Source organism: Eriocheir sinensis, chromosome 6 (genome assembly GCF_024679095.1).
Source record: "Eriocheir sinensis breed Jianghai 21 chromosome 6, ASM2467909v1, whole genome shotgun sequence".
In the NCBI taxonomy this organism is placed as follows: Eukaryota; Metazoa; Arthropoda; class Malacostraca; order Decapoda; family Varunidae; genus Eriocheir; species Eriocheir sinensis.
The window spans coordinates 21,966,493-22,027,771 of NC_066514.1; the positions used below are offsets into that span (position 1 = coordinate 21,966,493).

The 61,279-nt window shown below is 44.3% G+C and overlaps 1 long non-coding RNA gene across 1 annotated transcript; it reads left to right on the forward strand.

The window, feature by feature from the left end:
* The first annotated feature begins 19,774 nt into the window (after nucleotides 1-19,774).
* LOC126990232 (uncharacterized) lies at nucleotides 19,775-60,527 on the forward strand. Its single transcript, XR_007744148.1, has 5 exons — nucleotides 19,775-19,912; nucleotides 20,125-20,171; nucleotides 48,486-48,602; nucleotides 54,129-54,215; nucleotides 60,124-60,527. It is a non-coding gene; the product is annotated as an uncharacterized LOC126990232 (long non-coding RNA).
* Nucleotides 60,528-61,279: the final 752 nt, after the last annotated feature.

Here is a 61,279-nt window from a genome sequence, read left to right on the forward strand (position 1 = left end):
AAAATAATACATCCATATGAAAATTTTACCATATATATATATATATATATATATATATATATATATATATATATATATATATATATATATATATATATATATATATATATATATATATATATATATATATATATATATATATATATATATATATATGCAGAAAATTTTAAACCCAAGAACTTAAAGTATGGGAGGAAATATTTGTAAATTAAGAGAAATTATGCTATAATAACTCAAGAGTTCAATTGTGTTAATGAAAGGATAAATTCTAAGTGTTAACAGCTAACAGAGTCAGGCATAATAAATTTATAAAATGTTATGTTGTGTTTAAATGCTAGAAGCTGTACGGTATTAATAATATTTTTTCATTATCATTACTAACTATGATAATAATGGGAATAAATATTTCTGACTGCAACAAAATAAGTAATACAAATACAGAAAAAGATAATTTAAAATTGACTATGGTAAGTTTGGCTTTAGGTTGGGAGACCTACAACTTCAGCAATTTACAGTTAATATGGAAAAGATTGTATCATGCTTAGGGTAGGTATATGTCAGAGTACTATGTGATGCTGTAAGATGGGCTTTTTGAAGGCAAAGAGAACCAGAAAGATTAGTGAAAATGGTTGAGAAAATTTGTGCTGTCTGAGTAGCAGGAAACTCAGCTGAAACAGGAGTGTGCCACTGTGTCACTTCTACGAAAGGATAAGGAGAGGTATACCAGGGAACTTTTGCTGAGGATGTTGAGAGTAGTCTAAAGGCTAACAACCTTCAGCCTGCCTACTATGTCTTTAAGAGGTTTTGCTCTAAATCCACAACATGGAAGAGGCCTGTCCAAAAGAGTATTAATAAAATTTTGCTTGTTAAAAAATGGAGGTGTACAACGCTTTGTCTTTTAGTAGCAATAAAATTATAATACACAGTAGTAAAGATAAGCATTTCCAGAGCCTTGGGCTTAGGGCTACCCTCTGGGTTGACTCTAGAGTGCTCACCTCCCATTCCTGCACACCAAGTTTGAGTTCCAGCAGGTTCATTGACAAAATTTGAATATTACAAAGATAAAACCCATGTGTTTACAAGTATCTATCAGGACAAGGCATCAGAGAGGTGGCAGCGTAGACCTACACTTAGACCTGCAGGTCCAGGAAGGGAAAAGGAGTTGCCCCGAGACTGTAGGATACCTCATGTTCTCTCAGAGAGTGGTGAGCTTATCAAGGAAGAAAATAAATTTTAGACTATCATAAATACATGTAAATTGCTCTTAGGAGGAGGAAAGCAATGTAATGCACAGGAGTAGTAGAGGTAAGCATTTTCAGAGTTTTGGGTCTTGGGATACCCTTTGGGTCAACACTAGAGTGCTCATCTCCTATTTATTTCTGTAGTTTTCCTGGCAGGAGCTCCATTGAGAAAATTTAATTCTTATGAGTATCTTCTGAGGCATCAGATAGTTTGAGTGGAAATAGACTTTTAGTATAAAAAAATATTTGTGTAGAATGTACTAAGACAATAATGCAAAATCATACTCACCTTTATAACAGTCTTCGGCATGTTATAAGGTGCACTTTAAACAGCTTCATGGCTAAACCTGAAAGAGGTTTAGTTGAAAGATCCAGGGGACATAGTTGTTCAGCCATCCTTTGTTTATGGTTGAACAAAGCCCAAACTACAAACAGTCTTGGTCAACAAATCAGTCAAGCTGTTTGTCCCAGTAACCTGTATAAATAAAGAAGGAATTAATTTGACATAAAACACAACACAAATGATGAAACCAAACCTGAACTATAATTAATTGTAGAATAGCACAACCCCTATAAAATTTGTTATCCATCTACAGTAAAATGAGCTATTACATACAAGGAGGGCTCCTTCCCTTGACCCACTACTTCATAACTGTTTCCCTCTCTATCACTAAGAAGCTCCCTGTTGGATAAGTGGGGTTTTAGGGTGAGGGAACATAAGTGAACGAACTTATCTATCTATACCTTTTAAACTGTTTATAAAGGCTGTCTTCACACACTGTGGGACATAGAGCTAGATGGGCAGTGGCATTGGTTATAATAAAGGGACACCATGGAGAGGACAGTTGTTTATTTATTTAATTTTTATTTGTGTGGGCACCAGGCATAGTAAAATTATAGGGGCCATGAAACACTGAACACAGGTACAAGGTTGCTCAAACTCACTTAGGTCTATCAGTCTGGAGAATTCCTGCCTGATCAGGTTGTTGCTATGGAGTTTATCTCATTCTTCAAATCAGCTCTATATTCCTTTACCATTTCCAAGACTAACCCTAACACATCTTCCTCCCTGCCTTCCTTCCTTGTTATCAATTTAACAATTTCCTTTTAATCACTACAGTGACTACACACTTCAAGTATTACTCCTAGCACCAATAAACTCAGGCCATATATAATTATTTCTGCATAAGGTACATAGTTCAGTCATATATCCCTTAACGCTACTAATTGACCCTACTAATAATGGACTGGCATACCTGCAGATTGGTGCTACCCTATTTTAAAACATTTAACTTCTTCATACTTGCTTGAAAGGCCTTAACAAGGTGGGGGAGCTACCTCCACGCCCATAGAGCTAGGAAACTAAGGTAGAATGCTGTGATACTTGAGTGGCGTGGACGGTACAAATGACTGTCATGGGAACCAACATTTATATTCTCTACATGTCCATCTCCTGTGTGGTTGCGTTGGTTTTACTATTATGAAAGCATGCCTGCAGGGGAAGCGTGACATGCGGTGGCTTATTCAGTACAATGACGGTCATGGGAGCTAACCGACAATCTAAATCCTGAATTATCGTCATGTTCATCTCCTCCAAGCGCCTCCGTGGTGCAGTGGTCAGCATGTCTGGCTACGAATATGCGGGCCAGGTTCGAATCCCGGCCTGTGCAGTCGTCGAACAGCCCAACCAGATGTTCATCATCCCTTTCGGGTTGGTCGATAAATGGGTACCTGGGGAAACCTGGGGAAGGTAAACTGTGGATATCCCGGATGTCATACCAGCCCTGTGTCCCGGGATAGCGGGTTCTTACCCACCACAGGCTCCAAGGGCTAATGGGACGGAGATGGGCACCGCAGCTATGCGCAGCCACTGCGTATGCACCCACTTTACCTTTACCATCTCCTATGAGTTCATCTTCATTCTATCACTACGAATACACAGTAATTATGGGTGACTTACCATAGTTTTTACTGCTGAAGATATGCATGAAGAAGGCGTAATGGCGGCCACCGCGTGGCAGGAACAGCGCTGCAACAATTTCTCGGCTTGTGATTGGCTCGCTGAAAATAGTAGCTGGAACCTCGACAAAACGATACTGAAGTGCAGGTCGCAACACATCAAATCTGAGGGTGGGTGCGAAAGCGCAACGCGGTACTAAAGCGCAGTGTTGCGATACTAAAGCGCGAGGGGGTGGTTCCAAAGCGCAGACACCCCATAAAAAGTCACGAAAGCGCATTTTTCCTCCAACCAAAGCGCATAATGAAATCTACAACAACAACAACAACAACAACAACAACAACAACAACAACAATATCAACAACAACAACAACAACAACGACAACAACAACATCAACAACATCAACAATAACAACAACAACGACAACAACAACAACAACAACAACAACAACAACAACAACAACAACAACAACAACATTGAAAAGAGTAAGGAAAAGAAGGACAACAAGGCTTTCAGGGGGACATGAGAGCAAGGTGTACCATAAAATTTAATCAAGTAGCCAGATTTTTACTTTATCCACGAGCTCCTTCACCTGTCTCCTCCTTCACCTGCCTCCTCCTTCACCTGCCTCCTCCTTCACCTGCCTCCTCCTCCTACCTGTGGGATTGGAGGAGGCACGTTGTCTATACAGCGGTGATGAATAGCTTGTATACACCTTTATATAACACCAGTCCTTTACGTCTCATTATATTGTCACGAATTCACGTACACACATAAGCTAACCATGGCAGGAGTCAGGGCCGGCAGGACGGGGAGAGCACTGCTGGGTACAAGGCGGAGAGACAGAGAGCGAGCGCCAGAAATCAGGGAATAGGCGATGGTTATAAAGACTAGGTGTTAGAGGTGGACTATGTCGTGGAACTAATAAACACAGGGACTAACATAGAGTAAGAGGTGGATTACAGCGTGGACCTAACAATATAAGGACGGCGATAGCGGAACACATCAGGCGTGGACCTAGGAACAGAGGAACGGCTTAAGTAACACAATAAGAGGTGGACTAATCATGCACTTAATAACACAGGAACGACTCAAGTAACACAGGAAGAGGTAGTCTAGGGCGTGAACCTAACAACACACGGACGGCTGACCCAGAAATGATGAAGGGCATTGCCGACAGAGAACCAGGAGGAGAGATCAAATGAGATCCTTTTCCCGGGTAGGTCGGAGGACGCCAACATCACGCAGAAGGAAAATCAAGCGAGAACACTGGAATTGATCTTTGCCTTACAGCGTGGTAGTATTGGCTTTTGAGCGTGGTGGTTTATGAGCAAAAGTATCCCTTTGAAATGTTAAATGTATATGGGTAAAGATTTAGTGTTACGAACTGTAGTGCTTGTATGTTTGTGCGTGTGTGCGTGTGTGTGTGTGTGTGTGTGAGAGAGAGAGAGAGAGAGAGAGAGAGAGAGAGAGAGAGAGAGAGAGAGAGAGAGAGTATTAGTGTATAGTATGGACGTAAAAGAAAGAAGTAAAATATTTCTCTCCATCCCGCCCTTCTTCCTTTCAGCGTCTCACTCAACTTTTCCTTTCCTCCACTTTTTCGTTCCCCCCCTCTTCTCTCTCTCTCTCTCTCTCTCTCTCTCTCTCTCTCTCTCTCCACATTTCTCATTCATATACGAGAGGAGGTCCAGTATCACGCTGACTGCTCTTCTGAACTTGCTAACTGCATGCCTTCCCCCACCCGCGGCCTCGCCTCACACGACTTTCTGATCAAGCTCATCCCTTTACTGACCAAACCCCTTATGCAAGAGTTAACCAGCATCTTCACTCTTTCATCCCTCACGCTGGTAAACTCTGGAACGATCTTCCCTCATCTGTATTTCCTCCTGCCTACGACTTGAACACTTTCAAGAGGAGGGTATCAGGACACCTCTCCTCCCGAAACTCATTTCTCTTTTCGGGCACTCTACTTTATTTAGGAGCAGTAAGTAGCGGGCTTTTTTTTTCTTCATATTGTTATCTTTTTTTTACGGCCTTTCACTGTCTCCTCTACTGTAAAAAAACAACAACAACCGGGTGACGAATCATTGAATTACTAAAACAGACAGCCTCCTTTTAAACCAGTTGGCTTCATTTTGCCAACTCTCCTATTTCATCTTCTTTCGTGTTCTCTCCCCCCCCCCCTTCTTCCCTCCGTCTCTCCCCTCCATTCCCGTTTTCCCTTCCTTCTTTCCTTCCTCTCTGCATCTACGAAAGGAGAGAAGGAAAGAAAAGGGACAGACGGAATGTGTTGCATATTCAAGACATTTTATTTTTCATCTGATGTAGAAAATATCCCCCATGAGTGTAAAGAAAAAAAGAGGACGAAGACAGGAAGGAAGGAAGATGAAAGATGGAAAAAGGAAGGAAGGAAGGAGTTAATGAAAGAAGATAAAATGGAAGTAAAAAAGAAGACGAAATAAGAAGGGAAGGAAGAAAGAAAAGAAAGAAGAAAATGAAGAAGGAAGGAAAAAGATAGACGAGGGAATGAAGGAAGATGAAGGAAAAAAGGAATGAAGGAAGGGAGGAAGGAAGGAAGGGAGGAAGGAAGGGAGGAAGGAAGGAAGGAAGGAAGGAAGGAAGGAAGGAAGGAAGGGAGGAAGGAAGGAAGGAAGGAAGGAAGGAAGGAAGGAAGGGAGGAAGGAAGGAAGGAAGGAAGGAAGGAAGGAGGAAGGAAGGAAGGAAGGAAGGAAGGAAGGAAGGAAGGGAGGAAGGAAGGAAGGAAGGAAGGAAGGAGGAAGGAAGGAAGGAAGGAAGGAAGGAAGGGAGGAAGGAAGGAAGGAAGGAAGGAAGGAAGGAAGGGAGGAAGGAAGGAAGGAAGGCAGGAAGGAAGGAAGGAAGGGAGGAAGGAAGAAATACAAAAATAAAGTAGGGAGGATGGCGAGAAAGGAAAGCAAGTAAAGAAGGAAAACCGAAAGGAATTAAAGAAGACCAAAGAAGGAAGGATAGGAAGAAAGGAAGAATGAAGGAAGAAAAAGACGAAAAAAAGTGAGAAAAAAGCAAGAAAAGGAAGGAAGAACATTTTTTTGCCGATCTTTTCATCTTTTACGTTAAGTATCGCAGACACGTGTTTTCTTGATGGCCAAACTCTGCTAAATATGAACCACTTAAGGGGGGGTTATAAAATCTCAAATCCCATGTTAAATTCCTGATGTTCTAAGTGTATCTCCTCCCTTATTTACGGTCCGATTTCTTTCATTCAAAAAGCATTTTAATCAGGAAGGATGGGAAATTAACGTTTGCTATTGGAAAGTTTTATACAATAGTAAAAACTATTTTTTAAAGATCGATGAAATATTTTTTTTTTTACATAAATATTTAAAAAAAAAAAAAAATCAAAATCAACTTCAAACAATAGTTCCGATAGCAGACCCAATTCCTTACACTTACTTTCATAACCTGCAGTAGGAGATATGTGTATAACAAGAAGTTCAACGGAGGAGATATTTCTTAAAGTGCAAAATCATGGTTTTGAGATATCAAGCGATGAAGGTGAAATATTATGTGTATTTTATCTATTCCAACGAGCTTTTTTTCTTCTTCATATTGTTATCTTTTTTTTACGCCCTTGCACTGTCTCCTCTACTGTAAAAAAACAACAACAACCGGGTGACGAATCATTGAATTACTAAAACAGACAGCCTCCTTTTAAACCAGTTGGCTTCATTTTGCCAACTCTCCTATTTCATCTTCTTTCGTTTTCTCCCACCCACCCCCGTTCTTCCCTCCGTCTCTCCCCTCCATTCCCGCTTTCCCTTCCTTCTTTCCTCCCTCTCTGCATCTACGAAAAGAGAGAAGGAAAGAAAAGGGACAGATGGAATGTGTTGCATATTCAAGACATTTTATTTTTCATCTTATGTAGAAAATATCCCCCATGAGTGTAAAGAAAAAGAGGACGAAGGCAGGAAGGAAGGAAGAAGATGAAAGATGGAAAAAGGAAGGAAGGAAGGAGTTAATGAAAGAAGATAAAATGGAAGTAAAAAAGAAGACGAAATAAGAAGGGAAGGAAGAAAGAAAAGAAAGAAGAAAATGAAGAAGGAAGGAAAAAGATAGACGAGGGAATGAAGGAAGATGAAAGAAAAAAGGAAGGAAGGAAGGGAGGAAGGAAGGGAGGAAGGAAGGAAGGAAGGGAGGAAGGAAGGAAGGAAGGAAGGAAGGAAGGAAGGAAGGGAGGAAGGAAGGAAGGAAGGAAGGGAGGAAGGAAGGAAGGAAGGAAGGAAGGAAGGAAGGAAGGAAGGAAGGAAGGAAGGAAGGAAGGAAGGAAGGAAGGGAGGAAGGAAGGAAGGAAGGGAGGAAGGAAGGAAGGAAGGGAGGAAGGAAGAAATACAAAAATAAAGTAGGGAGGATGGCGAGAAAGGAAAGCAAGTAAAGAAGGAAAATCGAAAGGAATTGAAGAAGACCAAAGAAGGAAGGATAGGAAGAAAGGAAGAATGAAGGAAGAAAAAGACGAAAAAAAGTGAGAAAAAAGCAAGAAAAGGAAGGAAGAACATTTTTTTGCCGATCTTTTCATCTTTTACGTTAAGTATCGCAGACACGTGTTTTCTTGATGGCCAAACTCTGCTAAATATGAACCACTTAAGGGGGGGGTTATAAAATCTCAAATCCCATGTTAAATTCCTGATGTTCTAAGTGTATCTCCTCCCTTATTTACGGTCCGATTTCTTTCATTCAAAAAGCATTTTAATCAGAAAGGATGGGAAATTAACGTTTGCTATTGGAAAGTTTTATACAATAATAAAAACTATTTTTTTAAAGTTCGATGAAATCTTTTTTTTTTTACATAAATATATATATAAAAAAAAAAAAAAAAAATCAAAATCAACTTCAAACAATAGTTCCGATAGCAGACCCTATTCCTTACACTTACTTTTATAACCTGCAGTAGGAGATATGTGTATAACAAGAAGTTCAACGGAGGAGATATTTCTTAAAGTGCAAAATCATGGTTTTGAGATATCAAGCGATGAAGGTGAAATATTATGTGTATTTTATCTATTCCAACGAGGGACTTGAAATCCACAGGACACACACATCAGGATATGAAGAAAAAAGCAGACACGGTTTCCTTAACTTTCTTTCATTGGGTGTGTACACAGGCTGCGTTGTTTACCATTTGTTACGTCTTTTTACGGGGTCACAAATACATGTACTCGATTTTGACCATATTTCAAAGTAAAAACCAATCTTCTACCGTGTAAAATCAATATGATATAATTCAAAAGACGTTTGAGGCGGATATATAGTGTTTTGTTGGATTTATGAAAAAAATATTATATAAATCGATTTAATGAAAATATACTAGTGACTGCTACAATTTCCCATTTTATTTTCCTGACTAGTGGTGTGAGAGAACCTACAAGTATCGTGGCAGACCATGAAAAAAAATCTCAAAAAAAATAAAAAGGGTAAAAATATGGATTGCAAGCCAGTGGCGCCGCGCGGAAGCTCATTGCAGGACATTGCGTGGCATTGCATATTGCATACCAATGTATTATTTTTTCATCATACTCATTCATATACCAAAAGAAAGAGGAAAGTTCGCAGAATTTTATAAGCCAAAAATATAAAAAATGACTTCCTTCAGGCCGACCATTTACAACCCCCCTTAAGGTCATTTCGCAGCGCGCTCTACGGTCCGCCTCGCCTTGTCTTGTGTATAAACCCTGAGAGAATAAGTGAAAGAGACGACGGACCGTGACAGGCATTCGACTTATACTTAAACCTTTTTCGTGTTCTTCTTAAAGCCCCATTATTCTCTCTCTCTCTCTCTCTCTCTCTCTCTCTCTCTCTCTCTCTCTCTCACACACACACACACACACACACACACCTGTTGATGCATTGACCTTTAAACTAATTAATCCGATTCTAGACAAACGAGATCAGGGATGTGACAACGACCCCGCCGAGGATTCCATGTTAGTGAAGGAGGAGAAGGAGAAGGAGGAGGAGGAGGAGGAGGAGGAGGACTGACGGAAACTAGTAGGCTACATGTATGAAAAGGAGGAGGAGGAGGAAGACATGAAAAGTTTGAGGAAAAGATTTATTGGAAAACTGAGAGAGAAGAAGAAGGAAGAAGAGGAGGAGAAGGAAAGGAGGAAGAAGACGAAGACGACGAAGAAGACGAAAATGACAAAAAAGACGAAAAGGGCGAAAATAACGAAAAAGACGAGGAAGAAGAAGAAGAAAGAAAAGAAGAAAAAGAAAAAGAAGAAGAAAAAGAAAAAAAGAAGAAAAAAAGAAAACGAAAACGAAAACAAAAAAGAAAAAGAAGAAGAAAAAGCCTTGATATAATGTGAACTGTATACAAGGGGGAGAGATTTAATTTTTGGGGGGGGTATGTGTGTGTGTGTGTGTTGGGGGACTAATATATGAGAAGGAACACATAAGTAATTTTCCTATCATTCATATATAGAACACACACACACACACACACACACACACACACACACATATAGTTTGGGGCCCATCCGCCGAGCAGTTCAGTTAAGGTTAGATTCTTTCCTTCCTTCCTTCCTTCCCTTCCATTCTTCCTTCCTTCCTTTCTTCCTTTTCTTTCTTCCTTCCTTTCCTTCCTTCCTTCCCTTCCATTCTTCCTTCCTTCCTTTCTTCCTTTCTTTCTTTCTTTCTTTCTTCCTTTCTTCTCCTTCCTTATAAACATGAAAACTTGTCTGGTTAGTTTTCACAGATTAGACTGAGAAAATAAAATCACCCAAAATCAATACACCGTTACTGGAAAAGAGAGGAGGTGAGAGGTAGGGGTTGAGGGAGAGATGATAGAGAGAAGGGGGGGGAGGAAGCCGGGAGGGGTTGAGGGGGAAAGAATAGAGGTAGGGAGGGAGAGATGGAAGGAGGAGAGGATGGAAGGGAAGGAAGAATCAGGGAGGGTAAAATAAAACTAGATAGGAGGCAGTAAGCAGGGATGGAGTATAAATAATCGGTATTCGTATTTGAGTACATTGGAATTAAGTATTTGGATGTGCTCATATTACGCTATTTTTTATTACGTGCCAGCCTATAGGACCGGTAGGCTCTCTTGAGGGGCCTGGATGGTGTTCGGCCCCAGCCCGTCATGGCGCAGGCAAGTGTTTATAGTGGCGCCATCCTCTCTTGGCTCATGCTGCCCCCCGGAGCTCGTTCTTGATTCACTTGGACGGTTTCCTCTTGAGTCCGGGTTGATGGTGGTTTTCAGGACAGCATGTGGGTAGTCTTAGGCCACTCGGCGGTGACTGAAAAATCCCAGGTGGTAGCGGCGGATTCGAACCCGCTTCGTCCATTACGCGGTGAATGCGGGGCCCGCACGCTAACCACTCAGCCACCGCCTACCTATATTTTATTATATATATTCATACTCATATATAGGTTATAATATCATCTCTCTCTCTCTCTCTCTCTCTCTCTCTCTCTCTCTCTCTCTCTCTCTCTCTCTCTCTCTCTCTCATCATTATAATTTGGATGTACATACTCATATTCATACTGTGCTTCATATTATATTCATATCGTACATATTCATTCTCATATTTATATTATTTATAAATGCATCCTCATTCATATCCGAATACTTGGGCAAAGGATTTGTAATCTGAATAATCTGACGAAAAATCATCATGTATTATCAGGAATAACTATCCTTTTTTATGGTAAAGGATTTCGTTCAGCTGGAACGCATTAAAAAGCATAACATAATAGGTATGCTAACTCAACATGTCCAGTGCGCGTCAGTATCGATCTATTACAGTCCCGCGTGCGGACAGGTGAACGGACATTCTGTCGTTCTCGATGAGAAGTTGAGAAGTTTTCTGTCACTCACAAGACTGATACGTTGTGTCAGCCTGGCCTTGAACGAGTGAGTGAGTTGATGAGGTCGGAGAGCTGGGATTCCTAACTTTAAGCAGTAACTTATGCTACTGTTAAGGTTAAGCTGATAAAGACTACTTCTATTACTGACAACACGAATATTACGTTTCTAAGAAGACGTGCGAAATATTTTTTTATAGAGAAATATTCATAAATGCGATCTTAAATACTTATATTAATAATGAATACTTATATCATACGCGTGTAATTAAATATTGACATTTTGATTCGAATTTCTAGTATTTAATTTTATTCGTATTCTCATTCGTATTCTTAAAAACTTGAGGCATTCGTTTTCGTATTCAAATACTTGATGTTTCTTTTCACTCCTTCCCTAAACGCATGGGACAGAAATTTGTAAGAAGGAAATATGGAAACATGGAAACATGGAAATGCAGGCAACAGAAAGCCTATTGGCTCATCACGAGGTTGCCCGCTTTGGTGATTTAATCTGCTCGACAGCCACCTGGGGCTTGAGGGGCAGATGAGAGCACCGCGATATTGAGGAGCAGATGAAAGGGGTAAAGGAAGGAGGGATAAGGGCTGGAGGGATTCGTAGAAGAGGAAAACAGGAAGGAGGAGGAGAAGTAATAAGGAACGAAGGAAAGGTGAGAGCGAGAGAGACAAAAATGAACCCAAGAGAGAAGAAAGGAAAGAAAGAAGAGAAAAATGAGTACCGAATTATAAAAGATGGAGTCAGGGAAAAAAGAAGCCAAGGATGGAAATGAAAGAGGAAAAAGGACGAGAAGCAAAGAAAGAAGAAAACGGATGAAAATGAGAGAAATAAAGTAGAGGGAAACTACTATAAAGCAAAAACAAAAAAATAAATTCTTTGACGTAATTAACTTGTAACCACGATTTAGAACCGCCGCCACCCCCCCTTTTCTCTCTCTCTCTCTCTCTCTCTCTCTCTCTCTCTCTCTCTCTCTCTCTCTCTCTTTCGCTCTCTCTGGTTTCTGTGTGTGTGTGTGTGTGTGTGTGTGTGTGTGTGTGTGTTTTGAGGCCATGATCTGATGTGGTAACAAGGAAGAATAGGCGTGCCAGAGAGAGAGAGAGAGAGAGAGAGAGAGAGAGAGAGAGAGAGAGAGAGAGAGAGAGAGAGAGAGAGATAATCGTGGTTTAGACGAGCACACACACAAATCGTCTCTCTTAAAATAACAAATTTCGTCTTATCTCCACAAAACTTCCAATCTCGCATTATAACTTCACCAACTAACGAACGATAACTTCTCTAGATAACGTAACTTTGTGGCTCCAAATCATGTTGACTTTTGTTTTATATTTGTTTTTATTTGTTTTATCTTGAAATGTTTTTATCTCGAGCTGCCCACAAGGAGAGCCACCAGCGATCTGTGTAGTGGGTTTGTGTGTTCTCTCTCTCTCTCTCTCTCTCTCTCTCTCTCTCTCTCTCTCTCTCTCTCTCTTACTTTTCCTTGCTCCTGACACACACACACACACACACACACACACACACACACACACACACACACACGAGTCATCTTTAACGTACAGGATAAAAGAAAAAGAGAGAGAGAGAGAAGGAAGGAAAAGACTGCCATGTAATCTAAGGAACCATAATTGAATAACCTTCAGAATTAGATTTCCATTCTCCAGAAAACCCAATACCTGGAAAAAATCTTGTTAGGCAGCCGCGCGTTGCCAGAGAAACTTATAGAAAAGAAACTGATAGAAAAGGCGAGTCCCCCAAAAAGTTAAAGAAGAGGGATTTCTCGGAGACAGGCAGTAAAGGGATCGCCTCGAATCTCGATTTATGGCTGTCGTTCGTGAGATGGCGGACTTCCGGCGGCGCAGAAATCCGGGGACTTATGGAGATACACTTATGGATGACTCAGGCTGACTTGTAGCTTCTGGAGGCTTGGCTCGGCTCGGCTCGGCTCGTCTCGGCTCGGCTCGGCTCGTCTCGTCTCGCCTCGGCTCGTCTCGGCTCGTCTCGTCTCGTCTCGTCTCGTCTCGTCTCGGCTCGTCTCGGCTCGTCTCGGCTCGGCTCGTCTCGTCTCGTCTCGGCTCGGCTCGTCTCGTCTCGGCTCGGCTCGTCTCGTCTTGTCTCGGCTCGGCTCGGCTCGGTTCGGCTCGGCTCGGCTCAGTTTGCGAATGTACCAATTCCTGAGAAAACAAAAGTATTGGAACAGGAAGGAATAAACAATTGAAAAGTGCATGGAGGTGTTTTACAGATCAGGTAAGGTTTTGTTGTGTTACGTTTGGTCAGGAGCAGTGAGTAACGGGCTTTTTTTTTCATTATTGTTTTTTTTTTTACGCCCTTGCACTGTCTCCTCTGCTGTAAAAAAAAGGCTGTTAAAAAGAAGTTCACTTTCACTTCCATCACTAATTGAGGAGACCGAACCGAGAGACTGGTTCAGTGATCTGAGAATGGACGAACCATCCCACCGCTAGCTCCCCACCCTGGTGACTCCTCTCATACAAGAGCAAGACATCTGCTTTTGAACATCTATATCGCCACACGAACGACTTTTTTTTATTTTATTTTTATTTTTACGTCGTGGCCTTTTGTGCCGGTAGGCTTTTTCCCGGTGGATCCTGATGGTCGGCCCAAGGCTTCTTCCCGGTGGATCCTGATGGTCGGCCCAAGGCTTCTTCCCGGTGGATCCTGATGGTCGACCCAAGGCTTCTTCCCGGTGGATCCTGATGGTCGGCCCAAGGCTTCTTCCCGGTGGATCCTGATGGTCGGCCCAAGGCTTCTTCCCGGTGGATCCTGATGGTCGGCCCAAGGCTTCTTCCCGGTGGATCCTGATGGTCGGCCCAAGGCTTCTTCCCGGTGGATCCTGATGGTCGGCCCAAGGCTTCTTCCCGGTGGATCCTGATGGTCGGCCCAAGGCTTCTTCCTGGTGGATCCTGATGGTCGGCCCAAGGCTTCTTCCCGGTGGATCCTGATGGTCGGTCCAAGGCTTCTTCCCGGTGGATCCTGATGGTCGGCCCAAGGCTTCTTCTCGGTGGATCCTGATGGTCGGCCCAAGGCTTCTTCCCGGTGGATCCTGATGGTCGGCCCAAGGCTTCTTCCCGGTGGATCCTGATGGTCGGCCCAAGGCTTCTTCCCGGTGGATCCTGATGGTCGGCCCAAGGCTTCTTCCCGGTGGATCCTGATGGTCGATCCAAGGCTTCTTCCCGGTGGATCCTGATGGTCGGCCCAAGGCTTCTTCCCGGTGGGTCCTGATGGACGGCCCAGCCCGTTCTGGCGCAGGCGAGTGTTTATAGTGACGCCATCTTGCATTGGCTCATGCTGCCCTCCCGGAGCTCATCTTTAATCCTAGAATCTAGAGTCCGGGTTGATAGGTGGTCTTCTGGACAGCATGTGGGTAGTTTTAAGCCACTCGGCGGCGGCTGAAAAATCCCAGCTTGGTGGCACCGGGCGGGGATTGAACTCGCGTCGTCCTGAACGCGGCACCGTCACGCTATCCATTCAGCCACCGCCACCGCTGTGATGACTCCTCTGGTAGAAAAGCAAGACACCTGCATCATGAGACGATCTATTTCCCCAAATGAACGACTCTCAGTGCGCTGCATTTTCTGTCAGGTTTGAAATGTGTGGCCTCAATGTCAGTTGTTTTTTGTTTTATTGCGCGAATGTTATTTGTATCCAACCATAATTTTGAATTTATGTTACATTATGAATGAAAAACGATTAAGGAACACATGATTTTATTACACACCTGAATGTTGCTTACAGAAGGGCGTGATATTTCCTGATCATGTAAGGGGGCTTCGTGGTGCAGTGGTTAGCATACTCGTGCTCACAACCGAGAGAGCCAGGGTTCGATTCTCGAGCGGAGTGGAAAAATTTGGGCGGCTTTTCCGATACCCTACGCCCCTGTCCACCCAGCAGTGAATGGGTACCAGGTATTAATCGGGGGTTGTGTCCCGTCTCCTGGGGTCTGTTCCCTTCTCCTATAATTCCTTTCCCTTCTGTCTCTCTCAGGCATATGACCACAGATGTTGCGCCGACTAAACGAAACTTTCCAACTTTCCTGATTATGTAGAAATAGTAGTGGCTCGTAGTACCACAGAGATGATCGATATACATCATCAGCTGCTGCACCAGATTTTAATGAAGCTTCTACGTTTTTTTTGTTGTCCTGAACGATGACCGCAAGGTGTTTATTTTCTTAACTACAGATTCTTTGTGCATTCTCGTCTTTTTCTTTCAGTATATTCACTAAATTTTCGTAAGCAGCATTTTTCTTGTTTCTATCCGAGTAGTCTTTACTTTTTGCGTTCCAGATGCGCGGGTGTTCTGATGCAGTCCAATAAATTCGCGCCAAAACGTACGGTTTTCAGTTCTCTTACTCATCGTGGCGGCTGCCGACAGTAGCAGAGATGTTCTTGTTACTGCTTTGGCAATAAAACTGTAAATACCGTCACGCCTCCCACACACGCTCAAATCAGACTTGCAGAGTGCCAGAACTGTGCGGGGTTTCTCAGGAAGCAAATGAATTTGCAGTGCCCGCGCTGGGCCCGTGCAGGTACACAAATAAGTCCCACACATGCACAAGTTGCACTGCAAAAAATAGTTTATGTAGTGTGTTTGCTCAGTGCCACGGAACGTGTTGGAACCCTTAATATGATATTATTTAGGTCCCCTATATGGACGCTCAGTGGCACTGCGCAAACACACTGCGCAAACTGGTTTGTGCAGTGCAATTTGTGCGTGTGTGGGGTTAGTTTGTGTAGCTGCACGGGCCCCGCGCGGGCACGGTGTAAATTCAGTCGCTGCCTGAAAAACCCCGCAAGCCTACATATCGTTTGAGCGTGTGTGGGGAGCAGTGATGCCATTTTAGCGGATTTTCCGCTAGATCTGGCGGAATTGCAGTTAATCTAGCGGGAAAAATCTTAGAATTGACAAGAGTAACTGGCGGATTTTCAAGACCAATCTGGCGGCAAATTTTTATAGCTTCACCTATCATCTGGCGGATTTTTTAGGCCATCCTAGCGGATTTATAAATTTTGAGTTGGCAACACTGGTGGGGAGGCGTGACATTATTTACAGTGTTCGCGCCAACGCCGTGAGGAGAACATCTCTGGTACTGTTGCCAGTCGCCACAATGAGTGGCGGCACTGAAGACCGAACGTTCCGGCGTGAATTTAATGAAATGTTTGAACAACATCCCTGTATCCGGAAGGTAAAAAGTAAAGAGCACTCGGATAGGAACATGAAAAATGCGGCGTACGAAAAATTAGTGAACAAACTGAAAAAAAAAAGACGAGAATGCAAACAGAGATTCTATTGTTAAGAAAATAAACACTTTGCGGTCATCATTCAGGGAAGAATATAAGAAAGTAACTGCTTCATTCAAGTCTGGCGCAGCACCTGATGATGTATATCGACCATCTCTGTGGTACTACGAGCTACTCCTATTTCTACATGATGCAACTAACAGCAGGTCTTCTTCAGAGACTGTCTGACATGCTGACACAGTGAGCACACGACAGAACTGAGTAAATTAGCTCTGTGGGCCTGAGTAGTGTGTGGCCGACGGCATAGTTTTGTGCAAACCAGTTTGTAAAGGTAGTTTGCGCAGTACAACTGAGCGTGTATGGGGGCATTAATAACAGCTCGGTAGCCTCATACCCGCTCAGTGGCGCTGCACAGTGAACCGTACAAACCATGGCCGTCAACCACACGCTACTAAACCCCACTGAGATCAATTACTCATGCAATTCTGTCGTACTCTGGCTGCGTAGCATGTCGGGTACAGTCTGTGAAGACGACCTACCAGTGATGGTGTTGGCAGTGTTGGCGGCTAACACTGAACAAAGGAAAGACAAAGAGTGCCTGGGAAACAGTGGAGTGGACATATTCCTGGCTGTTGAAGAGTTTATCCCTTCTCTGGCTCATGGTGGTGACAGCAGCGATGGTGAGGCCAGGGTGTGGGCGTCATCTGACCACAGAGCGTCACGCCTTCCCTCACACACTCGGAACGGTGGCCTGTGCAGTGCCGGGACTACGCGGGCTTTTTCAGGAAAAGACTGAATTTGTACAGTGCCCGAGTGGTACCCGTGCAGTGCCACAAATTGCACGGACAGACTGCACTGCGTAAGCCATTTCCACCTGAACTAAACGTGTCACTTTCCTTCCACAAACGTTCCCTTGTTACACACACACATACACACACAGGCACACATGCACGGAGGAGCAAGCTAAACAAGAATAACACCTTAACAGAGAGAGAGAGAGAGAGAGAGAGAGAGAGAGAGAGAGAGAGAGAGAGAGAAGGGGGGGGGAGGAATTCACGCCACGATGGCAGGAACAAAACAAACCTCGAGTAAATGTTTGAAACACAAAAACCGAGACCAACGTTTTCTGACACAAAGGTTTCGCTCGCCCCGAAATTGGAGGGTAGACGTTGAAATTGAGAGAGAGAGAGAGAGAGAGAGAGAGAGAGAGAGAGAGAGAGAGAGAGAGAGAGAATAATAAAACGTGCTGGAAAAAGACGGAAATATGAAAAAAAAACAGACGGACACACAAACAGACAGACAGACAGGCACATTAAGTGACAGACAGATCGAAAGATTGATGGACGGACAGGCAATCATAAACCAATAAACATACATATAGATACTCAGTTATATAGACGGACAGATAGATAGACAGACAGATATATACATGGATAGATAGACAGATGCATTAATAGATCGATTAATCATTAATAGATACACGCGGTCAGGCAAGCAGAAAAAATATTAAGCAATGAATGTAAGAGAGATATGGTAGGTCTCTCTCTCTCTCTCTCTCTCTCTCTCTCTCTCTCTACATATGACAAAAGGGGCGGGGAAATTCTCTCTCTCTCTCTCTCTCTCTCTCTCTCTGGCTGGCTGGCTGACGGTTTCACGGGGATCGTAGGGGCGGGGTTAGCGTGGAGGAACACAGCTGACGCCCCACGTGAACAGGGAGAACCACAGCACAAAGGCGGGCTGGCGGTGTATCCTGGAAAGCAAGGTTACAGGCAGAGGGCAGCGGAGGGTAGGCCCGTGAGGGTAAGGGATTATACGGACGTGATGGTGCCCCCTACATTGCATTATTATATTTGGGTATTTTCTTGTGACTTCATACTCATTCTAGAGTGACACTATTGCAGTATTGCCGTTGGTGAATATGGGCTTCATAAAGGTTCTGAGAGAGAGAGAGAGAGAGAGAGAGAGAGAGAGAGAGATTTGGGGGAAGGAAGGAAAATAAGATGAAGAGGAGGGAGGGAGAGGGGGAAAGTGTGGGTTGGGAACGATTAGGGGAGGGAAAGGAGGAAAGAGGGAGGGAGGGGAGAAGATGGGGGGGGGGATGAAGAGGGGTCAGGGAGAGGGACACACACATTCGAACAAACATACCTCATCTAGCTTTGTAATAGTCTTGTACATCATAATCATCATCACCATCACCATCACTAGCCATAAGTTGGTGCACTCAGCGCTAGGTAACCACACGAAAGACATGCAGCAGTATTTTGTCTATGCGCTATTCATGTGTTTTGTCAGCTGTGTGCATCGTTGCCAGATTATCGTACTCACCACTTTGTATTCACCATTTTTAAGCCACAAACTCTCGCACCTACAGAAATAACGATGGAAAATTAAAGTCAGCGTTAAAACTCTTATTTATTAATGCTTCTTTGTTTTTTGCTACAGTTATCTCGGTCAGAAACGACGAAAATGCAATGCGGTGAGTACGATAATTTGCTGTGTGTGTCTGTGCTGTGCCCATGGCGACCACAGCGAAGAACCCGAAGCATCGAAGCATTTAAGCAGTGAAGCCTCGAATAATACACACAGAGAGAGGTTAAGGCTTCGTTGAGGTTGTTTTAATATGTCCATGGGTAGTTTTATGAGCCATGTAATAGTTCACGAAGGCTTCTGTACACTCGTTAAGGCTTCGTTGAGGTTGTTTTAATATGTCCATGGGTAGTTTTATGAACCATATATAATAGTTCACCAAGGTTTCTGTACAATGAACGTTTAAGGCTTCGTTGAGGTTGTTTTAATATGTCCATGGGTAGTTTTATGAACCATATATAATAGTTCACCAAGGTTTCTGTACAATGAACGTGAAAAAAACACTTATGAGAGCCCGATTAATCTCTTTTGTGGCTAGGGAAATATTTGCTCTGAGAGTCGAAAGCGTCTGAGAAGGCGGGCCAAACAAACCCTCGAGATGGTGGGCTAATGGGTCGTATTCTTAACCCGTCCGCTGCGATTGGCACGGATTTGGCTGTCACTGGTAGCCTGGTAACTATACTCCACTTGTCTTTCTCTGCCTCTGTGGTGGATAGTGGAGTGTTCCCCATGCGGTATTGGTGTGCAGGACTTAACATTTCTCTTCATTGAATTGTAGCAGACACTTTTTGTTGCATTTCTGTAGCTTGGTGAGGTCTGACTGTAGGAAATCCGTAGTCCCCCAGCACACATATTTGACAAGACTTTCGTAGGAGTTTCGGGCATTTCCAGGGGTAATTTATTGACCCTAGTGGTAGTTTGACCCTTCTTCTGTGGCATAAACCTACAAAAACACTCATTAGAACCCGACTGATCTCATTTTTGGCCTTTGGAAATAGCTGATGTGAGAGTCGGAACTGTCTAAGAGTACCAACCAAAGACTTAACGAGGCGCGTGGTCATGTGTGTTAGCCGTGAGAGTTGCCGCGAGCCTCCACCAAGGGCGCCACGCTGGGTCATTCAGTGTGTGTCTATAGCCGTGTCTGGGAGGCGTAGGTGAAGCGCGTGTAATGTTACCTTTGTTTAATATTACGAAAACATTACATGAACATTGTGACGCAGCTGCTCAGAAGACGGGATACGAATGGTACAGAGAGAGAGAGAGAGAGAGAGAGAGAGAGAGAGAGAGAGAGAGAGAGAGAGAGAGAGAGAGAGAGAGAGAGAGAGAGGCAAACTGTCAAACATTATCAGTGAATATCTCTCCTCAAAAACATCTTATTCCCCGTTCACACGCAGTTTTCCGCAAACAATCACACATTTTATTGCAACGCTTGACAATATGTTTCTCCTTCGGCACAGAACAACGCGCCGCCACCGCCGTTATGCTCGCCGCCGCTGCCGCCTTGGTGAGTACCTGTGTTTGTTCCTCCTTCAGACGTAGTTTACGGGGTGCTGGGCGTCTAGGGGGCAGCAGGGGCGTTAAGCGTAAAGGACGTGTCAGCAGGAGTAGTAACCGCGCTATGCTTCATTGGAGCACTGTGAATTTTTCGTCACATGAACACGGCAGCCTGGAGTGGCCCGCGGCCTCTCTCCCTCACTCCCGGGACCATCGGGCAAATACCGCCTAAATTACTTCAATATGGTCTTAGTAATGCATGAGGTGAAGCCATGTTTCTATCAAAGTGTTCTCAGTATCGGGAATACTAGACGCGCATGTTCGTCTCCGTCCATATCGAGAACAGAGTGGAGTTGCCGGTGCCGCCGATGGGAAAATTCTCAAAATCGACGATAAAATTCCCGAAATAAACGCTCGTGTGACCAGGCCCTTAGGAAAACGGCAGACTTGCTGGTCCATCCGGCAAGTCCAGCATGCTAGTCTTCACCAGCAACACCGGCAAATTTTACGGGCGCGTCAAAACATATTCAGCACGTGTGCCGCGTCCTCGCTCATTATCGCCGGCCAGATGGCGGTGTTATGGGTGTTGAACTCTTACAATGAACTGACTGTACAGTTAGATGTTACGGGAGCATATAATGTAAATATCACTTAGAAATAGGTGTTATGTCGTGTGGAAGGGCGAGCCTGTACCGGGTGTTTCTACGCGTCCACTGCTTTGTAGAATAGTAGCCCACCAGTCGGGACCAGGTAGTGTTGCCTTAGGGCCAGTTTCACAGTTCCCCATGATGGGTTAGTAAGCTCCCAAACCAATACCAGAGCCTTCGAAATTTCCTTGTATAGTGTCTGGTGTTTATATTTAAGTTCACAAATTTGAAGAAACTATACAGGAAAAGTCTTGTGTATTTAGTGTGGCATCGTAGACCTCACCATTTTGGATTGTATGGGATTCTAGAGTTTGGTTCGGGCTGTTACGAAGACACTGTGTTGGACTGTGAAATCGGCTCCTAATGTCCAGCATTTTCTTTCGTGTAACGATTTTAGTGCCTTGAACCTGTTGCATTAATTTAGAATGGAGTTTTGTAGATATAGTCCCAAGTATATATACAAGAGATTAAGGCGAGTGAGTCAAACAGTGTTCAGCTACAGGGATAAATAAAGCAAGCTCTCTCTCTCTTGATCTTGATAATAATGCGCAGGACACCAGTACAGGGGCATAACACGCATATTTGTGTTGGCTGTTGAGGGGACGGGGGAGCCGGGTGTGCAGGGGAGGGAAGTGAATCAAGTGTAATTGTTAGTGTTGGTGTGCTGTGGTGACAAGTGAGTATGTATTTATTTTCTGAATGAGTCTGTTGTACCGCAGTCTAAAATCTGTTGAGGGAGGCTGTTCCACTCACGTGTGGTGCGTGGAAAGTATGAGTGCTTGTATGCGTCAGTGTTAGTGTGATATGTTTGGTATTTATGGATGTGTGTGTTACGAGTACGTTGACTGTTTGCGTTGTGTAGGTATGTATGTGGGTCAATGTCAATGTGAGTGTTTGTGATCTTTTACGCAAGTGTAAGTCTGTGTGCTTGTCAGCGTAGGTGAAGAGGGTCCATGTTTATCTGTTGTTTGATCAGTGTTTTGATGCCAGGCGTTCGAGTGTTATTGTTTGTAAGGAACCTTGCCGCCTTGGTGTTGATTTATTCTAACCTATCAATGTTTCTGTGTGTGTAAGGATCCCACACCGTGGAGCAGTATTCCAGTGTTGGTCTCACAAGTGTGTTGCACGCTATGTGTTTTATGTCAGGTGTACAGTTATGTAGATTCCTCCTCAGGAACCCCAGTATTCGGTTGGCCGTGGCACTGATATGGTCTATGTGAGTGATAAACTTTAGGTTAGTGGAGAGGTGGACACCAAGATACTTGTGTGTGTATACTGATTCAAGGTCTGTGTTATGAAGAGTGGAAGTGTGATGGATGGGGTTGTGAGCTCTGGTGGATCTTATCAGTTTGCACTTATCAGGGCGGAAATGCATCTGCCAGGTGCGCTCCCACCGTTGGAGGGCGTCCAAGTCTTTTTGTAGAAGTCTGCAGTCGTCATTAGTCTTTACTGCTCTAAACAGTAAACTATCGTCGGCAAACAGTCTAGTGGAAGAGTTAGGCGTTGAGAGTGGAAGATCGTTAATGTACAAGAAAACAAAAAGAAGAGGGCCTAAGACAGTGCCTTGTGGGACACCTGAAGAAACAGGGACAGTGTCAGATGAAGATCCGTTAAAAAGAACACGTTGAGTCCTGTTAGTAAGAAATGCAGTGATCCAGTGAAGAATAGGTCCTGAAATACCGTAGTATTTCAATTTTAATGTCAGTCTTTTGTGCGGGACTTTGTCGAAGGCTTTGGCAATATCTAAAACAACAATGTCAACTTGTTTAATGTCACGTAGAACAAGGTGTTTGACCGCCCCTTACTTGCCCCCACGGTCCTTCACTTTCGTGGCCTTCAGGAGACCGTGAAGGCAAGTAGGGGACGATCAAACACCTTGAGAGAACACTGGCTATATTTATCCTTGTGGCTGAACACTGTCTGTCTGGCGTTTTTTGTGTGTACGTCAGAAGACGCTGACTTTCTTGTTTATCAGTTGTTGTTGGTGGTGGTATTGGTGGTGGTGGTGGTGGTGGTGGTGGTATTGGTGGTGGTGGTGGTATTGGTGGTGGTGGTGGTGGTGGTATTGGTGGTGGTGGTGGTGGTGGTGGTTTTGGTGGTGGTGGTGGTGGTGGTTTTGGTGGTGGTGGTGGTGGTGGTGGTGGTATTGGTGGTGGTGGTGGTGGTCTGCTAATTAACTTTTTTTTTTCTTTTTTTACGTCGTGGCCTATTGCGCCGGTAGGCTTCTTCCAGGTGGATCCTGGTGGTCGGCCCACGGCTTCTTCCCGGTGGGACCTGATGGTCGGCCCAGCCCGTTCTGGCGCAGGCGAGTGTTTATAGTGGTGCCATCTTGCATTGGCTCATGCTGCCCTCCCGGAGCTCATCTTTAATCCTAGAATCTAGAGTCCGGGTTGATAGGTGGTCTTCTGGACAGCATGTGGGTAGTTTTAAGCCGCTCGGCGGCGGCTGAAAAATCCCAGCTTGGTGACACCGGGCGGGGATTGAACTCGCGTCGTCCTGAACGCGGCGCCGTCACGCCGCGTTCTATCTACTTAACGAACTTTCTGTCTATCTATCTATCTATCTATTTAACGAACTTTCTATCTATCTATCTATTTAACGAACTTTCTGTCTATATCTATTTAACGAACTTTCTGTCTATCTATCTATCTATTCAACGAACTTTGTCTATCTCTCTATCTATTTAACGAACTTTCTATCTATCTATCTATTTAACGAACTTTCTGTCTATATCTATTTAACGAACTTTCTGGCTATCTATCTATCTATTCAACGAACTTTCTGTCTATATCTATCTATTTAACGAACTTTCTGTGTCTATCTATCTATCTATCTAACTATCTATCTTTCTGCATCCATCCATCCATACAGAGAGAGAGAGAGAGAGAGAGAGAGAGAGAGAGAGAGAGAGAGAGAGAGAGAGAGAGAGAGAGAGAGAGAGAGAGAGAGAGAGAGAGAGAGAGAGAGAGCGTTAGGAAGGGCCATTGTCTTGCAGTGGTCTATTATATAATGGTTACTGCTGGTGCTGATGATGATAATGGTGATAGTGCTCCGTGTCACTACTGCCGGTGCTGCTGTTACGCCTCTCCTCTTCATACGCTGAGGGCCGTATTTTAAGACCCCATCGCTTCTCACATCAACTATTTCTAAAGGTCAAAGAGGGGATCAATCTGGTTTTCATGAGTGTTTTTTAAGGTTCATGGCATAGAAGAAGGGTCAAACTACCACCAGGGTCATAAAACTACCCCTGGAAAGGCCTACAGCTCCTACGAAAGCCATGTCAAATATGTGAACTTGGGCGACGAAATGTTTTAAAATACGACTCTCATTCTCTCACACCCTTCCCTGCTGCCTTTCCCCTTTCCCTCCTTCTCTACTGCTTGTTCGCTTCCTTTAATATACTTGTGTCCTCACCTACTTAACCTTCCCGGTGGATCCTGATGGTCGGCCCAAGGCTTCTTCCCGGTGGATCCTGATGGTCGGCCCAAGGCTTCTTTCCGGTGGATCCTGATGGTCGGCCCAAGGCTTCTTTCCGGTGGATCCTGATGGTCGGCCCAAGGCTTCTTCCCGGTGGGGCCTGATGGTCGGCGCAGCCCTTTCTGGCGCAGGCGAGTGTTTATAGTGGCGCCATCTTGCATTGGCTCATGCTGCCCTCCCGGAGCTCATCTTTAATCCTAGAATCTAGAGTCCGGGTTCATAGGTGGTCTTCTGGACAGCATGTGGGTAGTTTTAAGCCACTCGGCGGCGGCTGAAAAATCCCAGCTTGGTGGCACCGGGCGGGGATTGAACTCGCGTCGTCCTGAACGCGGCGCCGTCACGCTATCCATTCAGCCACCGCCTCCCCTCACTGCCCCATCTCCCTTACTCCCCTTCCTTCCGGCTTGCTTCCTTCCCCTCGAGTCCCATCTCCTGTTCCACCATCCTTTCCCTACCCTGCACGTCCTCTCTGGTCCCTGCGCATAAGTACTTACTGCCCTATTAGATGTTGGACACCGTTTATTGCTCTTCTCTCTCTCTCTCTCATTACGGTATCAGTATGTTTTCTCGTTCTTTTTCTGATAATTTCTCGTCCCCCCATCAGCTACATATATCCTTTCTTTGACCTTGTGTGTGTGTGTGTGTGTGTGTGTGTGTGTGTGTGTGTGTGTGTGTGTGTGTGTGTGTGTGTGTGTGTGTGTGTGTGTGTGTGTGTGTGTGTGTGTGTGTGTGTGTGTGTGTGTGTGTGTGTGTGTGGGCGCTTACAGAAAAGAAGACAACACAAAGGCAAAATATAAGAGGAAACAATAACAACAACAAAAAAAAAAAAAAAACCCGCTGTCGATGCGCAAGTAAATAGTTTGTGAAAAAATAATCTCCTCCTCTTATTGAAAGTTTCCTTCCTCTTAAATTCCGCCGCAATGTTGCAAATCTTTCTATCTTCTGCCGATATTTTCATGCTGACTGCTCCTCTGAACTTGCTAACTACATTCCTCACACCTTCCCGCGGCCCCGCTGCACTCGACTCTCTACTCTTATTTATCCCTATACTGTCCAGATCCCTTATGCAGGAGTTAATCAGCACTTTCATTCTTTTATCCCTTCCGCTGATAAACTCTGGAACAGCCTTCCTTTGTTAGTTTTCCTCCTGCCTATGACTTGACTTCTTTCAAGAGGAGTGTCAAGACACATCTCGCGAAATTGACCTCGCCTTTGACATCTTGTTTTAGTTGCTTGTATTTCAGAAGCACCTGGCGGGCTTTTTTGTTCCTTTTTTGTTTCGTGCCCTGAGCTGTCTCCCTAAAAAGAGAGTCAGAATCGTTTGGGAAGTGACTTGATACATCCCTCTTGAAAGAGTTCAAATCGTAGGCAAGAGGAAATACAAAAGAAACGACACGAGCTCGAATCCCCACGCTACCACCTCGGATTTTTCAGTCACCGCCGAGTGGCTCAAAACTACCCACATGCTGTCCTGAAGACCACCCATCAACCCGGACTCTAGAGGAAACCGTCCAAGAATCAAGAACGAGTTCCGGGGGACAGTATGAGCCAAGAGAAGATGGCGCCACTATGAACACTTGCCTGCGCCATGACGGGCTGGGGCCGAATACCATCCAGGTCCCTCAAGCAAGCCTACCGGCGCTATAGGCGGAGACGTAAAAAAAAAAAAAAACTTCCAGCAGGAATGAAAGGTAGATGTTGACAGGCAGAGGCGAAAGAGTTTGCCCAGGCAGGGTGTCAGCACGGAGGCACAGTTTTTAAGGACAATAGGAGGCACTCCATCAGGTCCATAAGCCTTCTGAGGATTGAGGCCAGAGTGGGCATAGAAAACATCACTCTTAAGAATATTAATAACAGGCATAAAGGAGTCAGAGGGGCGATGAGTAGGAGGAATATGCCCAGAATCGTCCAGAGTGGAATTTTTAGAAAAAGTTTGAGAGATAGATAGCCTTAGAGATAGATGAGACGGCGGTGCTGCCGTCAGGACTAAGGAGAGGAGGGAAAGATGAAAAAGTGAAGTTGGAGGAGATGTTTTTGGGTAGATGCCAGAAGTCACGGGAAGAATTCGAAAAAAAGCAAGGTCTTGGCTTTTTCTATTAATGAAGGAGTTTTTGGTAAGTCGAAGAATAGATTTGGCACGATTCCGCGCAGAAATGTAAGTATCATGGTTAGCGGGAGTTGTGTGTGTGTGTGTGTGTGTGTGTGTGTGTGTGTGTGTGTGTGTGTGTGTGTGTGTGTGTGTGTGTGTGTGTAGGTGGGTGGGTGCTTTCTGGTGTTTTTTGTTCCCTTTACTTGACTCTGAGTCCCTCGTCTCTTTTTTCCTTTCTTCTATTTTTGTCCAACCTTTTTTCCTTCCTTTTTGTCCATTTTGTTTCCCTCCCCTCTCCCAAACCTCACCTTTGCTCGCCTTTGTATAACTATTTGTATCTTTTACTTTTTTGTTGTTGTTTTTTGTCAGTTTCTTTGTTTTTTCCTCTCGTAATCTTGGGGAGGCGGTGGCTGAATGGATAGCGTGACGGCGCCGTGTTCAGGACGACGCGAGTTCAATCCCCGCCCGGTGCCACCAAGCTGGGATTTTTCAGCCGCCGCCGAGTGGCTTAAAACTACCCACATGCTGTCCAGAAGACCACCTATCAACCCGGACTCTAGATTCTAGGATTAAAGATGAGCTCCGGGAGGGCAGCATGAGCCAATGCAAGATGGCGCCACTATAAACACTCGCCTGCGCCAGAACGGGCTGAGCCGACCATCAGGCCCCACCGGGAAGAAGCCTTGGGCCGACCATTAGGATCCACCGGGAAGAAGCCTACCGGCGCAATAGGCCAAGACGTAAAAAAAAAAAAAAAAAAAAAAAAAAACTATTTTTCTGCTTTTTTCCCTGTATTTTTCTTTTATTTTTTCCCTGTGTTTTTCTTTTATTTTTTCCCTGTATTTTTCTTTTATTTTTTCCCTGTATTTTTCTTTTATTTTTTCCCTGTATTTTTCTTTTATTTTTTCCCTGTGTTTTTCTTTTATTTTTTCCCTGTATTTTTCTTTTATTTTTTCCCTGTATTTTTCTTTTATTTTTTCCCTGTATTTTTCTTTTATTTTTTCCCTGCATTTTTCTTTTATTTTTTCCCCTGTATTTTTCTGTGTTTTGGATAACTTGTATTCATGTTTTTTTCCATTGGTTGTTTTTACTTTACTAATCTTCTTTTTTGTCTGATCTCTAATTGTATGTTTCTCTTCTAATTTCTTTCTTTTGTCTTTTGTCTTTTATCGTAACGCTTCATCATTTATGTCTTATAGTTTCGCTTCGTGGACTTCTTTTTGCTTCGAGAACCTTTTCCTCCTTTGTTCTCCATTGTCTTTATACGTTCAGCTTTTTATCGCCTTTCTCGAGTTTTCTTTTGCTTACTTTATCTCTGCTTCTGTAACCTTTCCTCTCGTTTGTTCTCCTTCGTATGTTCGTCTTTTCCATTTCCTATTGCTAGTGTTTATTTGTTGCCTGTTCCCGCTAACATTCTTTTGCGTCTTTATTTTCTCCTTTGTCTCATTTCTCCGTCTTCCTTTGTCTCTGTTTCTGCTTCCAGTTTATCATTTTTTCATCCCTTGTGTCAGGCTGTTCTCGCTTGCGTCTCTGTCTTTGTGTGGTTGCGTATCTTACCTCGTATCATTTTCCTTCGGCTCTTTACGCTTTATTGCATGTCTAAGTGGAATCTAAGGCTCTTCGTCTCATCTGCTCTCCTCCTCTTACTGATAGTCTTCTACCTCTTAAATTCCGCCGCCATGTTGCCTCTCTTTCTATCTTCTATCGATATTTTCATGCTGACTGCTCTTCTGAACTTGCTAACTGCATGCCTCCCTCCCTTCCGCGGCCCCGCTGCACACGACTTTCTACTCATGCTCATCCCTATACTGTCCAAACCCCTTATGCAAGAGTTAACCAGCACCTCCATTCTTTCATCCCCTTCCTTCATCTGTATTTCCTCCTGCCTATGACTTGACCTCCTTCAAGAAGAGTATATCAAAAAACCTCTCCACCCGAAATTGACCTCTCTTTTGGCTACTCTTTACTGTTATCCATTATGGGAGCGGCAAGTAGCGGGCTTTTTTCTGTACTCTTTTTGTTGCCCTTGAGCCGTGTCCTTTGATGTAAAAGAAAATATATATTTCTACTTCTGCACTTTCCCTTTCTCGTTTCCATGTTCTCCTGTTTCTTCTTGATGTGCTTCCCTTTGTTAGGTCTCTTCTCGTTAACTTCTCTTCCCTTCCGTCACCTTCCCGCCTCTCTCTCTCCTCCCTCAGCTTTTTTTTTTTCTCTGGTGTACTTTTGTTATCTGTTTCAATTGCCTGTTTTCTCCGCCCGGTCTCCGCCTTCTCACTGTGCAATGCTTTCGTTTAAGTTGCTGTCTCTTATCTATCTCAAGTCCACGGTAGTTTGTTTTTCCTTGTGGTCAGCCTACTTGTATTTGGTCTCCATCTATCTCTGTTTACCTACCTATACTTTTTTCTCTCTATATCTCTTTCTCTCTATCTGCGCACGTAAGTTTAGTCGCAAGAAAAGATGAATGTTATATCGAATTTCTAATAAGTTAAAGAAAATAAACAAGTAGTGGAAAACTGTGAAGGTTGGAAAGGCGGGGAAAATATTTATAAGAAGCGACCTTTCAGGAAAACAGAGACAGAACTTTGGTGCCGCCTGTCTGAAGGAGGAAGGAAGAAAGGAAGGAATGAAGGAGGGAGGGTGGGAAGGAAAGAGGTCTAGAAGAAAAACAGAAAGGACAAATGTGAGAAATATTAAAGACGGCAGAGTAATATCAGTGAAGGAAGGCGGAGAGGATGAGAAGGAGGTATGATGAAAGAGTACAAAGATGGGAGTTAGAAAATGAAGAAGGAATGGAAGGAAGGAAGCATGGAGGTAAAAAGGAAGGATGAACGGGTGACAGAACGAACGAAAGGAGACAGCTGAGGGATGATTATGGATGGAAGGAAGGGATGACTGGAAGAAGGTTTAACAAGGGAAAAGGAAGGTGAACTTGAAGGAAAAAATGAAGGAAACAGGAGAGAAGGGATGACTGGAAGAAGGTTTAACAAGGGAAAAGGAAGGAGAACTTGAAGGAAAAAATGAAGGACACAGGAGAGAAGGAATGACTGGAAGAAGGTTCAAAAAGGGAAAAGGAAGGTGAACTTGAAGGAAAAAATGCAGGAAACAGGAGAGAAGGAATGACTGGAAGAAGGTTTAACAAGGGAAAAGGAAGGAGAACTTGAAGGAAAAAATGAAGGAAACGGGAGAGAGGAATGACTGGAAGAAGGTTTAACAAGGGAAAAAGGAGAACTTGTAGGAAAAAATGCAGGAAACAGGAAAGAAGGAATGACTGGAAGAAGGTTCAAAAAGGGAAAAGGAAGGAGAACTTGAAGGAAAAAATGAAGGAGACGGGAGAGAAGGAATGACTGGAAGAAGGTTTAACAAGGGAAAAGGAAGGAGAACTTGAAGGAAAAAATGAAGGAAACAGGAGAGAAGGAATGACTGGAAGAAGGTTTAACAAGGGAAAAGGAAGGAGAACTTGAAGGAAAAAATGAAGGAGACGGGAGAGAAGGAATGACTGGAAGAAGGTTTAACAAGGGAAAAGGAAGGAGAACTTGAAGGAAAAAATGAAGGAAACAGGAGAGAAGGAATGATTGGAAGAAGGTTTAACAAGGGAAAAGGAAGGAGAACTTGTAGGAAAAAATGCAGGAAACAGGAGAGAAGGAATGATTGGAAGAAGGTTTAACAAGGGAAAAGGAAGGTGAACTTGTAGGAAAAAATGAAGGAAACAGGAGAGAAGGGATGACTGGAAGAAGGTTTAACAAGGGAAAAGGAAGGTGAACTTGTAGGAAAAAATGAAGGAAACAGGAGAGAAGGGATGACTGGAAGAAGGTTTAACAAGGGAAAAGGAAGGATAACTTGAAGGAAAAATGAAGGAAACAGAAGAGAAGGAATGACTGGAAGAAGGTTTAACAAGGGAAAAGGAAGGTGAACTTGAAGGAAAAATGAAGGAAACAGAAGAGAAGGAATGACTGGAAGAAGGTTTAACAAGGGAAAAGGAAGGAGAACTTGAAGGAAAAAATGAAGGAAACAGGAGAGAAGGAATGACTGGAAGAAGGTTTAACAAGGGAAAAGGAAGGAGAACTTGAAGGAAAAAATGCAGGAAACAGGAGAGAAGGAATGACTGGAAGAAGGTTTAAAAAGGGAAAAGGAAGGAGAACTTGTAGGAAAAAATGCAGGAAACAGGAGAGAAGGAATGATTGGAAGAAGGTTTAACAAGGGAAAAGGAAGGAGAACTTGAAGGAAAAAATGCAGGAAACAGGAGAGAAGGAATGACTGGAAGAAGGTTTAAAAAGGGAAAAGGAAGGAGAACTTGTAGGAAAAAATGCAGGAAACAGGAGAGAGGAATGACTGGAAGAAGGTTTAACAAGGGAAAAGGAAGGAGAACTTGAAGGAAAAAATGAAGGAAACGGGAGAGAAGGAATGACTGGAAGAAGGTTCAAAAAGGGAAAAAGGAGAACTTGTAGGAAAAAATGCAGGAAACAGGAGAGAAGAAATGACTGGAAGAAAGTTTAAAAAGGGAAAAGGAAGGAGAACTTGAAGGAAAAAATGAAGGAAACGGGAGAGAAGGAATGACTGGAAGAAGGTTTAACAAGGGAAAAGGAAGGTGAACTTGAAGGAAAAAATGAAGGAGACGGGAGAGAAGGAATGACTGGAAGAAGGTTTAACAAGGGAAAAGGAAGGAGAACTTGAAGGAAAAAATGAAGGAGACAGGAGAGAAGGAATGACTGGAAGAAGGTTTAAAAAGGGAAAAGGAAGAAGAACTTGAAGGAAAAAATGCAGGAAACAGGAGAGAAGGAATGACTGGAAGAAGGTTTAAAAAGGGAAAAGGAAGGAGAACTTGAAGGAAAAAATGAAGGAGACAGGAGAGAAGGAATGATTGGAAGAAGGTTTAACAAGGGAAAAGGAAGGAGAACTTGAAGGAAAAAATGAAGGAAACAGGAGAGAAGGAATGACTGGAAGAAGGTTTAACAAGGGAAAAGGAAGGAGAACTTGAAGGAAAAAATGAAGGAAACAGGAGAGAAGGAATGACTGGAAGAAGGTTTAACAAGGGAAAAGGAAGAAGAACTTGAAGGAAACAGGAGAGAAGAAACATTAAAAAGGAGTATATGGAACAAACGGAGATGAGGAGAAAGGAAATCATTATGAAGGAAAGGAAAAAGGGAGGAGAGGAAGAAAAGAGGGATTGTAGAAAAAATATATACATGGAATGAAAGAAGGAAATCGAAAAATGACAAAAAAAAACAACGGCATGAAGGGAAAAAAGAAGAGAATTGAAAGAATGAAAGAAAAAGAATTAAATAAAGAAAATCGAGGAGAGGGGAACACGTGACGCCGAGAGAGAGAGAGAGAGAGAGAGAGAGAGAGAGAGAGAGAGAGAGAGAGAGAGAGAGAGAGAGAGAGAGAGAGAGAGAGAGAGAGAGAGAGAGAGAGAGAGAGAGAGAGAGAGAGAGAGAGAGAGAGAGAGAGAGAGAGAGAGAGAGTGTGTGTGTGTGTGTGTGTGTTTGTGTGTGTGTACTGTAATGTTTTAGTGGAAAAAGTTACAATCCTTCCGTTCATGGCAAGGGAAACACGTGACGCCGAGAGAGAGAGAGAGAGAGAGAGAGAGAGAGAGAGAGAGAGAGAGAGAGAGAGAGAGAGAGAGAGAGAGAGAGAGAGAGAGAGAGAGAGAGAGAGAGAGAGAGAGAGAGAGAGAGAGAGAGAGAGAGAGAGAGAGAGAGAGAGAGAGAGAGAGAGAGAGAGAGAGAGAGAGAGAGAGAGAGAGAGAGAGAGAGAGAGAGAGAGAGAGTGTGTGTGTGTGTGTGTGTACTGTAATGTTTTAGTTGAATAAGTTTTCCTACTGCTAATATAATAAATTTACCCATATTTTCTTTCTCTGTAAACACACACACACACACACACACACACGCACACAGCTTATATCCTTCATGATGTGTGTATAATCCCTTGGTTAAACATAATCATTGCTCCCCCCCCGCGTCTCTCTCTCTCTCTCTCTCTCTCTCTCTCTCTCTCTCTCTCTCATCAGTCTTCATTTCTCCTTCTCTCTCCTTCTTTTCTCTTCCTCTCCTTTTTCATTGAGCTATTCTTTTCGTATTCTTGTATTTCTTTCCTGTTCTCTCCTTCGTTCTTTTCTTCTGTCTCTCCTTTCTTCCCTTTTCCTTCCTCCCTTTTCCCCTCCCCCGTTCCTTCTTTCCCTGCCTGTATCTTGCTCTCTTTTCTCCCCTCTCCATCCCCTTTAACTTCTTCTTTATTCTCTCTCCTCTGCTCTCCTTTCCTCTTTTCCATTTACTTCCACTCATCTCATTTTAATCGTGTTTTATTTCGTTTCCTCTGTTCTTACTCTTCCCTATTCGTTTCCTTTCTCTCTCCTTTATTCTTTATTCCACTATCTTGTTTTAACCCGGTAGCAGCAGGGATCATGTTTCTTAATGGTCCCTCTAAGCGAGAAAAATGAGAAAAAAATCATCACTCACACAAACCATTTCAAAATATATATGAAAGTATTTGTGATCAGATTATGTATCATCTATTTTTTGGGGGTTTATATCATGGCACAAATTTGGCCCGTCGCTGCTACACGGTTAATCCCAATCTGCAATGCTCAGTTTTTCCCTTCCTTTACTCTCCTTTTCTGTATTTAATTCATTTATTTTCCCTCCTCTCCTTTCCTCTCCTTCTCTCTTCTCTTCTCTTCTCTTCTCTCCTCTCCTCTCTTCTCCTCCCTTTTCATTCCTCTTCTCGCCTCTCCTGCTTTATCCATTGCTTTTCTCTCCCTTCCTCTCCTCTCTTCTCTCTTCTCCTCTCCTCTCCTCGCCTTCTCTTTTATCTCCTCTGCTCTCATGACCTTTCTCACCTCATCCTTACCTCTTCGCTCCTCTCCTCTCCTCTCTTCTCCCTTCCCGTCAGTACAGTAACAAGGGCCCTGTCTTGCCTCGCTCCCCAGCCACACCGACACACATGATTACGATTTAAGGTTATCCGTGTAATTTATTTTTTACAGCAAAGGAAACAGCTCCAGGGCAAAAAAAGAAAAAGAAAAAAGAAGGAAATAATAATGAAAAAAAAAGCCCGTTATTCACTGCTATAAAAAAAAGGTTCAGAGGAGAGAGGTCAATTTCGGGAGGAGAGGTGTCCTGAGACCCTCCTCTTGAAAGAGTTCAAGTCGTAGGCAGGAGGAAATACAGATGAAGGAAGATTGTTCCAGAGTTTACCAGCGTGAGGGATAAAAGAGTGAAGATGCTGGTTGACTCGTGCGTAAGGGATTTGGACATTATAGGGGTGAGCTTGAGTAGAGAGTCGTGTGCAGTGTGGCCGCAGGAGGGGGGGAGGCATGCAGTTAGCAAGTTCAGAAGAGCAGTCAGCGTGAAAATATCGATAGAAGACAGAAAAAAGAGAGGCAACATGGCGGCGGAATGTAAGAGATAGGAGACTATCAGTAAGAGGAGGGGAGTTGATGAGACGGAGAGAGCTGTGTGAGGGAGCCCCCCCACACGTGAGATGCAAACTCCATACGAGGGCGGACAAGACCCCTGTATATGGATAGCAACTGTGCGGAGGAAAAGAACTGGCGGAGACGATACAGAACGCCCAACCTCGAAGAAGCTGATTTAGTGTGAGAAGAGATCTGAAGTTTCCAGTTAAGATTTTGAGTTAAGGATAGACCGAGGATGCTTAGTGTCAGTGACATCTCAAGTAATGGACAGCGGACTCTTTTGATTTTGCGGCGCCCTTGTCATTAAGCCGCGAATTTTGGAAAATCAACCGTTTTGGTGCGAATCGCCATAACTCCCTTATTTCTGGGGCTACAGAAATGTTTTTGGGATCAATCGACGGCAAAATGTAAGGGCTATATTTTGTTAAGAAGCGACCGGGCTCAAAAACCGACTCGAAAGGGTAAAAAGTCGAATAACTTCGCAAAAAACGGCTCTGAAAAAACCCTATTTTTGAGTTCCCAACCTTGAAACCCACTCATTTTTTGAGAATTTCGAAAAACTTATTTAACTCGGAGGAAAATTATGGGACGAAATAAAAGACCGAAGAAGAAAGGTAAAGCAGTGAAAAAAACAGAAAATAGATGCATAGAAGAAGTGGAAGACGAAGAAGAAGAAGAAGAAGAAATAGAAGAAGAAAAAGAAGAAAGAGAAAAATAAAAATAAAAATGAAAATAAAAAGAAAGAGAACGAGAAGGAGGAGGAGAAGGAAAAGAAAAAAAAAGACGAAGACGAAGACGAAGACGAACAACAACAACAACAACAACAACAACAACAACAACCAGGAGTGAAAGGATGAGGAGGAGAAAAGGAGCAACATGAAAGAGAAAAGGAAGAAATGGAGGAGGAGGAGGAGGAGGAGGAGGAGGAAGATGAGTGCGTAAGAAGAGGAGGAAGATGGCTGCGTAAGAAGAGGAGGAAGATGAGTGCGTAAGAAGAGGAGGAAGATGACTGGGTAAGAAAAGGAGGAAGATGGCTGCGTAAGAAGAGGAGGAAGATGACTGGGTAGGAAGAGGAGGAAGATGGCTGCGTAAGAAAAGGAGGAAGATGGCTGCGTAAGAAAAGGAGGAAGATGGCTGCGTAAGAAGAGGAGGAAGATGACTGGGTAGGAAGAGGAGGAAGATGAGTGCGTAAGAAGAGGAGGAAGATGGCTGCGTAAGAAAAGGAGGAAGATGGCTGCGTAAGAAGAGGAGGAAGATGACTGGGTAGGAAGAGGAGGAAGATGGCTGCGTAAGAAGAGGAGGAAGATGACTGGGCAAGAAGAGGAGGAAGATGACTGCGTAAGAAGAGGAGGAAGATGACTGGGTAAGAAGAGGAGGAAGATGGCTGCGTAAGAAAAGGAGGAAGATGGCTGCGTAAGAAAAGGAGGAAGATGGCTGCGTAAGAAGAGGAGGAAGATGACTGGGTAGGAAGAGGAGGAAGATGAGTGCGTAAGAAGAGGAGGAAGATGGCTGCGTAAGAAAAGGAGGAAGATGGCTGCGTAAGAAGAGGAGGAAGATGACTGGGTAAGAAGAGGAGGAAGATGACTGCGTAAGAAGAGGAGGAAGATGACTGGGTAAGAAGAGGAGGAAGATGGCTGCGTAAGAAAAGGAGGAAGATGGCTGCGTAAGAAAAGGAGGAAGATGGCTGCGTAAGAAAAGGAGGAAGATGGCTGCGTAAGAAAAGGAGGAAGATGGCTGCGTAAGAAGAGGAGGAAGATGGCTGCGTAAGAAGAGGAGGAAGATGGCTGGGTAAGAAGAGGAGGAAGATGGCTGGGTAAGAAGAGGAGGAAGATGGCTGGGTAAGAAGAGGAGGAAGATGGCTGCGTAAGAAGAGGAGGAAGATGGCTGCGTAAGAAGAGGAGGAAGATGGCTGCGTAAGAAAAGGAGGAAGATGGCTGCGTAAGAAGAGGAGGAAGATGGCTGGGTAAGAAGAGGAGGAAGATGGCTGGGTAAGAAGAGGAGGAAGATGGCTGGGTAAGAAGAGGAGGAAGATGGCTGCGTAAGAAAAGGAGGAAGATGGCTGCGTAAGAAAAGGAGGAAGATGGCTGCGTAAGAAAAGGAGGAAGATGGCTGCGTAAGAAGAGGTGGAAGATGGCTGGGTAAGAAAAGGAGGAAGATGGCTGCGTAAGAAAAGGAGGAAGATGGCTGCGTAAGAAGAGGAGGAAGATGGCTGGGTAAGAAAAGGAGGAAGATGGCTGCGTAAGAAAAGGAGGAAGATGGCTGCGTAAGAAGAGGTGGAAGATGGCTGGGTAAGAAGAGGAGGAAGATGACTGGGTAAGAAGAGGAGGAAGATGACTGGGTAAGAAGAGGAGGAAGATGACTGGGTAAGAAGAGGAGGAAGATGACTGGGTAAGAAGAGGAGGAAGATGACTGGGTAAGAAGAGGAGGAAGATGAGTGCGTAAGAAGAGGAGGAAGATGGCTGGGTAAGAAGAGGAGGAAGATGAGTGCGTAAGAAGAGGAGGAAGATGGCTGCGTAAGAAGAGGAGGAAGATGGCTGCGTAAGAAGAGGAGGAAGATGGCTGCGTAAGAAGAGGAGGAAGATGGCTGGGTAAGAAGAGGAGGAAGATGAGTGCGTAAGAAGAGGAGGAAGATGGCTGGGTAAGAAGAGGAGGAAGATGAGTGCGTAAGAAGAGGAGGAAGATGGCTGCGTAAGAAGAGGAGGAAGATGAGTGCGTAAGAAGAGGAGGAAGATGGCTGGGTAAGAAGAGGAGGAAGATGGCTGGGTAAGAAGAGGAGGAAGATGGCTGCGTAAGAAGAGGAGGAAGATGGCTGGGTAAGAAGAGGAGGAAGATGGCTGGGTAAGAAGAGGAGGAAGATGACTGGGTAAGAAGAGGAGGAAGATGACTGGGTAAGAAGAGGAGGAAGATGGCTGGGTAAGAAGAGGAGGAAGATGGCTGGGTAAGAAGAGGAGGAAGATGAGTGCGTAAGAAGAGGAGGAAGATGGCTGGGTAAGAAGAGGAGGAAGATGAGTGCGTAAGAAGAGGAGGAAGATGGCTGCGTAAGAAGAGGAGGAAGATGGCTGCGTAAGAAGAGGAGGAAGATGGCTGGGTAAGAAGAGGAGGAAGATGGCTGGGTAAGAAGAGGAGGAAGATGGCTGGGTAAGAAGAGGAGGAAGATGGCTGGGTAAGAAGAGGAGGAAGATGAGTGCGTAAGAAGAGGAGGAAGATGGCTGCGTAAGAAGAGGAGGAAGATGGCTGCGTAAGAAGAGGAGGAAGATGGCTGGGTAAGAAGAGGAGGAAGATGGCTGGGTAAGAAGAGGAGGAAGATGAGTGCGTAAGAAGAGGAGGAAGATGGCTGGGTAAGAAGAGGAGGAAGATGTGTGCGTAAGAAGAGGAGGAAGATGGCTGGGTAAGAAGAGGAGGAAGATGAGTGCGTAAGAAGAGGAGGAAGATGGCTGGGTAAGAAGAGGAGGAAGATGAGTGCGTAAGAAGAGGAGGAAGATGGCTGGGTAAGAAGAGGAGGAAGATGGCTGGGTAAGAAGAGGAGGAAGATGAGTGCGTAAGAAGAGGAGGAAGATGGCTGCGTCAGAAGAGGAGGAAGATGACTGGGTAAGAAGAGGAGGAAGATGAGTGCGTAAGAAGAGGAGGAAGATGGCTGCGTAAGAAGAGGAGGAAGATGGCTGGGTAAGAAGAGGAGGAAGATGGCTGGGTAAGAAGAGGAGGAAGATGGCTGGGTAAGAAGAGGAGGAAGATGGCTGGGTAAGAAGAGGAGGAAGATGGCTGCGTAAGAAGAGGAGGAAGATGGCTGGGTAAGAATAGGAGGAAGATGGCTGCGTAAGAATAGGAGGAAGATGGCTGGGTAAGAAGAGGAGGAAGATGGCTGCGTAAGAAGAGGAGGAAGATGGCTGCGTAAGAAGAGGAGGAAGATGACTGCGTAAGAAGAGGAGGAAGATGGCTGCGTAAGAAGAGGAGGAAGATGGCTGCGTAAGAAGAGGAGGAAGATGGCTGCGTAAGAAAAGGAGGAAGATGACTGCGTAAGAAAAGGAGGAAGATGGCTGCGTAAGAAGAGGAGGAAGATGGCTGCGTAAGAAGAGGAGGAAGATGGCTGGGTAAGAAGAGGAGGAAGATGGCTGCGTAAGAAAAGGAGGAAGATGACTGCGTAAGAAAAGGAGGAAGATGGCTGCGTAAGAAGAGGAGGAAGATGAGTGCGTAAGAAAAGGAGGAAGATGGCTGCGTAAGAAGAGGAGGAAGATGGCTGCGTAAGAAGAGGAGGAAGATGACTGCGTAAGAAGAGGAGGAAGATGGCTGCGTAAGAAGAGGAGGAAGATGACTGGGCAAGAAGAGGAGGAAGATGGCTGCGTAAGAAGAGGAGGAAGATGACTGGGTAAGAAGAGGAGGAAGATGGCTGCGTAAGAAGAGGAGGAAGATGACTGCGTAAGAAGAGGAGGAAGATGGCTGCGTAAGAAGAGGAGGAAGATGACTGCGTAAGAAGAGGAGGAAGATGGCTGCGTAAGAAGAGGAGGAAGATGACGGGCAGAAGGAGGGATAACAGGCCGCTTTGTATGCGTGGAGCTCGTTGCATCAAAGTGGCCGGTCCGTGTTCGATCCCCCGAGAGATGGTAACTGTTGTTTGTGTGTGTGTTGCCGGCGAAAGAATGGTCGTGTGTGTGTGTATGTGTGTATGTCCGTGTGGGGGCAGCCTGCGAACACACACACACACACACACACACACACACACACACACACACACACACACACACACACACACACACACACACACACATGTTTAGAAGAAAAATTACTTGTTCGATACCTTGCATCACAAAATCTTACTTCACAAACTAGAATGCATAGGAATAAGAGTGTTTAGAAAAAAAAAATTGCTTGTTTCTGGTGCATTTCTATGTAGATATGTCTAAAACTTTCGACACCTTGCATCACAAAGTCTTGCTTCACAAACTAGAGTGCATAGAAATAAGAAGCGTGCCCTTACAACTATTTCAGAGTTATCTTAGTTGCAGAAAACAGTGTATATTGTAATCAAAATTATTCTGCATTTAAATTTATAACTCAAGGTGTACCACAAGGTTCTGTTTTAGGTCCGATACTTTTTCTTATATACATAAATTATATTGTTAATGCCAGTACAAAAATTGATTTTTTGATATATGCGGACGGCACAACTCTCTTACTTATGGACAAGAACATAGATTCACTTCATGCAGATTTAATGTCTGAGCTAAAGAACATAAAGATTTGAAAAAGAAAGTTGTAAGGTTTCGTTTAGTCGGCGCAACATCTGTGGTCATATGCCGGAGAGAGACAAAAGGGGAAGGAATTATAGGAGAAGAGAACAGACCCCAAGAGACGAGACACAACCCTCGATTAATACCTGGTACCCATTCACTGCTGGGTGGACAGGGGCGTAGGGTATCGGAAAAGCCGCCCAAATTTTCCACTCCGCCCGGGAATCGAACCCGGGTTTTCTCGGTTGTGAACCGAGTGTGCTAACCACTGCACCACGAAGCCCGCTCATAAGGCTTTGGATTCAATCAAATAGAATAAAACCTAATATTTCAAAAACAAGTTACATTCTTTTTCAAAATAGGTCTGTAAAAAATTGTATTCCTCCTGTGTTATTGGATGGTGTAATTATAAAACAAGTCAAATATACAAAATTTCTTGGTGTCACAATTGACGAAAACTTAAACAGGAAGTCCCACATTGACCAAACGTGTCTGAAGCTTATTAAAATTACTGGAGTTTTATACAGAGTCCGCCACAACCTGACAACAGAGGCAATGATCAGTAGCTATTTTACTCTGTGCTGCCTCACCTCACATACTGTGTTGCCATATGGGCGTGCACATGGCCTTCATTTTTAAATAAGTTAATTTGAGGACGATGCATTTTTTTTTAAAGTTTGATTCAACAGCCCAGATATTTTCTGAAGTAAATATTCTCAAATTTCTGTCTATCCATCATTTTTTTAACATTATTATTAATATTCAAAAGTCAAAGACAGAATACAATATTCAGATTAGTAGAAAATGTTAGAACAACGTTATTTAAACACAGTGTCATAAGTTCTGGTCCGAAAGTATTTAATAGTCTGCCTCATGATAAGAAAACTCTACGCACGACGACCAACATTTAAAAATATAAACAAGAAATACAAAAAAATATTTACTTTATCAGCAAAGTGTCCGAATTTACGTAATAGTTTGTAGTACTTTATCCACTTTAGTCTTTATTACTAGTATTTTATTAATGTGATCATTATTATTATTATTATTATTATTATTATTATTATTATTATTATTATTATTACTATTATTATTATTATTATTATTATTGTTATTATATTATTGTCATTATTATCTTTATATCTATTATGACCATTAATGTTATTTATATCTAGTATTTAGTATTGGAAGAAGCAGCATCCGGGGTATTGGAAGAAGCAGCATCCGGGGTATTGGAAGAAGCAGCATCCGGGGTATTGGAAGAAGCAACATCCGGGGTATTGGAAGAAGCAGCATCCGGGGTATTGGAAGAAGCAGCATCCGGGGTATTGGAAGAAGCAGCATCCGGGGTATTGGAAGAAGCAGCATCCGGGGTATTGGAAGAAGCAGCATCCGGGGTATTGGAAGAAGCAGCATCCGGGGTATTGGAAGAAACAGCATCCGGGGTATTGGAAGAAGCAGCATCCGGGGTATTGGAAGAAGCAGCATCCGGGGTATTGGAAGAAACAGCATCCGGGGTATTGGAAGAAGCAGCATCCGGGGTATTGGAAGAAGCAGCATCCGGGGTACTGGAAGAAGCAGCATCCGGGGTACTGGAAGAAGCAGCATCCGGGGTACTGGAAGAAGCAGCATCCGGGGTATTGGAAGAAGCAGCATCCGGGGTACTGGAAGAAGCAGCATCCGGGGTATTGGAAGAAGCAGCATCCGGGGTATTGGAAGAAGCAGCATCCGGGGTATTGGAAGAAGTCAGTGAAGAAAAATGTAAAGTCCTGCACCTTGGGAGGGGATATCCAGCACACCAATGCCACATGGGAAACACTCCACTGTCCACCACAGAGGCAGAGAAAGACATGGGAGTATGTGATTCCAGGCTACCAGTGAAGGCCAAATCCCTGACAATCGCATCCGACGGGTTCAAAAAACACAGCAGCAGCAACAACAGCATCACCAGTATAAGCAGCTGCAGCAGAAGTAACAGAAATAGCAACAGTAACAGCAGCAGAGGTAGCAGAAGTAAAAGCAGTAGCAGATACAGCAGTACCAGTAGGAGAAGTAACAGCAGCAGCAGCAATAGAACCAACATCATCATCATCAGCAGAAGTAGTAGAGCAGCAGCAACAGAAGCAGCAACAGGAGCTATGAACCCTCTCCACCTTCACGTCTCATCGTTGTTGTTGTGTGGGGCACCGCGAGGCATTAAGAGCCAACAACCGAGAGTACTGTCAACGATTCGACCAGTAAATGAGCAAGGTAAACAGTCTATCGACGCCATCTATCGACACATTTTGATGCTAAACAATGACGAAACAAACGCCTGTCGATGACCTCTATTCTCGTTGTAAATTTATATAGTATGATGTCTCGAACACACACACACACACACACACACACACACACACACTCACACACACAGCTTGTCGTCCCTTCTCCCAGCCAGACGTCGCCTGGAGTCTGCCTGGTTTGTTTTGAAGGGCTGTGAGTGTTTAATGGACGCTCGGGGACAGTTAGCGGGGAGGGGAGCAGAGGACAAAGGAAAAGCAAACAGCAACAGACTTCTTGGTCCTAACACGGCTGTTTGTTGTTGCTACCATCTAGTCTAATCTACGAGTCAGAGACACAGGACAGCAAAGGCGAAGGCTCCTCCCCTCCCACCAGTCCCTCCAAGAAAAGGAAGAATACCATGTAGTATAGAAACACTACAAAGGAATTTTACATGGACAGAAGGAAGATCAAACACGACACCTAAGCTAACACGACTTTCTGTTAGACCGGAGCAAAATAGCGGATGTTCGGGTTAGCTTCTAAATATTTGTCTAGTCAGTTTTTGAACGTCCAAATAGTTTCGCTTTCGACATCGTTTTGAGGCAGACCATTCCACACACTGATGACACGGTTGAAGAAGTGCGTTGATTCATTTGAGTTGAAACGCTTCCTCATTATTTTGTATCCATTGTTTCTTGTTGCGCTTGATTGAGAGACTGTAAAATAATCATGAACATTAACGTTATCGAATCCCTTGAACAATTTAAACATTTCGATAAGTTCACCTCTTAGTCTGCGCTGTGATAAGCTGACTAAGTTAAGTTCTCCATGCCTGTCTTCGTACGGTTTAGACCAAAACTGAACGCAATACTTAAGATGTGGGCGAACTAACGAATTGTAGCGTCAATATTACTTTTTCTGATTTGTGTTCAAATGTACGACCAATAAATCCGATCAGTTTATTGGCAGTTTTTACTACTTCTGTGCAATGTTGACTCGGTTTAAGATCGTTCGAAATTATTACTCCAAGATCTTTTTCTTTGCTGGCTTCAGAAAATCCCACTCCGTTAATTTGATAATGAATACGATCGTTGTTGATTCCGATATGCATAACCTTGCACTTTTCAATATTGAAATCCATTTGCCATGTTCGCGCCCAACTACTTAAACGTTCGAGATCAGCTTGGAAGTGTTCTTTATCCGTTGTCGTAGTGACTCTGCTGGCTATTTTTGTGTCGTCTGCAAATTTCGATATTGTACACGATAGCCGCTCGTCAATGTCATTTGCGTACACTAAAAACAGAACTGGTCCCAACACCGACCCCTGTGGAACACCGCTTTTGACATCTCGCCAGTCAGAGGGGAGGCGGTGGCTGAACGGATAGCGAGACGGCCCCGCGTTCAAGAGGACGCGAGTTCAATCTCCACCCGGTGCCACCAAGCTGGGATTTTTCAGCCGCCGCCGAGTGGCTTAAAACTACCCACATGCTGTCCAGAAGACCACCTATCAACCCGGACTCTAGATTCTAGGATTAAAGATGAGCTCCGGGAGGGCAGCATGAGCCAATGCAAGATGGCGCCACTATAAACACTCGCCTGCGCCAGAACGGGCTGGGCTGACCATTAGGCCCCACCGGGAAGAAGCCTTGGGCCGACCATTAGGATCCACCGGGAAGAAGCCTACCGGCGCAAAAGGCCAAGACGTAAAAAAAAAAAAAAAAAAAAAAAGATGATATTCCATTCATAACAACTCTCTGTTTACGGTCGGTCAGCCAGTCTTTGAGCCACTTATGGATATTACCAGTTATACCGTGAGCTTGCAATTTACTAAGGAGGCGGTTGTGAGGGACTTTGTCAAATGCTTTCTGAAAGTCCAAATATATAATATCTACTGACTGACTTTCATCGTATACGTTAAAGATGTAGTTGAAGAAATCGAGGAGGTTAGTCAAACAGGAACGCCTCCTCCTTCTCCTCCTCCTCCTCCTCCTCCTCTTCCTCCTTCTACTTCTGCTTTTTCTCCTCTTCTTTCTTCGCCATCTTTCTTCCTTCACCTCAGAAACCTAAACTCTATTCTTCCGCTTCAGGTGTTTCTCCGCCTCCCTCCCCCCCCCCATCGCAATAAAACGGCCTCTGAGGCGAAGGTTTTCCAGCAGCACATAAATTCCTGAGATAAATGCTCGACGCTCCCATGAATATTAACAAGATGGTGTCAGCGTGCGGCGGTGTTCATCCTTCCATCCCGCCCACCAGCCGAGCAGCCTGGCCGAGCAGCCTAGGCAAACAGCTTTTTCTCTGCCAGTGGCTGCTCTTACCTATGTGGGTCTCTACAGCATAAAGCCAATCGCGTGATGTTCCGTTTTTTATCACATATTCATTTCTTTTTCCATAAACATGTGTACATTTAACGTTCAAATTCAAGTCAGTAAACTATTCCATTCATCAAATTTTGTTCGTTTTTCTAACCAAATTTTGTCATGTCTATCACCGTCATATTTTTAGTACCGATTATTATTATTATTTTTTTTTTACGTCGTGGCCTATTGCGCCGGTAGGCTTCTTCCCGGTGGATCCTAATGGTCGGCCCAAGGCTTCTTCCCGGTGGATCCTGATGGTCGGCCCAGCCCGTTCTGGCGCAGGCAAGTGTTTATAGTGGCACCATCTTGCATTGGCTCATGCTGCCCTCCCGGAGCTCATCTTTAATCCTAGAATCTAGAGTCCGGGTTGATGGGTGGTCTTCTGGACAGCATGTGGGTAGTTTTAAGCCACTCGGCGGCGGCTGAAAAATCCCAGCTTGGTGGCACCGGTCGGGGATTGAACTCGCCTCGTCCTGAACGCGGCGCCGTCACGCTATCCATTCAGCCACCGCCTCCCCATAGCTCCAATCGATTTGCTATACCTGTTATTTCTCCCCTCACACACTTATGCAAGACGATCATGTCACCTATTCATATCCCTGCTCTGGTGGTTACAGGTTGAATTTATCCACACTTTCACCACATCGCGCGACCCAGGATGGGAGCCAATCTTGTAGCAACTCTCTGTATCCCCACAATCCTCCCTGTTTCTCTAAATGTGTGTCTCTGACTTTCTACTCATGCTCATCCCTATACTGTCCAAACCCCTTATGCAAGAGTTAACCAGCATCTTCACTCTTTCATCCCTCACGCTGGTAAACTCTAGAACGATCTTCCTTCATCTGTATCTCCTTCTGCCTACGACTTGAACTCTTTCAAGAGGAGGGTATCTGGACACCTCTCCTCCCGAAATTGACCTCTCTTTCGGCCACCTCTTTGGATTCATTTTGTGAGCAGCGAGTAGCGGGCTTTTTTTTATTTTTTTATTATTGTTTACTTTTTTTGTGCCCTTGAACTGTCTCCTTTGTTGTAAAAAAAAAAAAAAAAGCTGTGGCTCTGTCTGTGTGCTGGCATGTGCCTGTGATTGTGTCTGTGTTCGTGTGTGTGTGTGTGTGTGTGTGTGTGTGTGTGTGTCTACCAGTGTATGTGACTATATCTGTGCCTCGCTGTTTGTCTGCCTGTCTCTTATCCCACTCCTGATATATATTCTGACCTTCTTCATTGCTTATTATTATTATTATTATTATTATTATTATTATTCTCTCTCTCTCTCTCTCTCTCTCTCTCTCTCTCTCTCTCTCTCTCTCTCTCTCTCTCTCACACACACACACACACACACACACACACACACACACACACACACACACACACACACACACACAGGCAGAACAGGCCATGTATAACCTCTATTACCAATCTTCCGCCCCTCTTTCGTTAGGTCTATAGTCGCTTATTGCATCCTTAGTCAGGCTAGTCTCATCAAAAGACCACAGATGTTGCGCCGACTAAACGAAACTTTCCATACTCACTCGTGGAGGCAGCGAGAGGTAGTGTTACTGAGGGACAAATTAGCGTTAGTCCTACGATGTCATCCTCCCTCTGTTGGTTTACAAGATATGATACAACTTTTTTTTTCCATTTTCGTCGCATGGAGACAAATGGGGCACACACTATAGCTGCGCGTGGCCTCAGTGCTCATATATGTAGCACTGGCTTTTGAACATTTCCTCGTGTTCCTTTCTTCTCTTCTTCATACCCTTCCTTCATCCTTCTTCCTCCTTTTCTCTAGCTCTCTTTTCCTCTTCCTTCCTTTTCTTCCTTTCCTCTCTTTTTCTCCACTTTATTTCTTCCTCGTGTTATGTTAGACAAAAAAACACTTATCCCAAGCTAAGTGTATTATGAATCCTCACCTTCAAATACCTGCGTCGCAAGGCTCATAGTCACACGCCTGGGAGTTAAGCCTATTTTCCAAGTTTAAATGAAAACAGGTCTATGATAGTTCTAGGGCAGCATCGTTCTGAGACGACGCCCCGACTCCTTTGTATACCCTCAATAAGCCTGGAAAGTTTGAAAAGTTTTCGTTTAGTCGGCGCAACATCTGTGGTCATGCCGGAGAGAGACAGAAGGGGAAGGAATTTTAGAAGAGAACAGATCCCAGGAGACGGGACACAACCCCCGATTAATAATTGGTACCCATTCACTGCTGGGTGGACAGGGGCGTAGGGAATCGGAAAAGCCGCCCAAAATTTTCCACTCCGCCCGGGAATCGAACCCGGACTCTCTCGATTGTGAGCCGAGTGTACTAACCACTGCACCACGAAGCTCCCCCAAATAAGCCTGGAAGAGGTCCAATAATTCAATGGCGTTAAGTTAGGTGGCACTAAAATACAGTTATTTTGGCTCTGTTTGATTGCCATCCGGTAGGCTACACAGGGTCATCGGAGCTTGTAAATTTCGTTTTGTGATCCCAGTGCCCAAGCAGACTCCTTTCATGGTGTAAAATCATGTAACCGACATAGATTTATGAACCCCGTTTCGAACAAGCGACACAGTGACAAAATCGAGCTCCAGGCGAGTAAAAGGGTTCGCTGGCCAGCACGAACACCGCCGCGGCCAGCAGTGTCATTACCTAAGTCTATATATACCAAGTCAAGTCACTCTGCTTCAAAACTGCGACCGGTACGCGCAGAAGGTGGTTTGGGGGCGGAGCAGCGGGATGACGTCACTTGAAGCTAAAAAAAAAATACCCGCCAGTTCAGGGGTGACTAAAGTTGCGGCCGTGTGTGCACTTTGGATGTGCACGCTTGCCTTCTTTCACAGCGCGTTCAGGCAAGCCACTGATGAACAAAATATGCCTTTTTATTGTGCTATTGCGTGACTGTAATTCCAATTCCTACAAACGGCGGTGTGGGGTGTGAGGGAGGGCATGTTGAAGTGATTGATTTAAATTAGTCCGCCTTTCTTCGTTTCTCTAAATCCCTGTTTCTACATTCTCTAGTTTGGCTCCAAGCAGTGTCACGCATAAACCACGCCTCGGCCGTGTCTCCTCCCACAAACCTACGAATGACTTGGTGTATATAGACTTAGAGTAACACATGATGGCCACTGGGCTTCGTGTTCAGGGTATTAATCATCAACTCTGCTAGCCAGTGTTGCGATTGAGAGACTCCGAGGCTGTTGTGTGATACTACAGAGCTTAACATAAGAACTCCGTGCCTGTTGCGTGTTATTACAGAGGTTAACGGAAGAACTGTGTGGCTGTAAGATAAAGCTACAGAGGTTAATGCAAAGAAATAGTGTAATGTTCGTTCGTCCTTGTGTGTCACGGTGAGAGTTGCTCGGTAGTGAGGACGTGTTAGTCCCTTAATCCAGAGGTAATTCTGATAGTCAACAAAGATGATATAATTGTTTTGTGGTGCGGCGCCATTTAGTGGCCTTCACGAGCGAACGATCATTAGAGAAAGTGTTATAACCGTTTACCGTTTACCGTTGATGAGGTTTCAGGCCCCGGTCCGCCGCCATCGCAGCGCTCCAAAGGGCCGCCAACATTATAACAGTAATATTAGCACCGAAAGTTGTCCTCAATCCTCATGTTTGTCACGTCGTGGGATATAGTGAATAAGTGAGTCAGTGCTTTCTTGAAGACTGCCAGACTGCCACTGTTCTTAACGTCCCCGGGTAACTCATTATAGAGCCGCGGGGCACTCTTCTCAAATGCTCTGAAACCCAGTTCCAAGTTGACTCTGGGCTCATGTCTATACTGTTCTGCACTGTCTCACTGACATGGCGGTGTCCAAGTGAAAATCCTGCAGTAAATTTCTCAAATATCCAGGTTTACCAAGTCTTGTTGCTTGATGAGTCAAGACACATATTTTGTAGACTATTCGTGCCTTAATGGGCAGCCGATGCAAGTCTATAAGTGCAGGTGTTATTCTCTCACGTGGCGGCAGGCCCTTTATTAGCCTTGCAGCTCTGTTCATGACAAGTTGTAGTTTCGGTAAATATGGAGAATCACTACGCGCCGCCAATATTGCTTCTACGGCACTACTAGCCTTTCCAAGCTATCACATACTGTTGTGTTACTCTAGTTTTACTGGCGCATCAAACATATACTGCGTCTACAAGTGATGATAAGGAATAACAGATAATATTCCTCTCCCCTTCAACAAAATCAAAACACCTGGTAGTGGGGAGGGCTAAGAAGACCAGGGAAACTGTGGGGTAAAAACAGCTATTGCAATGATGCTGTCTGCCTGAAATGAAGCGTTTCTGTGCTTTACTTACGGGAAACTATATATCTCTTGATATAAGGGATCCAGCGTTAAAGGAAAATTGAGTATTAAATGTAAGAGATTCCGGAGTCCAAGTAGTTGGTTTGAGATGATGGCGCTACCTGTTGATGCTTGTCAAGAGGGGGGGGGGGGGGGATGCTAGTTGACAGTGTGGAATTGTGCATGCGTTGTTGTTGTTGTGTGTGTGTGTGTGTGTGTGTGTGTGTGTGTGTGTGTGTGTGTAATTCACCACGAGTTGGACTCGCAATCTCCAGCAGGTACCCTCCCGACATGAGCAAGTGCTCTTTATAGCCGATATACGGGCACTGCCAGGACCTCACACACCACACACCCCTCCCCCTGGCTCAAGGGAGGACAGTACCCAACCTCTTAGTCAACGGAAAGAATCCGGCGTGTGCGGCCTCGAACCGCCGCCTGTCAGGCTGTGAAGCCTGGCAGAGCAACGCTCTAACCAGTTGAGCAAGTGGAGCGTGGCTGTGTGTGTGTGTGTGTGTGTAATTGGCAGGGTGATGTATTCCAACGCTAGCCCCGTTACTTAGGTCTTAATGCATTTTTTTCCAGTGTGGAGCTGAATGAACCGTCAGCACCGTGGGACGTCTGCATCTTGCCGCTCCCCGCCCACGTAGGCACAGCGGCGTGGCGCGACCGTCTGCCTGCCCCGTCGCCAAACAAGGCGAGGTCAGTAAACGTTCACAGTAAAAAGTCGTTTGAGTGTTACACGACGTAAATTCTTCATGTTGTGGTGTCTTGGGTTTTATTTTGGTGTAAAATTTTGCCGAATTATGGAAAAATATTCTTGGCAGTTCTAAGATCTTTAAATATTGACTACTCATCATTGCCGAAGGGAGAAATAATTCTATCCCAAAACAGCATCCCTTCCCTCCATATAGTAGCATAACGTTATAGAGGTGACAAAGTATTTTGGAAAGAGTGAATGCAGGAGAAGTCGAGCGCCTGAATTTTCTCAGCGATGGGATGCCATTGTCTGGGATGGTCATTGTCAAGAGCAGGAGCCCGCCTCGTTTTTTTTATTTTTTTCAGAATTCTTTCCCACAAAACACTGAAAATACACACCAGAACAATAAGAGCCTTGCGGAAACAGTAAAACTTATGGTGGTTGAGGGGGACCAAGCCACGAGGGAGGTCACATATATATCCCCGAAGTTTTAGTATTTTTTCTTGGTATATATTGTCGTATATATTACTGTTGTTTATGTGAAAGAAATTGCTAACAAATCGTAGAAAATAGAGGCACGTTCTTCTTAAAAATTACCTTTCTCTCTCTCTCTCTCTCTCTCTCTCTCTCTCTCTCTCTCTCTCTCTCTCTCTCTCTCTCATTTCTCTTTTTTTCTGCTATATTTGGTGTAGAGTAACTTTTAACGCACATTTTCCTTTCCCGCGTCTCTCTCTCTCTCTCTCTCTCTCTCTCTCTCTCTCTCTCTCTCTCTGTCATATATTCCTTTTCCTTACATTTCGCTACCTTCCTTTCTTACTTCAATTCTTAAGCTCCTTCTCCTTCCCTCACTCTATCCATCTCCGTTTCGTCTTCCTATCTCTTCTAAGTCTTTTATGCTATCTCTCTCCCATTTTTTCGCTTTCTGCTACAGCGTGTGGGTGATATTAGGCAAGTCACCTATGACAAATGTTATCGTCAGCAAGCAACGGCGAAACTGAACTCTGGAATAACTGATTTCGATGTTTCGACTAGAATTTTGTTTTGCCTGTCCATCTTGAAGAAACAGTATCACCTGCAAACCTTGTGTAATCTATCGAGCTGCTGCAACACATGTTCTATAGCAAAAGGCATTCACTAATTTTTTTTCAGACAACAAAGCAGAGCACAAAACTGCAAGTCGTATTTTAAAACATTTCGTCGCCCAAGTTCACATATTTGACAAGGCTTTCGCAGGTGTTGTGGGCATTTCCAGGGATAGTTTCATGACCCTGGTAGTAGTTTGACCCTTCCTCTGTAGCATGAGCTTAAAGAAACACTAATTAGAACCCGATTGATCCCCTCTTTGACCTTTAGTAATAACTGATGTGAGAAATGAAAGTGTCTTGTAATACCTGTCTTATTCAGTTTGTTTGTGTCGAGTGTAGTTTCCTCTTCCTACTCTCGCCGCCTGAAATAAAGATAAGTCAAGGGTCAGGGAATCATTAAGCCAACTCGTGCTCATAGTTTCGATACACCAGAAACACCACAGCACAACTTAACATGAGCAACTGCCTCAGAATCAAGAGACTAGAATGTCCTCCCTGTGATGACTAAAAACAGGGCTCGTGTGACTACCAGTGAAGAAGCTCTACGGACTCTGCTACAAGGCGTCACATTCCTGTTAACACTTGTACGGTTATGGATGTGGTGGTGTATGGGTGATGGTGATAGTGTGTGGTGGAGGTAATGATGGTGGTACTCGTGGTAGTGTGGTGTGGTGGGTCCATAAGTTGTGTCCATCAGAGCCTCGGAGGGGGGATGGTAAGCGTTGGTCATCTCATCTTTTCAGCATCCACATCCAGCATCCACGTTCATCCGCCTTTCGCCCACGGATAAAAGTGAAGGAATGTTTATAAGTTATGGAGGGGAATAGGAGCGCACAGTACATTATTATGGAAGTGATAATGTTGTCGTACACGATTAGAGTGATTCTTAATTGACTGGAGTGAGGGACCCGCACAAACTGTTTCTCGTATATTCCTAGCAATGGTATAGCAGTACAATGATGAATCTATTTGTTGGTGAATATATTGCACATGAGAGAGAGAGAGAGAGAGAGAGAGAGAGAGAGAGAGAGAGAGAGAGAGAGAGAGACGTGGACTGGGTTTCAATCCCTGCTTCGATTCGATGAGATACTGAACCCTTTGAATGAACCCTTGAACAATCACTTATTCGATAGTCGTGAGGGCGAGGGAGGAAGGGAAGGAGGTTTGTGTGTGTGTGTGTGTGTGTGTGTGTGTGTGTGTAGGAAGGTGATTGGCTGCCCGGCGGTGGGTGGAAGGCGGTGATTGGCTGGGAGTAAAGGGGGAGGCAGCGTCTGGGTTGGAAGGGACTGAGGCAACGTTCCCAGATTATCGTACTCAGAGCGTCGTATTTACCAGTTTCTGATCCTTAACTATTGCCAAGAAACAGAAATAATTAACCATTTTAACGATAAGTATATATGAAGGCAGTTATTGGGGTCGAGGAGGCAGTTTTTAGGTCGGAAATCAGGAAACATAAGCGGCAGAGTACGACAACTTTTCAACGTTGGACAGAGGTAAACCATTCTCATTTTGACAGCCAAGGGGAGTGGAGGTTACGTTTGCAGGGCCGTTGTCGAGGTGCTGCTGGTCCTGCCCTTCTCTATTTCTTGGTAACGTGTCGTATTATGCAACTTAATATGTATCGTATAATGTAAATCAGTCATGTAAATCAATTATGCTAGTTTAGTGTTAGTACAGCTTCGAACTATTATTCAATCTGGATCGTATTGTTTCGTGTAATTTGTTTCGTTCTCTAGCTGACGTCGGGGGCCTCGTGGTGCAATAGTTAGCACACTCGGCTCACAATGGAGAGAGCCCGGGGCGGAGTGGAAAAATGTGGGCGGCTTTTCCGATACCCTACGCCCCTGTCCACCCAGCAGTGAATGGGTACCAAGTATTAATCGGGGGTTGTGTCCCGTCTCCTGGGGTCTGTTCCCTTCTCCTATAATTCCTTCCCCTTCTGTCTCTCTCCGGCATATGACCACAGATGTTGCGCCGACTAAACCAAACTTTCCAACTTTCTAGCTGATGTCAAGTGTCGGATGTTTTCATGGAGTTGCGGGTTACTTGTTTTTATAACCTAAAGTGCTGGTTCGGTTCATGTTAATAATTGTTGGTGTCTGGGCAGTCTGTATCGTCTTCTCATGTAATTTTCTTTATTCTCTATTTAGGCATCAATTGTCAGAGCTGTTTTGAACGATGCTGCGGATAATTTCTGTTTATCATGTAACCTAAGTGGTGGGTCGTATTGATACTTATTAGTCTGGGCAATCGATGTATCTCTCGTGTAGCTTATTTTATTTTATACGTAAGGTGTCAAGCCAGTGCCTTTGTGATCTTCAGTGCGGGTAACATTTAGTTAATTGCTCGTGGAAGTGATGTTACGTAATTATTCCTAGATAGTGTCAATAGTGTTCGTGTGTTTCCTTCTGAAAGTGCTGTCATAAAGAATATTTCCTAAGTCTATATACACCAAGTCAAGTCATACGCAGGTTTGTGGGAGGAGACACGGCCGAGGCGTGGTTTATGCGTGACACTGCTTGGAGCCAAACTAAAGAATGTAGAAACAGGGATTTAGAGAAAACGAAGAAAGGCGGACTAATTTACATCAATCACTTCAACATGCCCTCCCTCACACCCCACACCGCCGTTTGTAGGCATTGGAATTACAGTCACGCAATAGCACAATAAAAAGACATTTTTTCGTCAGTGGCTTGCCTGAACGCGCTGTGAAAGAAGGCGAGAATGCACATCCAGAGTGCACACACGGCCCCAACTTTAGTCACCCCTGAACTGGCGGGTATTTTTTTTCTTTTTTAGCTTCAAGTGACGTCATCCCGCTGCTCCGCCCCAAAACCGCCTCCTGCGCGTACCGGTCGCAGTTTTGAAGTAGAGTGACTTGACTTGGTATATAGACTTATAATATTTCTGCCTAGTGTCATTAGTTCGTGTCATATCCTGAGTCTAAAATTTGATGATTAGATGGTCAATAGTTCCCTGATGTGAAAGCGATGCAAAGTTCGGTTCCTGATAAGTTATTGGTCCCGAGAATGTTGTAAAAGTGAGACTGAACAGTGGTGGTGTTTGTTCTTGGTAACTGAGTTTTTTTTATATTAAGCAAGGTAGGCAGCTCAAGGGCAAGAATAGACCTATGATAAGATAAGATAAGATAACTTTATTGTCACATTGAATACGAAATACATGAAATTTGTTTTGGCATTGAGCTCATCCATTCGCTAAAAATACATACTTTGCATTAAAGATACTAAAAACAGTATATTATTCACAATATCATACCAGTCATTACCTTTACATACTTTACTAGTTTACTACTTTACTAGGTGCATAACACGTTAACTGAGGTTCTGGGTCAGTGTTTGTCCCTGTTAAGTTTGTTTCTGGGTTAGTGTTTGTCCTTGGTAACTTGAGATTCTGGACCCATATTTGTTTAGGCTTTCGTAGAGATTGTGATCGTGTTTCCATGGGTAGATTTATGACCCTGAGGATGGTTTGGCAAGTTTCGTGCTCCATAAATGTGAAAAAAAAACTCATAAGAATCCGATTGATCTCCTTTGTGGCCTTAAGAAGTGATAGTCGTGAGAGCCGATAGCGTCTGAGAACAGGGTTGCTGGGCCGCGTGGCTGCTTGGTATCGCCTTAGTCGGTTAGGTATCTGATGTTGAAATACCGCGTTTGTGAGTTTTTCGTTCTTTAACCCGGTAGCTGCGGGGATCATGTTTCTTAATGGTACCTCTAAGCGGGAGAATGAGAAAAAAAATCATCACTCACGCAAACCATTTCATTATATATATCAATGCATTTGTGATCAGGTTATGCATCATCTATTTTGGGGGGTTTATATCATGGCAAAAATGTGGCCCGTCGCTGCTACACGGTAAAGCCACAAATTTGGCCCGTCGCTGCTACCGGGTTAACTGGAATTTCATTACTGAGTTACTTTATCTTCGTATATCGATTTAGCCATTACTCCATAACCGTTAGTTTTTGGTGGATGAGCCATTTAAATGTTAGAGAATATTCAACACCACTGACTTTTAACAGTTAATCAGCCAGCCCAGTCAGGTGCTAGTCCTTAGGGCCGCTTTCACAGTCATTTTGTTTTTGATCGTTACCAATGGCCCCGATCGCCGCTAAAGTATTTCCAGGTATAACTGGCCGATGGGGTAGTGGCGGCTGCGGGGTTAGCCTAGCCCCGCACCTCACCACACACTCTCATCACCTCTCGCTTCCTCTGCAGCCGCCACTACCCCATAGGCCAGTTTCACGTGGAAAACTATAGCGTCGATCGCCGCCATTGGTAACGATCAAAACAAACAAAGTGACTGTGAAAGCGGCCCTTAGTATGTGATTGTTTGGTACATTGGCCTTGGTTTTGGTTCGGTAGGTAGTCACTCCTTCCGGTCGTTAGTACAGCCTTTCTAACGGCTTACTGTCCTTTCCGCAGATCCCGGCTCGTCTGCTGGTGGTTTATCGCGTCCAGACTGGTGAGATGCTGCAGCTGTCCTTGTGCTACTGATGCGGCTTGCTGATAGTTAAGTATAATTGAAGCTTTTGGCAGTGATGGTTAACGACATCTTGGGCCGTATAACTAAACATTTCGTCACCTAAGTTCACATATTTGACAAGGCTTTCGTAGGAGTTTTGGGCATATCCAGAAGTAGTTTTATGGCCCAGTGGTAGTCTGGCCCTTCTTCTGTACCGTGAACCTGAAGAAACACTCATTAGAACCCGATTGACCCCTTCTTTGACCTTTAGAAATAGCTGATGTGAGAAGCGAGAGTGTTTTAGAATACCAACCCTTAACTCTTCGCAGTAAGGGATGAATATATCCTGTGATCTTGACCAGGATAGCTGAGGTAATGTGTAGAATTGTTTTAATCATTTAACAGGAATATGTGGCATGACTGAAGTATTTAGTTTGGCAGGAACAGTTTACTAGACCTTAAACTCTTGGCAGTAAGGGAGAAATATTTTGACTTCTCTTGACCAGGATAACTTGACGGAGTGTAGAATTTGATCACTAAAGAGTAATATCACGCTCGTAGGTGAAATGGAGTTTGTGCAAGCACTTGGCAACTATGGATGAACAATTTATTTTTTCTTTATAGTGGCGCCATCTTCTCTTGGCTCATGCTGCCCCCCGGAACTTCTTGATTCACTTGGACGGTTGATGGGTGGTCTTCAGGACAGCATGTGGGTAGTTTTAAGCCACTCGGCGGTGACTGAAAAATCCGAGGTGGTAGCGTGGGGATTCGAACCCGCGTCGTCCATCACGCGGTGAATGTGGGCCCAGCACGCTACCAGTGAAAACAGAGAGGGTTATAATTAGTGGCTTGATCATGGCTTACGTGAATAATAATCAGCCTCTCCGGGGGAAAGATTAGTTCGAAATGGGCACTTAATAGGAAGTAGAATAGGTGGATTATTAACCAGGGAAGCGTGAAATAGGGTTTAGAATGTTTTGATAATTTAAGTTTAGTTGTGATCTGGATGGAATATTTGTGCCTGCCAGTGAGCAGACACCACTCAAGATTAGGTTATCTGCTACATCCAACTCCTGGCGGTAAGGAACTAATATTTGGGGGACCAGGGTGAATGACAGGGTTTGATGGGTAGGTTTGATCACTTAACCCGGTAGCAGCGACGGGCCAAATTTGTGCCATGATATAAACCCCCCAAAATAGATGATACATAATCTGATCACAAATGCTTTGATATATATTATGAAACTGTTTGTGTGAGGGGTGATTTTTTCATCATTTTTTCGCTCGGAGGGACCATTTGAAAACATGATCCCTGCTGCTACCGGGTTAATGGATAGGTTAGAATCTTGGCAGTCAGGGAAGGGTACTATTAGGGACTTGTATAGCCATGCAAGAGTTTTGAATTGTGGGTTTTGATCTTTTTTTTTTTTTTTTTTTTTACAGCAAAGGAGACAGTTCAAGGGCACAAAAAAAGTAAACATTAATAAAAAAAAGCCCGCTACTTGCTGCTCCTAAAAGAATCCAAAGAGGTGGCCGAAAGATAGGTCAGTTTCGGGAGGTGTCCTGATACCCTCCTCTTGAAAGAGTTCAAGTCGTAGGCAGGAGGAAATACAGATGAAGGAAGATTGTTCCAGAGTTTACCAGCGTGAGGGATGAAAGAGTGAAGATGCTGGTTAACTCTTGCATAAGGGGTTTGGACAGTATAGGGATGAGCATGAGTAGAAAGTCGAGTGCAGGGGCCGGGAGGGGGAGGCATGCAGTTAGCAAGTTCAGAAGAGCAGTCAGCGTGGAAATATCGATAGAAGATAGAAAGAGAGGCAACATTGCGGCGGAATTTAAGAGGTAGAAGACTATCAGTATGAGGAGGAGAGCTGATGAGACGAAGAGCCTTAGCCTCCACTCTGTCCAGAAAAGCTGTGTGAGTGGAGCCCCCCCACACATGAGATGCATACTCCATACGAGGGCGAACAAGGCCCCTGTATATGGACAGCAACTGTGCAGGGGAGAAGAACTGGCGGAGACGGTACAGAACGCCCAGCATCGAGGAAGCTGATTTAGTAAGAGATGAGATATGAAGTTTCCAGTTGAGATTTTGAGTTAAGGATAGACCGAGGATGTTTAGTGTTGAGGAAGGTGATAGCTGGGTGTTGTCAAAGAATAGGGGATAGTTGTTTGGAAGATTGTGTCGAGTGGATAGGTGGAGAAACTGCGTTTTTGAGGCGTTGAAGGACACCAGGTTCTGAACAATATCTTAAGTCTGGGTAATATAGAAAGTGAAAATTTGGACTAAATTCGCCAAGGCTGAATCAAACAAGGTGGACTTAAAAAAAATGGGAAAGGGTTCAGAAAAAAAATGGGAAAGGGTTCAGAAAAAAAAAATGGGAAAGGATTCAGAAAAAAATGGGAAAGGGTTCAGAAAAAAATGGGAAAGGGTTCAGAAAAAAAAAATGGGAAAGGGTTCAGAGCAAGAGGATGCTGGTGACCTACGGCATTCATGACTTATACCTGACAATGAGTAGCCACCGCTGTAGTTTTCATGTAAATTCCTCACAGGGGAAATTTGAAGTAAGGTTAAGTATTTGGTTTTCTTCACTTTGTTTTCATTTTCCGCAACAGCTATGCAAGTGGTGGAGTCAAAAAAAAAAAAAAAAAAGGAAGGGAAGATGTATTTTGACTGGGGAGGAAAGGAAGGAAGGGAGGACAGAATGGGGTGGGGAGGAAAGGAAGGAAGGGAGGACAGAATGGGGTGGGGAGGAAAGGAAGGAAGGGAGGACAGAATGGGGTGGGGAGGAAAGGAAGGAAGGGAGGACAGAATGGGGTGGGGAGGAAAGGAAGGAAGGGAGGACAGAATGGGGTGGGGAGGAAAGGAAGGAAGGGAGGACAGAATGGGGAGGAGGAAGGAAGGAAGGGAGGACAGAATGGGGTGGGGAGGAAAGGAAGGAAGGGAGGACAGAATGGGGAGGGGAGGAAAGGAAGGAAGGGAGGGCAGAATGGGGTGGGAGGAAAGGAAGGAAGGAGGACAGAATGGGGTGGGGAGGAAAGGAAGGAAGAGAGGACAGAATGGGGTGGGGAGGAGAAAGGAAGGAAGGGAGGACAGAATGGGGTGGGGAGGAAAGGAAGGAAGGAGGACAGAATGGGGTGGGGAGGAAAGGAAGGAAGGAGGACAGAATGGGGTGGGGAGGAAAGGAAGGAAGAGAGGACAGAATGGGGTGGGGAGGAAAGGAAGGAAGGGAGGACAGAATGGGGTGGGGAGGAAAGGAAGGAAGGGAGGACAGAATGGGGTGGGGAGGAAAGGAAGGAAGGGAGGACAGAATGGGGTGGGGAGGAAAGGAAGGAAGGGAGGACAGAATGGGGTGGGGAGGAAAGGAAGGAAGGAGGACAGAATGGGGTGGGGAGGAAAGGAAGGAAGGGAGGACAGAATGGGGTGGGGAGGAAAGGAAGGAAGGAGGACAGAATGGGGTGGGAGGAAAGCAAGGAAGGGCGGACACAACGGGGTGGGGAGGAAAGGAAGGAAGGGTGGACAGAATGGGGTGGGGAGGAAAGGAAGGAAGGAGGACAGAATGGGGTGGGGAGGAAAGGAAGGAAGGAGGACAGTATGGGGTGGGGAGGAAAGGAAGGAAGGGAGGACAGAATGGGGTGGGGAGGAAAGGAAGGAAGGGAGGACAGAATGGGGTGGGGAGGAAAGGAAGGAAGGGTGGACAGAATGGGGTGGGGAGGAAAGGAAGGAAGGGAGGACAGAATGGGGTGGGGAGGAAAGGAAGGAAGGGAGGACAGAATGGGGAGGAGGAAGGAAGGATAGATGATGCATAAACTGTGTCACCACTAAAGGCTAGTGCTGTTGTCTTAATGTAGGGAAAAATGATCGTGGACAAGTTTTCAGACAAGATTCTTTAGGTTTCAGTATTCAATAGGCCATGCAGTCTGTGTTCAAAGGGAAAGATACAACAGATGTCTCGAATGCTTTATTTAACCCGGTAACTGGGGGGGTCATGTTTGTTAGGTTAGGTTAGGTTATTTTAGGCTAAGTTAGGTTAAAGGCCCCTCTAAGCAAAATAATGAGAAAGAATAATCACTCACGCAAACCATTTCATAATATATATTAACGCATATGTGATCAGTTTATGCATGGCAGAAATTTGGCCCATCGCTGGTACATGGTAAAGCCACAAATTTGGCCCATCGCTGGTACACGGTAAAGCCACAAATTTGGCCTGTCGCTGGTACACGGTAAAGCCACAAATTTGGCCCATCGCTGGTACACGGTAAAGCCACAAATTTGGCCCATCGCTGGTACACGGTAAAGCCACAAATTTGGCCCGTCGCTGCTACCGGGTTAAGAAAGTAAAGTCAACTAGCTTACTTTTCTATGTCGTAATTTCCTATTCTACTAGGATAACATGATTCACTTTTCCCCTAAAGTTAATGTCAGTCTGAAGTATTGTGGTAATTGTCAAATTTGTAACTAATTCATTTTTTTTTTTTACAACAAAGGAAGCAGCTCAAGGGCACACACACAAAGAAGAACAATAATAAAAAAAAGCCCGCTACTCGCTGCTCCTAAAAAAGAAACAAAAGAGGTGGCCGAAACCAAGATTACCACTAAAGCACACTTGAAGGTTTGAGGCTGAACTATTTAAATCTTGTAATTCCAGTCACTTGTGTGGTTTTGGTAAATTGTGTCTCAGAACTTAGGTAATTCTAGAAGACTTCATTAGTATATCAGTGGTTTTGCAATAATGCGACTAGACTCACAGTGGATCCCAACCTTTTTTCAGGCGACCCCAATCATGCACCTCTCGACATGACTGCGACCCCGCTGGTTTAGTTATTATAATGTAACACCATCATTGATACTTTGAGGTCTTGGCGGCCCCAGGAAAAACGCTTGGCGACCCCAGGGTTGGGAAAGGGGGTACTATAGGGTATTGACACATGAAGGCAGTGACGACATAGGAAATGGTGGGATAAGATCGAAATGATAAACAGTATAAAAGATTAGGGGGACGGGAGAGGACTGACCAAGAACGGTGCAGGAAGTTACGGAAGGGCAGTGTAAAAGATTAAGCAGATAAAAAACTACGTGATTAAGACCAGAGTAGGAAGATTATGGGAACATTAAGTCCTAGAATATGTATGACAGGATAAAGGGAACAGGTTAGACAGTGATGAACTCCTGATGGAATGAGAGAATAGATAACAATTGATAGACTGTATTTACTCGTATGATATAAAGGGACGGGGGAGTGATGAAATAAGGACACTAAGATGGTGACAGGGAAGAAATGATTGACTAGGAGAGTATGGAATAAAACAAAACCCTAGACGTTGGACTTGGGAGAGGAAAAGAAGCCACAAGGGGACAGTGCTTGCTGAAGTCTAGGAAGAGAAAAAGACAGAGCTAGACATGTTACTATTGTTTAAGTGAAGGATTGTGGGCTTGTGGGCTGGAGAAAGGTTGAAAATATTGTAGTTCCAAGTTTTGATGTTCAACGAATAGGTCCATTGAGTGGCTACAAGCGTACAGTGAGGTCCAGCGTTGCCAAATTACCGTACTCAGCGCATTGCATTTTCCTGGTTTCTGACCGATAACTCTAGCAACAAGGAGCGACAATCATCACACTTTAACAGTTTCAACGATACCTTTAATTTTCTATCATTGTTTGTGTGGTTACGACGGTCTTGGAGGTTAGAAATGATAAATACAATGCTCAGAGTACGACAATTTGGCAACGCTGGTGAGGTCTGACAGCATGACTTGTGTTGCAGAAGTGGCAGGTGACCGAAACTCGTTCATAGATCATTCTTTTTGCATGTTTTTCAGTCTCTAAAGATTTCTAGGCTCCACTACATTGGCATCTTCATATCATCTGATGTTAGTTTAATCCCAGGTGATGTTACTCTCTCATATTTCATTTGTCTTGAGTATATTAACGCTGTTTTTCCTGTCCTCTTCAGCTGCCGCTCTGGTACTTCTGGGCGTCGGCTTCATCACCTTTTCAGTGTCTCGTCTCCTGTCAAAAACTTTCTCGTCAGACTTGTGTGCTAATTGTTTTTAGTACTAAGCAGCCAAAAATTAAATTCCTAGACTTCCCAATTTTTTTTTTCCTGCTATATTACCGAGCATTTCTTTTGGGGAGACTCTTTGAAGTACTGTAACACTGGTGGCAATGAATTTCAAATGCTCCAGCTGTGTCCACACGTGCAGCCATTGAGACAAAACAGTGACAGTCTTTGATGATTATCCGAACTTATATCAGTGTGGTACCTGTGGACAATTAAGTGGTGTGAGGGAGTGGCTCAGGAGGTACCAGAGAAGGGGAAACACACATCTTTAGCAGAATCTCTAATGAATATATCGCTAAACCTCTTAGTTCCTTCTTCAAACCCTATGCGTCTCTATAGCTATGTTTCTGGTGTGACGAGCTGCTAACTTGCTGGCCAAGAAATGCAAGGATGTCAGGTATCGAAGGTAACACTATCTCCAAAATTATTCACAACCTGCTTACAAGTATTAGAGAAATAAGGATGACAGTTTTACTAAGCAAGTCTGAGGAAAACCTCGAGAATGATCGAGGAGCTCCGCAGTGTCTGAAAGGTAAATGTATAGAGAACAAAAACAATCACTTGGCAAGACAACAAATAATGAACCTGAAGGAAACCCTTGAGTAGAGGAACACACCGTCACCTGTTGGGTTGGAGCGTAAACATCGCCGCCGTGCGAATTGAGAGGCAGCTCACACAAGGTACCAGAGCCTTCGAACTAATGCTAATCATGAACTGTCCTATCGCTCCTGTACACCCTCTGGACCCACCGAAGAGGCGATGCTTCTGGCATTTTGCTTCAGCTCGGTGAGACGACCTGAGGATATACTTTTCTGATTTTCCGTGGAATGATTATTGCTTCCAGGATAGAGACCCTTCTGTGTGTGCTCAGCGCATCACAGAGGTGATTGTCACTGAAATGGAGGCATACATTCCACGTACTTTCACTACTCCTCATGCTAAAAAGACATGGTTTAATCACGCTTGTTCTCGTGCTGTCAAAGATAGAGATGCAGCTCACAAAAGGTACCAGAGCCTTCGAACTAATGCTAACCAAGAACTTTACATT